This window comes from Brachyhypopomus gauderio, chromosome 12 (assembly GCF_052324685.1).
Source record: "Brachyhypopomus gauderio isolate BG-103 chromosome 12, BGAUD_0.2, whole genome shotgun sequence".
In the NCBI taxonomy this organism is placed as follows: Eukaryota; Metazoa; Chordata; class Actinopteri; order Gymnotiformes; family Hypopomidae; genus Brachyhypopomus; species Brachyhypopomus gauderio.
The window spans coordinates 15,603,589-15,675,677 of NC_135222.1; the positions used below are offsets into that span (position 1 = coordinate 15,603,589).

A 72,089-nucleotide genomic window follows, 5' to 3' on the forward strand; every position below is an offset into this window, starting at 1 on the left:
TGTAATGACAGACAGCTGGTGCACACTAAAACTCCGGGGAGTCAGACCTCTGGTGGCGAGATCGGGGAGTGCAGGACCTGACAGATACAAGGGATTAGGAAAATCCAAGACCAGATTTGGATTTCACATTGAGTTTTTAATACCACTTCAAAGCAAAATTAATCTGAAGCTATTTCATTTACGCACGCACTCTACTGCCAAACAGTGTAGAGAACTGGAACTGCTGTTTAATTATGTTAAAGACATAATGTAAATGACATGTAAATGTTGAGAAATCTTTGCTTACAAAAAATGCCTTGTTGAAAAACAAAAACTAAACATATGAATGGATGAAAAATATCACAATAAACCAATTGTCTTCATACCTTTTATTAGATTATTGAATAGCAAGAAATCTGAAGGTTTATTTATGATGATTTCATTGAGTCTTACAACTAGTGTTCCATTTCGTTTGTAATAAGTTACAACAAAGAAATAAAATGGCTCAGCTAAATAAACACTGTATAAACCTTAAAGCTAATCTATTTTAAGCAAAAATAACCTTAAACTAAAGGAGATCACTGCTGTGCCTTGTGTTACAACAAAATCGACACCAATTTGAAATATGCAGAACCAAACTATACAAAAATAACAGCGTGCACTTAGTGAGGAAATATGCCTTATAATGCTCTTAGTTAAAGAGGTTAAACAGTAAAGCAACCAAGTCAGTGCAAGATGTTTCCTGCTAGAACAGAGAGCGTTAGCCAGGTGCTCCATTAATGCCGACGACACTGGGACAGACCGGAAGCATGCACTCACACTTTAGAGCGGTCAGAGCAGTGCTGCAGGTGACCCAGCCCCGCCCCGGCCTCGGGGACACGGGCAGCTATGGGGCATCTCATGCCTTCTGCTGAGACCTGCCGTTCGAATACTGGATGGTGAGCTTGTGCTCTGGAACAGTGCAGAACGGCACCTGTGACGCAGCAGACAGGCGAGTTGAGCGTATGAAGAGAGCAGCACACTTAGCATGGTTCGTTGGGAGGGGATATGAACGCATCTGCAGGAGGGAGTTTGTCTTTGGGTGCAGCTTTACCTTTACACCTCGAATGCTGGAAACTTGGCTGCCATAGGCTGCAACAGGTCAGCAAGGAAGTAAATGGTCCCGGCCATTCCTGTGAAGGTGAAAGAAGAGAAAAATAATGAGATACTACAATAGTGAGATCACTATTATTACTACTCCTGCTATTAATTACTATTATTACTACTCCTACTATTACTATTCATTCTATTTCTACTCCCACTATTACTATTCCTACTATTAGTACTGATACTATTACTACTCCTACTATTCCTATGATTACTATTACTAATTCCACTATTACCACTATTGCTACTACTACTGTTACTTGTCCTAATGCTACTACTTCTGCTGCGGTTAATAGCAACAAAAAAAAACAAAAAAAGTTGTTTATTTGATATTTGAATGCTGAATTACTCCATATACTTTATATAAATTACTTTATATAGTACATTCATGCAAGTCAACCAGTATCACATTTTCCATGTCCTCTCCTAGACAATATTAATGCAATTTCTAATTTCCTCCTTTAATTTCACATCACATCACATTTACATTAAGCAATAGCATTCCATGGAATCCATGGAAATGTGGCATAATCTCCAGACAAAACAGATGGTCTAACGCATAATAAATCTCACATTGTAATTCATGCTGAACAGTGTAACAGTGTAATGTCAGTGTAATGTCAGAATACCTTCAAAAAGGGAAAAGGGCGTGTCTGGAGTCCGGCAGCCATGTTTCCCATAGTTCATGCACCAATCTGCAAACTACAGGAAACCACTCTTAAAAGCACTGCTACTGAGCCAATGCCAAGGAGAGTCCATACAGAAGTGCATACTGTAACCTGTAAGTCGGGCTCAAAGGAGACTCTCGATATGGAAAGGGAGGAAAGTGACACCATGCTAATAAAAGTAACAGCAGGGCATAATGAGGCAGAGCCAAACATGCTCCCATCGAAGCAGAGCTGTCACCCAATGATCCGCCGTTCACTCTTTCCGTCTGATCTGGCCTGCACCCTGACTAGCCTGGATACACAAGAGGTTTCTGGTCCTGATGGCATCCCAGACTGGGTGTTTAGGGTCTGCGTTGAACAGCTGGCTGGGGTTTCCATGGACATTTTCAACCTGTCCCTCACAGTTCCCTCATGGTCAAACGGTTCTGGAACATTCTTCTGCCACTAGCCTTAATGACGCATTTGCTGTTGCCATCAAACTCATCATTGCCATGTGGTTTGAGTGCCATGTGGTCCTCTCATCTAAAATCCTGCCTGCCCCCATTGCCCCAAAAGATCTTCAGAGGACACACTCAAGACGATAATCCATCTAGACCCACCTGAACAATACCAGAGACGATCAGCAATGCTGAGGAGCTGCCCTACAAGGAAGAGGTCCAGCAATCGACACCCAGAAGTCAAGACTTTTCCAAGGAACCCCCGTCCACTCACCATGCAGGCCCGGTAAAGGTGCCTGGGGTCACGGGTGGCCTTGTGGAGGGCCAGGAAGGCGTAGGCGTTGCCCGCCGCACCGTGACACAGGCCATAGCCCTTTTTCAGCAAGCCCCGCTGCCAGATCACCTCTCCACAGCGCACAGCGTCCTCCAGGTACTGCTGTATGCCGAATACCTGTGGCACAGGGGGAGGACATGTGAGGCACTTGTGGCCTTTATCCAGAAAATAAACAAAAACAACAAAATATACACATCTCATTTTAATGTAGTGTTATAAACCAGCTGAGAATGTAAACAGAACAAAAACCTGATCCATCTAGGTGTCCAGAGCATTAGATTGAAAACCTCTGAGAGAGAGAACCCGGGTGCACTTCCAAGTACCAGACGCTATATGAGTTGCAGTAGCATTTCCTCACCATAAGATGGCTCTATAATACCTTTAGAAGAACACATTTACTTCTGAACTAAAACAAGGAAGCTATACAGTATATAAGGGGATATGGCCAGCTGGTCGTAAATGTAAAATTAACTATAAAAGGGTCATGATGACTCTCAAAGCATCCAGGGGGCTTTGCGCTGGAGTAATTTGTTTTGTGATAATTACTGACGATAATGTACATCATCCCTTTTATGACATGGATAATTAGAAATCATTTATTTAATTAAGAATATTAAAACAATCTTTTTTTTCTGATTACATAGTTCTACTAGAAACAATAATGTATCACAACATCTTACCAATGAAGAAACTGCATAGGGCAACAAAAATACTAATATACTTTTAGACTCCATTTACTGTTAAATTGTATTTACTGTGTTAAATTGTATTTTTCTGTTAGCTAGCAGTCTGAAGAAGTAGCAGGCAGCTAAGCAATATTAAGCTAAACATTTTCACTTATGCTAAAATAAGCCAAGGTGAATGGAATTCCTTTAGAAATGTTACTGATCAATTCGTGCTTGCATCAACAGTAATGGCAGCAGATTTATCTTCATATTTTAGCAAATGTGCCTAAATGGGCAGGTTTCCACCCAAGATCAGCTGTCAGGAGATCTTTCCACATTTTACCCTGTAGGCCTGCAGCAGCATGTAGATGACACCAGGGGAGCCGTGGCACCAGTGGACCAGCAGGTCGCGGGCGTCGCCCACGCACGGAGGGTAGTTACCCGATGGGAATTTCAGATGACACACGTAGTCAACGCTGGGCTTCACCAGGGACAACACCCAGCCCTCGTCCGAGACAAAGCCAGGCTGCGGAGACACAACAGGACGCCAACATCACATTAGCATCTGACGTGTTAGCATGTTGGAAATTAAAATCAGCACTATTCATTTTAAGAGCACTGACATGGCAGTATAAGAATCATGGGCAGCACTTAAAAGTCCCAGTGTTTTTTGACGTATAGAATTATGAATACATTGTACATAATGAGAGGTTTAATTAGATCTTTCCATTAATATAGCCATCAGGACTGTGCACGATTGTGGTTTAGAAAACAACAAGGACCTTCCACTGCACATTTCCCCACTGTGGGACTAATAAAGGACTGACTACCTTATATTATCTTATCTGACAAGTATTGCACAATTTTACCATCTCCTACACGTGACTCAGCTCATGAAGGGTTTTATGCTAGTTCTGGAAACAGAGAAAGGCAAAAACAGCAAACAATGGGCATATATAGGATCAACCCTATTCCGACAGAAAACTCCTCGGTCACATGACTGGCTGAACTCCCCCAATGTCTTTAGGATGAGGGATTAAGTCAAACTCCTTGAAGGCTCTTCATCAGCTGCAGTTTTACCTGCATAAGGAAATAGTAGATGCCCGACAGTCCATGAGCGGCGCCCACGTACTGCTCCTGGTACCACTCATACATGAGTGGAGTCTGATCCTCCATCCTCATCCTCTGAGCCAGAGTCTGCCCCGACACCAACACTGCATCGCAGATCTGAAACAAGCATGCGAGTGAATACATATGTACTTATAAGCACACACACACATGTGTACACATACACGCAGACAGGTGCACACACATTATTTATTCATCAGGGGACCCAGTAGGTGTATACTGGCATTCATTAGTAAATGTATAATTTTTTTTATCCAAAAAGACATTTGTAGGTCAATCTAAATTGCATCATTAATTTAGTAAAGTGTTATAAAAACACTGGCATGCAGACTACAATGTGTAGCATTTCTTTATGCACCAACACTGATGTTGCCTACAACATAAAGAAACATCTAAATACACACTCAGGTATAACAGAGGAAGGTTTCATAGACATCTCTATTGCTTTTAGTCACAGATCCTCCAGTAAGACAGAATGCAGGATGGCCAAACAAAGATAAAGTGGCTAACAATGAATTCACAGTGGACATAAAGGACTAATGACTCTTGATCACATCATGGTAACTGCCTCCAGTACCACTCAGTGTTAGTGGCATTAGCCGGTCAGGTCCCGTCCCCATCTGCCCAGGAGCAGACAGACCTGCTGAATGTACTGCATGGGGATCTTCTCCTGCTCAAACTGCTGGTTGACAAAGACGAGGGCAGAGAGGTAGCCCACGCGTCCGTACAGCAGTTCGTCAGGCAGGCTTCCCGAGCCCTTCACCACAGACTTGTGAAGCTGCAGCAACCTGCGGGTGTGTGACCCAAACCCGCCACATACACACATTCATTACCATGTCACTGCCACATAATGGACTCTAATTACGTTTTATTTCTATATAAGACCTTAAGAGCAGGCTCGGCAGTATTAGGAAAGTGTTACTTTTGGAACGATTCCAGTTCCATGGAGTTATCTAGTCCAGCAACACTGCTAAATCAGTAGAAGTAGACAGAAGGGAAGGTTGTGAAAGTGGTTTTTTGTCAGGGCCGACGGACCTGCTGATGCACTCCTCTGCCTCCTGGGTTCTCTGCAGGCGGTGGTACACCACGGCTGCCACTGCCAGCGGTCCAGCGTCCCCACACAGGAAGGTGACCCAGCGCCGGGTCAGGCAATTCAGGCTGCGGCCGACGTGCTCCAGCGCCCTCTGCAGGTATGACGGCTCACCGTAGACCGAATGTAGGTGCAGGTACAGCGCTGCGATGCCTGGAGAGGCAGTAATAACAAGGCATCGAGTTTACATTGGCATATGCCATTGACAGCGGCATTTTACGTATACAGTCAATTACATTAGTTCTGTCGCTTATCCATGTTGTGGAAACAAAAGCTTATAACCTGACTTTAAATTCATTGATCTGGTTTTAGAAATGACTCATATGAAAGCTGAAACCCTCCCAAATGAGATTTAATTCACGAAAATAAATTTGCTTTATTGCAGAAATATTGATCATTTAATTTGTGCAGTAAAGCAAATTTATTTTCATAAATTAAATCTCATTTGGGAGGGTTTCAGCTTTCATATGAGTAATTTCTAAAACCAATCGATGAATTTAAAGTCAGGTTATAAGCTTTTGTTTCAACAACATGGATAAGCGACAGAACTTACGTCAGGGACTGTAGGTGACAGTGGCATATGGCACTGACATCGACATCTTACGTTTAGGTGACAGTGTGACAGACATATTACGTATGGGTGAAAAACTGAGGTAAAGTTGGTTTCACGTTTGCACATTTGCAATTCTTTCTTCAATAAGTTTAAGACAGTGTTAGCAAAAGTGCCAAAATATGCAAATTCTTATTTCTGGCAACCAAAACAAACACCCACAAACTTTGTTTACATCAGGAATAGACATATTTTAAATTGTCTAAGGCACCGTCAAATTACCTTAACACGGACGCAAGTGGCGGTCGTAAAGGTTCCAGAGCACTGCGCATTTGTTTTTTTGCAATAATTTCAATAGCTTTTAAACGGTCCTTCATAAGTGTTGTATTACATAAAGTGCATGATGTACAACAACCTATAACTCTTAGGGTATTTGTACCTTGCACCTATTTGTGGTGGTCAGTTATGTCTATGAATTTCAATAGCAAAGTCCACAAACAAGTTCCATTAGACTACATAAAGTGCATCTTAAAGAACAACCTATGGTGTGCATTTATACCTTAGAATAAAGGGGATTACTTTTTCAAAGGCAAGAATCTGTGTTCGGTAATTGAATCAATGGCAATGGAACATTTTAAACAAAAACTGTCTGAGTCATTAAGTAAATGACAATAGCAAAGGTTAACAGTGACCGAAAAACCTGTGACAGCTGTTAAAGCACCAGTCTTCGACTGACCAGTTCTTCGTGGTTAAATTCAAGGACGGATTAAGGATAGTCTGGGCCCCTGGGCAAAGGGTTGCACACACGCAACCCTTTTTTTTTCCACACGCGCCCTTTTTTTTTCCACACGCGCACTTTTTTCCACACGCGCATTTTATAATTTTTTTTTGTTTCACACGCGCATGCTCACACACGCGCAATTTTATTATTTTTATACGCGCACTTTTTTTTCATACATTTTTTTTTTTATTTTTCACATGCGCACGCTCACGCGCAATTTTATTTATTTTTTTTCACACGTGCACTTTTTTTTCACACGCACACTTTTTTCACAGCCATTTTTTATATTTTTTTTTCACGCGTGCACTTTTTTATATAATTTTTTCACACGCACACTTTTTTTCACACATGCACACACTCACACGCGCATTTTTTTGTTTCACACACGCACGCTCACACACGCGCAATTTTATTTATTTTTTTATACGCGCACTTTTTTTCACACGCGCATTTTATTTTTATTTTTTGTTTCACACGCGCACGCTCACACGCGCAATTTTATTTTATTTTTTACACACGCACTTTTTTTTTCACACATTTTTTATTATATACTTTTTTCACGCGCATTTTTTATTCCCCCCCGCGCACCGCCCCTCCCCAAAAACATAAATAAATTAATACATTAAACAACCTGTCACTAACTAAACCTAACTCAAGAGTCTATTTTATACTAAATTTACTCAACTAAATTTGTCCGCGGGCCAATTTTGGCAGATACCTGTGACTTGAGGTCCGGTGCGGCGGGGGGTGGCGAACGTAAGTTGTTGAGCGGGGGGGGGGGGGGGGTTTGAAAAGTGCTGGAATTTAGGTTAAAGTACTTTAAAATGCTTGAAATTGTAACTACTTGGTTTCACAACAAATATCTGTCTGACTGAATAGTTCGCGCGCGAAGTTACAAAATTCGAGAGGTGCACGACCTGGCGAACCGACAGCGCGCGAGGCACTCGCGCACACGCGGAGCCACAGCGATTACGTCATTTTCGTAACACTCGTGACAGTGTTTTTTCAATAGCCCTGAAATAAATGCTCCGGTTTTGTTTTGGTCCGTATCCGGTTAATCAGGAATGAGATTGGGTCCGGACAGGACTGCGTTCGGGTCCGGATCCGGACCGCGGTCCGCCAGTTGAGTACCCCTGTTATATATGTTTCTTTCTACTCTTCTTTCTTGCAAAGTCATCCACTAATTCATCAAAATTAAGCTGTCTGACCAAATCTGATTCAATGGCCAGAAGTGACAGTGAGTTCAGGCGGTTTTGGCGCATCCTAATCCTGAGTTCATTCTTAATACGAGCCAGTTTGGAGAATGAACGCTCCCCTTCACAATTTGTGATAGGCACAGTCAAAAAAAGTCTAAGTGCTATGTAGACATTTGGAAAGGTTGACTGTAAATTCAAATTTATCATGGTTTTGAGCATTTTACTAGGATGTTTTTCTTTTTCTGTTATGAATGATTTGTATTGTATCAATTCATCAGCCAAGCTCATGTTCAGATCTGACGGATATGCTGCAGCGAGTGAGTTAGCCTTTAAAGTGAGCTCACTGTTGGACATATTGTCAGGCATGAAAAGAACATCAAATAGCTTAGTTAAGTGTGTATATGCATTCAAACGGTGGTTGAGACAGGAAACAAGTTTGTCAATGACAACATTGAAAGTTTCGATCCGAAACTTGTCCTTTCCGTTAAATGCTACACCTGGCTCTGCACTATCATCAGACATAATTTTGCGCTTCTTTGTACGCTGGAGGTCATGCTTGTACTCTTGGGAGACAGCAGTGGTGACATTTAAAGCTGCCCCTTCAAACACCTCAAAGTTATCTCTCTGTGCTGCCACAAAATCTCGTAAAGACAAGAGAAGTTGTGTAGCTGTACATATGTCAATATCATGCTTCTGCAGCTGCAGGCTTATGGCTTGGAACCTCTGTAGTATTGTGTCCCAGAAGTATGCCATGAAGGCCATCTCCAATGTGTCCAATTTGTCACAGAGTGCAGAGGCATCACTTCGAGTTACACATTTCTCCTCCATATCTTTAGACATATCATTCAATGCCTCTCTCAGTTGTGCATAATATTTCCAAAGAGCCTTAGTTGACTCAGCTCGTGCGCCCCATCGACTACCTGACAGTGATTTCAGTGTGAGTTTGATATCAATATCACGGAAAACCTTTCCCCACCTGTGTGTAGATGATGCACAAAATGTGTACATTGCCTGTACAAAGTCAAAAAAATGTCCAGCTTCTGGGCTACTGTCAACAGCATTGACACCAACTAAATTCAGTGAATGTGCTGCACAGGGGACATAACAAATCAAAGGGTTTCTTTGTTTAAGATGAGCTTGGACTCCATTGTACTTTCCCGACATGTTACTTGCATTATCATATGACTGGCCCCTACAGTTGGATAAGTCTAGGCCCAGATTCTCCACCATAGCAACGACACACTCTGCCAAACTGTCCCCACTATGGTTTTCAATAGGCTCAAAAGCTAGAAAACGCTCAACTACATGTCCGTCATTATTAACAAACCTGAAAATAAAAGTAAGTTGGTCCACATGAGCAAGGTCTGGAGTGGAGTCAACTATAACAGAGAAATATTTTGATTCTTTGATCTCATTAACAATTGCTTGCTTTGTTCTCTGTCCCATCAAATGGATAAATTCTTCACACACTGTTGATGATAAGTAGGACACAGAACCTTTTCCCTTACCTCCAAACCTTTGGAGGTGCTCAGCTAGGAATGGGTCAAATTTGGCTAAGAGTTCTATGATGCCCAAAAAATTACCATTGTGGGCTGATCCTAATAGCTCATCATCTCCCCTGAAAGCAAGTCCCCTCTCCCCCAAAAACTGGATGACTGCAACAACTCTTTTCAAAACTTCCCGCCAGTATTGTCTTTCTGCATCAATTTGTTTGACAATATCAGAATCAATTGTTGCTGTGCCTCTGGAGCGATTATATAATGCTAGCATGCAAGCCCTATGCTCCACACTCCCCTCATGCTCACCAATCCGCTCTGAATGTTTCCAGTCAGAAAATCCATGAACAAAAGTATTGTGCTTACTGGAAAACAGTTTGCAAGCAAAACAATACACACAACCAGTTGAAGGAGAGTAAAGTAGCCACTGCCTAGTCACAGTTTGCCCGTTGGGTAGAGAGCAACTGAGTAGAGCATTTGTAAAGCTCCTACGGGTACCCCCAATGCCTCGATCCCTGACTGAGGCTGGGTACTTAGCACTTCTGTTTTGAAATGCAGTTTCTCCTCTACTAACAAGAATCGACTTGGCTTGGTCGGTAATGGTGCAGGGCCATAAAGCAGGGTCGTTGACCATTTCACACCAGGAGTTGGGGTCCTTGCCCTCCTCATTTGAAAAACGACACTCACACGATGCAGCTGGCTGGTCTGATTGTGGGTCTGACACATCTGCAACTTTCCTTTCATGGTCTTTCTGCATGGTCTGTGGTAGCCTGGCAGGGCTGGCATTCCTGCTCTGCACCTGACTGGGTCTGCAAAGGTACATAGTCACTGACAGGTGACACTAAGCCAGTGGTGATCACATCTTCATTGCTAGAACTCTGATCACTGCTAACATTAGCAATACTTGTCTCACTCATATCCAGCGGTTTCTCAAAGAAGTTTGAGATCAAAGGTACGCTTTTCAGGAAACCTGCCTGATTTGCTTCCTTAATCTTTTTTGCTTTTCTTCTTTTTTGGGATCCATATTATTAATGGCAAGTGTCTCTTAAGATGCAAATATAGAAGCTTGTCTTGCAAATTCCTATTCCTATCCAATACTTACTATGTTGTTTCTATGTTGTATGTTCAGGAAAAAAATACAATCACAAAATTGTAGAACCAGATACAATATGTAATAAAAAAAAGGCTGACCTATAACTATTTAGCTATAAATTGTTGTTATTGTTAATGTATTGTATGTATGTACTATTATAAAGCTTACACTTCTACTATTATCAATAATGTAATATGCAAATAACAATAAACTTTTTAAAAAGCTGTGAGTTGCTAGTTAGCAACGTTACACTAGCCTTGAAAAAGGCTGTGAACCTTTCAAAATTTAATATAGTAAATATAGTAATGTAATATTATATCATGTAATGTAATATAATATATAAACCTTTGAAAAGACTATAAAAAGAATGTAACAGAATATATGCAATATAGTATAGTATAATATAATATAAAAATATTTATATATATTATAAAATAATATAATGCAGTATAAAGGTCAATGAGCCTTTAAAAAGGCTGTTGGTTGCTGATCTGGTAATAGCAAGGTAAAAGTTGTAGTAAAAGCACAGAGCAAGTTCACAAGCTGAACTGTCTGAATGTGAGGAGTTTTGATACTGGCAGGGGGTTTTATATAGATCTTGCATATTCACTTGGAAGTTCTCGCAACACCTGATTGGCTCAGCCCCCGAGGGAATTTATGGCAATGTAACAATTTTTCACCACTGAGTGAGAGGGTGGGGGAGGGGCAGCGTGTGTGTGTGCGTGTGTGTGTGTGAGAGAGAGAGAGAGAGAGAGAGAGAGAGAGAGAGAGAGAGAGAGGGAGACAGGGGAAAGGTTTTGAGTATATTAAAAATGCTGTGTTAATGATATTAAATCAAGTTTCATTATTGTCAAGACCTTCACACTGCCTTAAAGCATGTCAAGTCATGTCAAACTGTCATTGAATAAGAAGCTGAATAAAATATATTTTCCAATAAATAATCCTCAAACTAAATATCAGGGTTACACGCATACGCAGCCACAGCAACTACAACAAAACCCACTTGCTGTTTCATCATCTGTCACCAAACCAAAATTGTGCTACTCAGTAAAATTAGCTTGCAGTTCTGTTGTATGAAAAGGCACTTTTCCTTTCATGCATTCCTTCAGAACTAGAGTGACCACTGGTCTCTTTACTGTTGTTTATTAAAGGGGAAACATGAAACTAGTCAAATGGCTTGTTTTCACATAAGTGAAATCACACCCTTGGCCAAATTCACTCAATTTAATCAGTGTCAAAGATAGCATTCATCAGACAAATTGCTTGTCTTAAATTTAAATAATTGCAAAATTGCTAAATTAATTTGTGTCTCTGCGCTTAAGAGAAATTGAACATAATTTTGAAACAATACAAATTCAGAAGCATTAAGTAAGGGCCTGAATTTGTAGGTCCCTAGAAAGTCAAGGAGCCATGGTAAACGACTTCTATGGAAGTCAAGGGCCCCGTAGCAGGGGCTCTCGTGATCAAGGGCCCTCTAATGGAATGCCCTGCTCTTCTCTAGGGCCCCCTGGTAGGGGCTCTCAACCAGGGCCCTCTAAAAATATGCCCCCCTCTTTCCTAGGACCCCTAATAGCCATAAGTCGAAGTCAGAGCAGTGCCACAACGCCTCATCCATTTTCCTAAGGGGCCCAAAAGCATGGCTAGGGGCCCCAAAAGCATGGCTAGGGCCCCCCAAAGCATGGCTAGGGCCCCCAAGAGGCCCTGGGGTCAAAGTCCCTAATAGTCAGAGGATCCTTAAAATGGAGGGCCCTCGGAAATAAAAATATATTGTACCATAAATGTTGATAGGCATCGCAAAAAGTTTTTGGCCAGGGCCCCCCTGACCTCAAGGGCCCCTGGGCGCTGGCCCCACTGGCCCGGTCAGTAATCCAGCCATGGTTAAATTGCTCGGTTCGGTTTCTACATTCGCCTAACCTGCCCAGCCTGTGTAGCCGGTGCAGTCTCTCGAGTCAGCCTTCTTCAGCCCGTGTTCCATCATCGCCAGTAGTTCGTTGATCTTATGGCTTATGCGGCTTGCAAAAGCACCCGTTAACTGCGGAGAGATTTATGACAAAATGAAATAAAATACACTGCGGTAAAGTTGGTTTCGCATATTCAGAATTTTTTCTTCAATCATTTTAAGACAGATTCAGCAAAAGTGCCAAAATGTACAAATTCTCATTTCTGGCAAATAGAACAAATACAACTTTGTTTACGCCAGGAATAGAAATATTTTAAGTGGTAGACAACATGTTATTAAAAAAAAAAAACTATTTTGACAATGTCTAAGGCACTGTCTACAAATTACCTTAACACTGATGCAAGTGGTGGTAGTAAAGGCCCCAGAGCACTGTGCAGTTTTGCAACAATTTCAATAGCTTTTCAACGGTCCATCATAAGACCACCAAACAAATTGTATTACACAAAGTGCATCCTAAATAACAATCTACACATCAGAGATGGGTATTCATAGCTGTTATCTATTTGTTGTAGCCCACTGTTGTCTTATTATTTCAATAGATTTTAAATAGTCCATCATAAGACCACCAAACAAGTTGTTTTACACAAAGTGCGTCCTAAAGAACAACCTACAACTCTAACGTGGGTATTTCCTCCTCTTACCTATTTGTGGTGGTGAGTTTTAATCTTATAATTTCAATAGGGTTTAAACAGTCCATCAGAAGAGCACCAAACAAGTTATACTACATAAAGTGCATGCTAAACAACAGCCTACAACTCAGATATGCATATTTCAACCTCTTACCTATATGTGGTGGTGAGTTTTTATCTAATTATTTCAATAGTGTTTAAACGGTCCATCATAAGACTATTAAACAAGTTGTTATCCTCAACAACAACCTACAACTCATACATGGGTATTTATAGGTGCTGTTCATAAAATTAGCATATCATGAAAAAGGTTATTAATTGCAGTAATTCCATTCAAAAGGTGAAACTTGTATATTAAACTCATTCATTACACACAAACTGATATATTTAAAGTGCATATTTATTTAAACTTGATTATTCTAACTGACAACTAATGAAAAACCCAAATTCCGGATCTCAGAAAATAAGAATACTCAAGACCAATACAAAAAAAGGATTTTTATAAATGCTGGCCAACTGAAAAGTATGAGCATGTACAGCACTCAATACTTAGTTGGGGTTCTTTTGCCTGAATTACTGCAGCAATTCGGCATGGCATAGAGTCCATCGGTCTGTGGTACTTCTCAGGTGTTATGAGAGCCCAAGTTGCTCCGATAGTGTCCTTTAGCTCTTCTGTATTGTTGGGTTTGGTGTATTGCATCTTCCTCTTCACAATACCCCATAGATTTTATTTGGGGGTAAGGTTAGGTGAGTGCTGGCTGATTAAGAACAGGAATACCATGGTCCTTGTCACGCCTGGCCCTGACCCCACACACTTCTCAGACCTACGTTTCAGTTATTTCCTTGTTTCTTTTTGCCACACCCCTAGGTGTGGCCTACCCAGCTGTTTTAGGTCAGTCCCTAATTCAATGTGCTTATATAGCAGGAGTCGTTGGGGTTCATTGTCTCAGTAGTTTGATTAGAATATCATTCTAAAAGTATCTGGTCTATGATTTTGAGTAGTACTTCTTTGTAAAGAGCTTTGTGTTTAGTGTTTCTGGTTTGTGCTTTTACATTAGCTGGTTGTAAATCCTTTGGTATATGTTTCATGGTCCTTCCTAGTTTGAATGTTGCATGTATTATGCTTGAGAGTTTGTATACTTGGATGTTAATGTGTAGTCTTGAGTGTTTGGTTAGGTCTTTGTTAAAACTCCTTGTTTCTGTTCCCTGGTTAGTTTACAGAACTCGTTCACATTCTGTCCATTTGTCCTCCGTTATGTTGAATAGGCTAATGTTAAATGTGAAAACCCCAATAAGAATGTCAATGGCTCTCCTCAGCATGTGTGTCCACCTCATGATTAAACTACACCCGCAGCGTTAGTCCTTAAAGCAGATACTAGTGGCTTTGGCACTGTGTGCAGGTGCCAAGTCCTGATGGAAAATTAAATCTGCATCTCCATAATGTTGGTCAGCAGTAGGAAGCATGAAGTGCTCTAAAACTTTCGGCTAGATAGCTGCATTGACCTTGGACCTCAAACACAGTGGACCAACACCAGCAGATGACATGGCACCGCAAACCATCACTGACTATGGAAACTTTATGCTGGACCTCAAGCAATGTGGATTCTGTGCCTCTCTTCCTCCAAACTCTGGGACCATTATTTCCAAAGGAAATGCAAAACTGACTTTCATCAGAGAGCATAACTTTGAACCACTCAGCAGTCCAGTCCTTTTTGTCTTTAGCTCAGGTGAGACGCTTCTGACGTTGTCTCTTGTTCAAGAGTGGCTTGACTCAAGGAATGTGACAACTGAAACCTGTCTTGCATATATGTGTAAATGTGCCGTATTTTGTCAATTGTGATTTTTAATCAATCAATTTTTATAGCGCTTTTCACAACGCATGTTGTCACAAAGCAGCTTTACAGGATTTACAAGGTTAACACTATGGGTCCAAATCCCTAATGAGCAAGCCAAAGGCGACAGTGGCAATTTTTACACCGCAATCGAAATTTGTCCTCCGACTTAAACCCATCTGTACAGTTAGAACACACACACACACACACTAGTGATTACTATGGGGCTGTGGATCACATGTGCCCAGAGCGGTGGGCAGCCCTAGTCCGGTGCCCAGGGAGCAGTTGGGGTGAGGTGCCTTGCTCAAGGGCACCTCAGTCATGGCCTCAGGTCTGGGAATCGAACTCACAACCCTCCGGTCACAAGACCAGTTCCCTACCACCAGGTCATGACTGCCCCAGTGTGTATATGTGTGTGTGGTTCTTGAAGCACTGACTCCGATGCAGTCCAGTTTTTGTGAATCTCCCCCACATTTTTGAATGTGTTATGTTTCACAGTCCTCTCCAGGGTGTGGTTATGGTATACCTTTTTCTACCACATATTTTCCTTCCCTTCACCTCTCTATTTATGTGCTTGGACACATAGCCCTGTGAACAGCCAACCTCTCTAGCAATGACCTTTTGTGTCTTGCCCGTTTTGTGTAAGGTGTCAATGGTTGTCTTTTGTACAACTGTCAATTCAGCAGTCTTCCCCATGATTGTGTAGCCTACAGAACTAAATTGAGAGACCATTTAAAGCCTTCACAGGTTTTTTTTTTTGTTAAAAAGCTATTTAATATTGTCTTCAATATTTAACCTTTTCACATTATTATAATTTTCACAATAATAATTTTTGTGTAATACAACTTCCGATCTTATGATGGACCGATTAAAAGCTATTATTTATAGGCTATGCAATTCTTAGATTAAAGCTCACCACCACAAATAGGTAAGAGGTAGAAATACCCATATAAGCGTTGTAGGTTGTTTAGGATGCACTTTATGTAATACAACTTGTTTGGTGACCATTGAAAAGCTATTGAAATTATTGAAGAAAAAAACAGTGTGCGCAGTGCTCTGGAAGACTGCCACTTGCGCCCGTGTTAAGGTAATTTGTAGATGGTGCCTTAGATGTTGCAGCGATGATAGCAGTACGTTTAAAATAATGTTATCTACAATTTAATATACGTGTATTCCTGACGTAAACAGAGTTGTAGGTGGTTGTTTATGTCAGAAATTTGAATTTGCATATTTTGGCATTTGCTATTTAAGCTATTGAAGAACGAATTCTGAATATGCGAACGTAAACCGCAGTAAAAAACACCAACTTCCGAAGAACGAAATGAAAGGTATTCGTGAATGGTTTAACACATTCTAATTATTTAACACATCTGAAGTATTCACATGTGTAGCTTAACTTACTTTGCCTTGCGAGTCAAACATGCTTTGCGCACTCTCGGGCCCATTATAGTCCGGATAGGGGTTCTTCAGAGCTCGCTGGTCCGACATTGTGTCTGTGTAACATTTAACGACGTAGCTAGTTAGGTAGCTAACGTTGGTGACTTACATGCACGAACATGGGTAAAGTAGTCGAGAGAATTAACCACTGTTGTGCTTCTAAAAATAGCTAACTACCTAGGCTATTTGGCAAAAAGACATCAGATCATACATATGATCATGTATATCAATTAGTATTGCGTAGGAGTTTAGCAACAATTGTAGCTTATGATCAAAATGCTTAGCGAGCTAGGTTAGCGCAGTTAATATTTCGAACGTCGTCATAATAATAATGCCACGCCCACCGTTAGAATTACGAGTTCAGGGCAACTGGTCGGATAATTACGAACCATTAATGGTCATGCAAACTCTTAAACAATTAATTATTACTATGATAACTTGGGCATTCAGAAATGAATTAAATTCTAAACTGCTAAACTTGCAAGACATACCATGCAACCGTATGCCACACTGTTGCCGAATCTTCCTTGTTACCACAAAATGAAAGTCCTGGAGTCGCGTTTTAGTGCCTGCTGCCACCTATTGCGGAGGGGTGGATATAAACCTTCATCTGATACCGTTCTTGCGGTAACTGTTGAATGACCTTATTTTAGTGAAACATTACGATATTAAAAACTTTTATTAGCTTTTATTTCATAATGAGCCAATAATAAATTAACGTTTAGTGTTATTCGTCATGAATTAATATATTAGCAATAATTTCTAAGGCATATCTAAATTCATACTTCATAATTAACTGATCGCGAAGAAGTCACGCACTATGCACTACGGACACTCCGGTCTCTCTTTCTATAGGCCTACGTTCCTTCCTGTGCTTCCACTCATTATTGAAACACACCCACCACTTGCAAAATATCTGTAAAAATCACGATTGATCACCTGTGCTTATGTTATTGATTTTTAAGAAGCTTATTAAAAATATTGTAAATTGTTTCAAATTTTTTGTTATAAAGGTTCTGTACTATTTTATACTATAATATATAAAATATTAATAAACCATTATAAAATATATTTTTTACATGATTATGGTCCTTTTCATATCCTTACACCATTTAACATACATACAACAGCAACTGACACATATAAATATACAGTATAACTATGCAAGAGTGCTTATAATATGAACTACTATTTATTTCAAAGAGACAGCAGGGCAGCCAGCCAGTAATACAATGCAGTTTTCTAATCTGAAAGAATATGATACTTTCTTGGCAACTTGTAAGGTTAGCATACTATACAGATTTACCTTATGTTGGTGATAGAAACCACAATTCCATTTAGCATGATATAGTAAACCATCAGTAATAAATGTAGAAAGAAATGTACATGAAGAAATGTAGAAAGCTGAGAAAAACTGAAATAAAACCAAAAAACATTGCTCAGGAAATTTCCTTGAGAACATCCCAAACAGCATTATCATGGCAAAGACTGATTGTCAAAAATATCAAGAGTGATTGCTAAATTCTGCTTGTCTGTAACCCTCTCTGAAGGTGGAGGTTGCTGATGCAATGACAGAAGAACTCAGAGCGCAAGAGTACTGTCAGTTGGAAGACATACTTCACAGTGCACATAAAATCTCCTCCCAAGATTTCAGAACAGCCCCGGTTCTGGACTGCTTTGCTTGGGGGGGCAGTAAAACATAATGAGGGGGCATGTTGATAGTCATGTTTATGAAGCCAGAAATATATTCAAGGCTTGATTTGTGCATGAATGATGACTATTGATACTGGCTTAAAGTGATGTATTAGGTAAAGAAATAAAAATGCACATTTTCAAACTTAAAACACAATGATTAAAAAATACATGTTGATTATGTAAATGCAGAACAAAGATTATCTAATTGTATTTCATTTCAATACTGCCATTACTAATAGAACAACTCTATTTCTTGAAAGGCTGACAAATGTACCTATACACAGACTGAGAATATTCAAACATGGAAATAGGAATGAGTGAGAATATTTATATTACTGGGAAATTAAAATATAAAGAAAACAAAAGAATACAAATTCTGTTATAAAAGGGAGTATTCGTCACATTTCTATTTTGAAAAAGAAAAAAATATGAAAGTACATAAAATAAGAAATCTATCTACTGCACTTTAATGGTAAAAAATCTGGTAAAGTATTGAAGTTTTTATTGATGTTATGAAACGTACTGGTACAATGCGGTATTTATGCACAGTATAACAATACTGGCTGTGATGGCGAGGAATCGTTTAAACCAGGGATGTCAAAGTCAAAAACACAGAGGGCCAAAAAAACAAATTTGCTACAAGCCGAGGGCCGGACTGGTTCAATGTTTATTAAAACATATTGAAATGATTGCACATAGCCTATTGAACCAAGACCTAACACAGTGTATATTATTTAATGTTTAAATGAATAAAGCACTATTTTCTTATGGATCTGTCAGTAATTTCAAGTGAAAACATTTTTCAACAGGCAAACAGATAAAAGCAAACTTCCTTCAAAGAAAAATCACATGAAGACACACAGGTTTACCTTTTACCTCCGTGAACATGTACTCTGCCTCCCACCTGGCTTGAAACTCGTTCTCAGTGTCCACCTTACGTTTAGTCATTTTTGAGAAGGGGGATAGCTGAACGTTGATGTCTGCTCTGACTGCTGATTTAGGTTTATACTTTCGCGAGTGATCATAGTGCGCGACTCCGAATTTTAATGTTGCTTTGTGTTGCAGGTTTGAAAAGTGCTGCAATTTAGGCTAAAGTACTTGAAAATGTTTTAAACTGCAACTACTTCGTTTCACAACAAATATCTGTCTGACTGAACAGTTCTCTTGTATTACGTTGTAATTCCAGGACGAAACATGAGAGAACGTGAAGACGTTAAGATTGGGGGAAAATAAACAACCATTAAATAATGTGAATAAAAAGCGAATTATTTCGAATCATTTCGAGTATATGTATAAATATTTAACATATTTAAGTTTAACGTGCTGGAAAATATTGAAATGGACCTTTAAAGTGACGTACAAGTGCTTGAATTCCACCTTATAAAGGTGTATGAACCCTGCAAACATGACATTGTTCATTGCGCTGGCGGAGCCACTGCGATTACGTCATTTTCGCCGCGCGGACCCTCGCGACGCTTCGCGCTGCAGTGACTTTGCGGGCTACCGTTGCATTGTGGGGAATGTAGTGTTTGTGCGTACAAAACACCATTGGGCGGCTGTGGCCTGCGGGCCAGTTCTAATAGTAATTCAATATCATCCAGGGGGCCATAGATAATCAATTCGCGGGTCGGATCTGGCTCGCGGGCCTTGACTTTGACATATGTGGTTTAAACCATGAGCCGCGACGGCTTGCACGGGGGAAAGAGCAGCCTCGCGCGGTGTCGTGCACCTCTCGAATTTTGTAACTTCGCGCGCGCCGCGCCTCAGCGCAATGAACAATGTCATGTTTGCCGGGTTCATACACCTATACAAGGTGGAATTAAAGCACTTGTACCTCACTTTAAAGGTCCAGTTCAATATTTCTCAGCACGTTAAACTTAATTAAGTTAAATATTTATACATATACTCAAAATAATTCGCTTTTTTAATCACACTTTCAAAACGCCCAATCTTAACGTCTTCACGTTCTCTCATGTTTCGTCCTGGAATTACAAGAGGCTCGTATTTGTTAACCTAAGACAAGAGAACTGTTCAGTCAGACAGATATTTGTTGTGAAACGAAGTAGTTACAATTTCAACATTTTCAAGTACTTTAGCCTAAATTCCAGCACTTTTCAAATCTGAAAAAGCAACATTAAAATTCGTCAGGTAAATGTTCATTCCCCTGTTTTTTATTACCACATATCGTTTCAGACAACACTGCGCGGCAAGTATTTAAACGCTTCCGCCGTTCGCGCAGGTTTAGGAGAACCAAATTAGCCTAACCGCTAACGGCTAATAAAATAATTTAAGCAACACCTATGTAAGAGGTGAGTAACATTAAAGCAACGAAAAACCACAGTTAAGCAAATATTACCATGTGGAAGTCAGTTTAAACTCAGAAGAGTGTTTACCAGTATACCTGTCTTTCACTCACACTAACAGAACATATACTGCCGAACTGAACCGTTTGGGGCGGTCTGCCGATTTTTATATGACTCAAAGAGCCAATCAGGAATAAGCAAGGAAATATCTTCACGCTGTAAAGCAAAATGCATTTTTGTGATTGGTTCAGAGATAATAAAAAAGCCGTTGCTTGCATTGTGCTTGGGGGGGCAAAGACACAATTTGGGGGGGCAATGCCCCCCTCTGCCCCCCCCTAGCGCCGGCCCTGTTTCAGAAGTATTATTCACCAAAAATATTTTCCTCTTTCTCATTATTGTAGAAATGTAATTAAATATGAAGATTTGCTTCAGGCTCGTGCATTGTGCTTACAGAACTTCTAAAGTATGAAAAAAGGAATGTATTGTGAAAAGGCTCTGAGGTTATATTCTGTTGTTTTGCTGGCCAGAGACAGCTATGAACTAGAAACATTAACACCAGTGACAGCTATAAACCAGTGACATTAACTGTAATTTGTTTCCTTCTGTTTGCTTTACATACACTTTCTTCATTATTTAGTAAACCAAATGAGAAATTGCTCTCACAGTCTGCAAAAAATGCCCACTGTTTCTTGAATGTTTTACACACACACACACACACACACACACACACACACACACACACACACACACACATATATATATATATATATATATATATATATATATATATATATATATATATATATATATATATATATATATATATATATATATATACAGTGGCGTGCACAGACATTTTGGGGGGCAAGTGCTCGGGGGGGGGGGGGGGGGTGAAGGGCACTTTTTAGCGCACATGGAACACTTCATTATAAAAAAATTACAAGCACATGTTGAATGAAATTTGACATTTTATTTGTAACATTCTTTAAACGTGAGTTTTCAATGGAGAAAAGTCACGCAGCAAACTGATAAAATTAAAAATTCATATCCAATATTAACTATAGGCCTACACCGTCATGTCATTCAGTTAACTTCTGTTTACCCTCCACTGACTGCAGGCATTGTTGCATATATTTTGCAATTAGTACATCAATATAGGCCTACAATTAAGACAGTAAAAAGACCAAAAAGTAAGAAGTTATAGGCTACTGAATGCAGATGGGCATTTTTCACTGGTAGGCCTAATGGGGAACTTCCCGTTTCTTCTTTCACAAATGAATGTGTTATTTTATGTTGCCTAACAAAAACCTATACAACAGAAGACGTTCAGCTTAACACATAGATTTGCAAACTCTACCTTAATTATTTGTATGTGGTCGTCCTCACGTTATCTTTCATTGATTTGGGCTGGAGCGACTAGTTTATCAGGTGACCAGTCGGCTAAAAATGCTTAGTAGTTTGGTGCTGTATGAGACATTTTACAGCACAAAAAAATGATTTCACGTTGGGCTTAGAGGGCAAATGGTACGATTTGACTTGATGTGTATGTGACCTGGCTGGTGGGGCACGGGAGAAGAAGTCTATCTGTGACCGTGTGTGCTGTGCTGAAGACGCTTCCTTCACCTCGCTGAACTGAACTGCTGCTGCAGCGCATCTGATGTTAAAGGAAGAGAGACTGCTGTTTGTCCATCACTACTATAACCCACTTTGACCTTGGGACTTACTGTCTGTTCTCAGCACAGATGATTCTGCACATTATGACAGCCACTTGGTTATAGCATTACATGTACACTATGCCTGAATGCATCTTGCATTCCTCTGTTGTGTGCTGGATTGTATCATGGGTATCTTTGCACAGCCATGGATCCTGCTTAGTATGGTAGATCCCAAGCTCTAATGATCTTGTATTTAGAGCTTGTGCCTGCCATGGTTACTGTCTCCGTGCTGTCTTTCAATCCAGACTTTTCTAGATGTTGATAGAATTTCTCCATATCAGCCACTGCCACTACTTACCATGTAGGAGTTTATCCTTCCATTTTGGTTCTTCTTTCTCCTCATTCCCAGCCTCCTCTGGTTTCTGCTATCTGAGGTACTCACTAAGGGTAAGTCCTGGAGTTTTCTTGTCTTGATATCAGTGGTATCTCCTCATTTGGTCATCTGATTATGCCAGTGGGCTATTTAATGACTGGCAGAGTTTAGGTGTTGATAGCCTGGATCTTGTTCTTCTCATTCAGCTGACTTCTCAGGACTTGCCTTACTATTTGTAGGTATTTGGCTGTAGCTGCATTGCTTGTGGACTCTTCATGATTCCTGTTTGCCTGTGGGATTCCAAGTTACAATACCAGTCAAAGGTTTGGACACAAGCTGATGTATGAAGGCATTTTTATTTTATTTATTTTATTTGCTTCTAAGACAAATAAAATTGGTTAATGTTGATAACCTGTACATAATTTATTCCCCTAAAACAATTTATACTTTTTATAATTAATAATAATGAAATTTTAAATGAATTCTAATTGTCTCATCAAAAAATTAATACATTTTGTCCCTCATCCAACTGTAGTATTAGGTAACTGCATAGGCAGTAACCATTGTTCAGTAACCCCTTGACCTGGGAGACAGGCAGAATAAAGGGAGAACACAGTTCCAGAGTGAAGACCCTGTGTTGAGTCGTCTGTGTGGTCTCTCGCTGTTATTCAGGTTATATACTGTACCTTAAACACCAACAACAAACATGAGAATGTCTTCAGGGCATCATAGGTTGCTGCTTCATGAAGCTGGTAAAGAACATCAAGAGCATTCAGAGCATAATCCCAAACTGTGACCATCCAACCACATATATCCAGTTCAAATGACATTCCAAATATCATTGCTGTATACCCTGGTGAGATGGATTAGTGAGTTGATGCCTTCTTGACTTCTGGTATACAGCTGAGATGTCATCCATGTAGAGGAGGTGGCTGATGGCTGCTCCATTCCATAGTTGGTATCTGTACATACAATGCTAATAAGGCCTTATCATCAAAAGGGCTATTAAGCATCACCACATATATGCTATTATACCTCCAAACAGCTCTTATAACAGCCAATATGCACATGTTTAGCATAACATATTCACCCTCATAGTTGAGTTTGTCTTTCATTCACATTGCTCCCAATTAATCTAATTTCAGACAGAGCAACTTCATCAGCTATACAAGCCACAAATTTATTTACATAGCAAAAGTAAGTGAACATAAATCAGTTATGAATTTCTGTTACTGAAAACCAAACTGAACTTGATCTAAAGTTGATTAAAATGGGGCTGATGGATGCATCCATCATGTCAACAGCAAGATTCACCCATCCTACCAAACACAAGGTGTTCCAAAGAATCTGGAAAAAGGTGCAGATTGAATGGAATTCAGTCTGGCCAAATTGTAAGTTGCTTGGAGAGTATGTTCATAGGCACATCAAGGTGTACAGTATTGGTACATATAACTAACAAACAATAATTTAATTACGTTTTATCTCTAGATTAACTTGATTAGCCAAAATGCATTTTGTTGTTAATGCAATGCAAATGAAAAAAACTAGTTATGTGTAAGTGAAAAATGTCTATGTGACTACAAAACCAAAGTGAACAGGAAGCAAACACTGTGTACTTTCAGAAGTTAAATGATGCTTTATTATTGATGTGATGCAATTTGGCCCTCAATGCCAAAACTACAAGAAATATTATACTGTTCTTGACATATGTACTCTCCCCTGTAATAGGGTGTTCCACAGAACCAGGATTTTCTTTCTGATGACCTTCTGATAATCTTCAAATATAAAAGCTTAAAATTTTCAGTTGAAGCTTTGTCCTATACTACTTTCATAATGAGGGTTTTCTGTGAAACAAAAATCCCTGCAAGTTGAACAAAACCAGTTTTTTTGTTGTTGTTATTCTGGACAGCCAAACTGAACTGGAGCCAAAGAAAGTGTACCCTAAGGTGCGAATTTGAACTGGAAAATTATAAGGAATGAGGACCTACCTGTAAACCAGAAAAAACTCCACACCTGTCATTCTGCCACATTATCCGTCTACTTGAAAAGTGTCTTTTGTTGAAACTGGAGTACTTTTTGGTTTTTTCATGAAATGTAGATGAATATATGATTATGAAATGTATTTTTGATGCTGCAGTCAGAAACTGTATTATAAACTTGGTCATTACTAATTCAGTTTTTTTTTATTAAGGTTTTGCAGGAGGAGACTTTGGAGGACAGTTTCCTCTGCCCATTTACTCTTGCCATTTGCTCTACAGGCTTTGGCTTACTCTGGACCTTGCAGATGATGGGCTCTCATGGTTTTCCCACAGGGTCTTCAGGCTGAACCTGAATGATAGGCTGCCCAGCACCAATTTCAGGCCTATCTTCAAGGGTAGGTCCCAGTAACTCTCTTCCAGGTAGACTAATAATGTGTATAATCTGGCATTTGTTGTCTGATGTGTATCTATGGATCAACTGTGACATAATTGTCACCCCAGACCTGTTCATCATGGAAAAAACATCCAGTCCTAGTGACACCGCCCTGGAGATAATTTGATCACCTAAGCCATTCCACAATCTTAATGCTCTGTCATGAACATGAACATGCAGAAAAAACAAGGAAGCAAAAGTCTCCAACTGAAGAGTTCAATGAAACGAAACCAAACAAATGTACAAAAAACAGAACTAACCAAAAAAAGCACAATGACATAAAAGGCTTATAAATGGATAACATAAAGATCACAGCATATAGGTACTGCAGAGAATGAGTCAAAGTCAAAGTCACAAAGCATCTTTACAAACACATAGGTCAAAATCCCTATTGAGCCAGTCAGTGGTGACAGTGGCAAGGAAAAACTCCCTAGCAGGATTAGGAAGAAACCTAATAAAGCTAACACACCACCTGATTGGGGTGTTGCACACAACCAAAACACAAGACACTTAACAGAAAACAAAATAAGCAAAGAGCCACATGCAGCTGTGGATAACATATGTAGATAGACATATGGCTCTATGTCTTGCAGTTGTAGTGTTTCAGATTTATTTTTTCCATTTATTTATTTTTTGTATTTTGGTTTTGTTGCTGCATTTTTGTTTGTTTATTAAAGGGAATCACGTTATCAAATCACCATATCTTATGGTGATTTATGACAAATAAATCAATAAACAAGTAAATAAAAAGAAAGCAAGCAAACAGGGAATGAAGCAATGACAAAACAAACACTAGAAATATGATAATTCAGTGAGGGAAAAAAACCATAACAAATGTAACCAATAGCAATGACCAACAAACATGAGGAAACCAGAAATGTAAATAAAATAAATTAACCAGAACCACATGAGAAAAATTTAAGTACCTGAGAACAACCTTGATGGAGAACCAAGGTCAGGAGAACCTTTGGCTTTCACTTTAACCGTTAAAGGCACGCTCTAGGTCATATGCTGCAAAATTGATCATCATGGCTAGGCTGATGATGCTCAGATTTACATCGCCCTCATGCATATAGTACAGTACACTGTTTCTAAAATTCACTAACTGGAGGCATCTTAATTTCTTTAATTTGGTCAAACGATAAGTAAGATTAATGCTTATCTCAGTTCTAGGACTTTAAATGCTAAAGGACAAGACTTTATTAAGCCCTCAGCTTTAACAGCTATAACAACTTTTTATCACTTGAAAACAAATTTTAAAATTCAGAAACTTCATAAGTGGAGATTTACAAAGCACAATTCATGTTAATCACAAGCAGACTAGATTATTGCAAGGACTATTGTATTAGCACTAAAATATCCTACTAGCGCATGATGATGTGACCCAAACAATGCGATGCAAAGCTGTTCACTCATTGACCCGAGGCATGTACATGTGAGATGTGCTCATTGCTGTTGTGTTCAGTTAGTCATTAAGCATTAGATGACGCCTAACAAGGATCTGTGTTCAGCTAGTAAGACTGTCATTGTCATTGGCGGGTGTTCGAGTGTGAATCAAAAGTGAACTAATGCTACTGGTCACATTGTTTCAGTCTGTACTTATTCCAAACACCACACACTTTCATGTTTAGTGTGACTCATCTGTTGTCAGGTGACTCAGTCAGCACATGCCTATAAGGGATGCACAGAGCCCTCCTGACCCCTTAGAATGGAGACTGGACACCAATGCAACATTTAAACACCGAAGTCAGTGCGCTCGTCCACCCTTACCCTGGATCTTCCCACCACGGTTGTCCTTTTCGTCTGCTGTGCATGAAAAGGCCTGAGGAATCATAACTGATGAATATGGGAACAAATGGAGAACTTATGCTTATTACAGCTTCAAGGTGACATTGTGGCCAAGGCCAGCCTGCCTGTGGAGACATGCTGCTGCTACCCTGATGGCACAAGCTACACCTCTTTATGATCTGAATGTCCTACTGCCTTTCATACTCCTCACATGTCCCTCACTACTCAAGCAAATCAGTGTCTTACTACAGAACAACAGGTGTAAAGTACCTCAATGCGATTGAATAGCCAGCATTATTCCTCCCTAGTGATGATGATGGAGAGGTTGATGTTCTGTCTGTAGAGGCTCAGAAGACTGCCAGCGTTACTACAAAGAAATGACAGGAACAAACACACAAGCTGACGAAATCCTTCTTTTGGGGACTACATTTTTGCTGGAGGTGTCACTTTTCCAGGCTATTGTATTTTTGTTTTTGCAGTTAGAGAGAGCCAGCGTCCTGCTGTCTAGGCCAAGAATTGTGGGAAATCTGTTTCCTTGTTCAAAGGAGAGAGTCTGGAGGCCAGTCTCTTGAAAGATACTTTATTGTAGAGCCTGCATACTAATGTCTTTTCCAAGCCTAAATTGATGGTTTTTACAACCACATTTTATACTATGCAGTTGTTAATGATACATCCCTGTTAGGACACTGAATAGTCAAGAGAGTTATATACTCCAGTCAATAACTAATTTAATTTAATTACAGAGAATACAGACTCAGCATTTGCACTGATGATGAGTGGACAATAAACATTTGGAGACTTGAACTAAATGTCTTTCTAACATCACAAATTGAAGCCTGAGGAGTTGATCCACAAAGGCAAAAGGGAACACACTATGGTGCTCACCCATCCTGTATGCTGGAACTACCTGTGAGTTTTGTATCTGAGAATTAACCTTGGCTTCTATGTGTTGCTAGAGAAAGCTGTCCACATGTATGGATGAACATAAAACTGCCAGGACTATACTGGACTATAATCCTCTTGCACTAATGGCCTTATGCAGATGAAACAAATTGGATGTACTGAATTGATACCACTTCTCAAGAGAGTCCAGATCTTAGGTAGGTTGGAAAGTGTCTTTCACTACAACACTAAGTCTATCAGAGTAAGGAGTGATTGTAAGAGAGTTGGAACAATGCGTGTATTGTGAGATACAGAGATATATGAGATACGTGCTGCACAAGGTAGTTTCTGTTACACTATGAGACAACAGTGATAAAAGATCTGCTCACGTACTAAATTACTTGTTCTGCTTTCATTGTCTCTCCATCCTCCACTGTCATTAGAAGAAGGACTACACACAGTTTGAATCTGATACAGACTCAGTTAATATCAACTCAGATTCTCTTCATGCTTGTGCAATTAGGTGACAGCAGGCAAAGGTGGTTAGTGGTGCAGTGGTTTTTGAAGAGCCAGGCTTCGTTTTCATAAATATTTCATTATTAAGACTGCCATCTAGTGGTGGATAAACCATTGATCACTGTTTGTTTTATTTATTTAGATGTTTATGTATTTTTTCAACCCAATGGACATTCATTGATGGCTGTTTTGTCTGTATCCTTTTCTATTTATTTGTTTTTCACAAAATTGTCTAAGTAATATGGTAAAATGAAGAAAATTTGGTACATAAATGAATTGAAACATGGTGTATGTTGGATGTCTCTTTCAGCTAATAAATGTGAATTTGCTATGTGTTTTTCTAAATGATATCCACAAATGGAACAATTATGTTGATTTTGTGCTAAAGGTGTAGTGGTTAATGTTCTATGTATTAATTCCAATACTGTATTTTACAGTTTGCATGTGTGGATTATGTGCATTTTAACACAAGGTGCATAAGGTCAAAGTTTATTATTTATTTATTCCTTATTAGTGTCATGCAGAACATGTTTGTGTTAGACCATGACATTGACAGACAAGGCAGTCAAGAACAGTGCCCCAGGCACCAAAGGGACACACACACACACACACACACACACACACACACACACACACAAAAGCATACACACGCACCCATACACACTGACTATATAAACCTGGGCCTTGATTGCTCCTGTCGTTTTCCATATTTAAGCCCACAGATGTTTTCCTACAGTTCTACACCTGGCTGGCATGCACCATGGCCAGGGTGACCCTGGCTGTGCCCACCGTGCCCAGGACGACCCTGGCTGTTCCCATCTTGCCCAGGATGACCCTCTGAATGTTTCAGAGCCCTGTCAGTACATTGTTCCCCCCTGTTGACATCAGAAGAAGTATATATAGTACATGCTAAATATGAATGAGTATATATGCTATTCAGCTCACTGTACACATAGTGCACACAGTGCAAGCTAATACAGATATGGTACATGTGGACTTCTGATGAGTCCAGGTTGAGCCCCTGATCTGAGCCAGTATTCACCTGTATAAAAATGCAAAGTGCAAATCACTGGGTAGCAGGCTACATAGATGGTTAATGAAGCCTGACACAGTGGCCTGTCCACGTTTTTCCAGGCCCATCCATCATTCTGTGTGACTATGTCATTGTCAGCATACATTTGTTCAAAAAATACTGTACTATTCAGCAAAAAAAGTAAAAAGTAGATCACAGAAGCAATGCTCTGCCTTGTTCTGCTTAGATCGAAAACCGCAATCAACATTCTTGAAGTGTCAGTGCATTTTCATTTTCTCATACTTTGACATGTTGGGCCAATTTCCACCTCTGTGGAATTTTACAAGGAAACAAACTGAATTAATGATGGCATATAAACTGAGGTGACGCTTGGGTTAGTCCACACAACCTTCATGCAAGCATAATAAAACATTTCAGCAGACCAGGAACGACCAGAGGATCCAAAGTGGGTTTAATCTGTAGTTTATTCTTGATAGTGAGGACATCATTAAAACTTGACCTTAATGATGAATAATGCACTAAACGAACAATATGAAGAGAAGATACGTCCACTTATTGATCTGATCGACTCCCTGCGGTTTCTCGGAGTGGAGAAGGACTTATCCCTGCCAGCCATCGTGGTTATCGGGGACCAGAGCTCCGGGAAAAGCTCCGTCTTGGAGGCGCTTTCTGGAGTTGCATTGCCAAGGGGCGGTGGTAAGAGCAAAACACCCGCTCTGTAATGGCTATGGCAATTTGCTAAGCATTCTGGCTACAAACATTGTTTACAATTTTACTGCACACAAACATTGCAGACAATTTAATCTAATACCAAGGCTCTGATGCACATGCCGAATTAGTTAAGGCACTTTGCTGAAGACTTCTTTGTAAAGCATAGACCTGCACATTGAACCTTACAGTCCAATGATATCTAGAAATCTCATTTTTCCTGCACCTGCATTGCATGTTTGCAGTAAATACTCCATCTCCATAAGTATTTGTCCAGAGGTGTCAGAAAGGGGTAACAGACCAGTGAATGTGATTACACAGAAACAGATCAACTGTCCTGCTCATCCTGTTATAGTGCATTTGCTCTGATCTCTCTGATCATGTCCTCAATTCCTAACACATTCTTCTGGTGGAAAACTAGCAGCTCATCAGTTGCTCTTAAGGGTCTTACACATTGGCAAATAATTTTATGCATTTGAAAGAATAATTGTTGTAATTGTCTGGTTACGTAGAAAGGTTAATTTACTTGTTAATATTCATTCTGAGAAAGAGAAATATATGCATTTCCAATACTTCAGTTGCTGTTTATTGGATTTTAGATGATCAAAATAAAGGAGATATTGCTAGGGGCCAAATGCATGTCTGCCATGTCTGCCATGACCCGAGGTGCAAATCCAAACAGACCTTTTTCATATAGAAAATTTCAAATGGTTCAAAAAGTTCTAAGTAGCTACAATCATCATTCAACACTCTAATCCTTTGCAAATAAAACTAAAATAAAGTCGAGAATCTTCTAATGATTTTCCTTGTATGAACTGCAGTTGATTCTTGCATTTAGAATTTTAGGAGCACCCATGTCTTCATGGGTCCCACATGGGACCCCCACATTTTATAGGAGTAAAACCAGAAGCACAGAAGACATCTCTTTATTTCCTTAAACACATGTAGGTATCACAACACGATGTCCACTCGAGTTAAAGATGAAGAAGAGCACTGGTGAGTGGCATGGGATGATCAGATACCAGAACCACACCGAAAACATTGAGGACCCAATGGATGTGGAGAAGAAGATTAGAGAAGGTAGCACCCCATCTGATAGTTAAGCACCTAACCTAAAATTAACGTAGTTAGCATTATCTCCTTAACAATGCTAAGAAATCCTCATCTCAAGGTTTGACTTTATATGTAAGATTATGGGTGAGGTATTGTAACAGTGAGGTCAAGATTGATGTCAGGATTATGGAAATGAGATCAAACCAATGGTGTCAGCATCTCTAACTTCTCTCCAGCTCAAAACAAGGTCGCCGGGGTGGGCGTTGGAATCAGCGAAGACCTCATCAGCCTAGAAATCATGTCAAATGACGTGCCCGACCTGACGCTCATTGACTTGCCTGGCATCACCCGCGTGGCTGTCAAGGACCAGCCAGAGAACATCGGAGATCAGGTAAGCAAACTGGAACTATTCCAGGTTATTGAAACATTTATGAAGGTGCTAAATGAAACTGTTCATTACAACGGCAGTAATATTAAATAAATGTTTATGATAAATAAATAAATATTAAAACAAATAGTAGATATGATCAAAAAGAAAAAAAAGAAAAAAAAAAAAAAACAAGAAAACTTTCGACCACTTCTTGGAGGGGTCAGAGGCCGTACCATAACAAATCGAAGCTTCCCTGCACTTGGACAGACATTAGTATTTGATCAATATGTTTTCTCTTTAGATCCTATAAAATAACCTAATATTGTGTTTACCTTGAAAAGAGTTTAGAATGTTTTCAATAGTCAATCTAGGTTTTTTTTTTATATTATATATTTTTCATTTATTTTACATTATGTTGATGTTGCACATTGATTGTGAATATGTGAATTTCTTTCAGATTAAGAGGCTAATCAAAAAGTTCATTACATCACAACAGACAATCAACTTAGTGGTGGTCCCATGTAATGTTGATATAGCAACCACAGAGGCCTTAATGATGGCCCATGAAGTGGATCCAACTTGGGAGAGAACCATAGGTGTGCACTGCCTTGTCAGAATTTGTCTTTATGCCACTGAAATTTCACAGACGTTTTGTTATTGAAACTGTTTTATAGAATATATAAATGCTTTACTTAATTAAATCTGGACATACAGACAGGAAATAGTACTCCTTTGTATGCGTGTTCTTGTATTAAATAAAGCATTCATTGTTTCACAGGCATCTTAACAAAGCCAGACCTGGTGGACAAAGGCATGGAAGAAACTGTGGTGTCCATTGTTTCTAATGAAGTCATTAAACTTGCTAAAGGCTACATGCTAGTCATGTGTCGTAGGCAGAAGGAGATAAAACATCGCCTCTCCCTGAAAGAGGCCACCGAGACTGAGACAGCCTTCTTCAAAGACCACGCCTACTTCAGGTGGGACAGGTGTACTATACCCAGGTGTTGTCCTTCAATCAGGCATTATTGTTACAGTCCATGGAGAGATGGTGTAAGACATCTAAGACTCCTTGTGTATTTCTAAACATCTAAACATCTAAACAAAAGGCATAATTGGGGTATGTTAGTGGGAACCAATATTCCCTTAAAGTCAAATACTGCATTGTGTACAGGCAGATTATATCATGTAATTGTAATAATATTAGCATAATAGCTAATATTTGGTACAGTGATAATACACACAGAGTCATTAAATTGCACAAGTCAATGTTTTCCTAAAGTTTTTGGATAGTTATTAGGATCACTCTCTCTGTTCCCAAAGTGATGTAAAAACAGAATCACTTGTATATTTAATTTCTGAACAGATAATATAACAGTAAAACTTCAAAATGTCATTTTTTGACAGTACACTGTATCAGGAGGGGAAAGCCACCATTTCAAATCTGGCAAAGAAGCTCACACATGAACTTGTTCACCACATTGAGGTAACAAAAAAACTTTGTTCTTTTATTCAAATCCACATAGCCAAAAAAAAAAAACCTTTATCTTGAATTAACCTTTTAATTTTAGTTAACCTGTGGATTTTCAAAAATCATAAGGTCCCCACACAATCAAAATCAAAGTCAAATTTATTTATATAGCGCTTTTTACAACACGTTTTATCACAAAGCAGCTTTACAATCATATAGGTCCAGATCCCTAATGAGCAAGCCAGAAGCAACAGTGGCAAGGAAAAACTCCCTATGATGGCAGGGATTAGGAATAAACCTTGGGAGGACCAAGACCCAAAAGGGAACCTATCATCCATTGGGCAGCCTGCTAGCAGAAGTCTGTATTTATAGTACAAATACACTCACTGGCCACTTTATTAGGTACATCTTGCTAGTACCAAGTTAGATTCCAACCGCTCTGGGCACGTGTGATCCACAGCCCCCTAGTAATCACTAGTGTGTGTGTGTGTGTGTTCTGACTGCACAGATGGGTTAAAAGCGGAGGACAAATTTCGATTGGGGTGTAAAAATCACAATTGACAAAATATGGCACATTTCATTTCATTTCATTTTGCCTTCAGAACTGCCCTAATACTTTGTGGCATAGATTCAACAAGGTACTGGAAACATTCCTCATAGAGTTAGATCCATATTGACATGATAGCATCACGCAGTTGCTGCAGATTTTTTGGCTGCAATCAATGATGCGAATGTCCCATTCCACCACATCCCAAAGGTGCTCTATTAGATTGAGATCTGGTGACTGTGGAGGTAATTCGAATCATTGTTGTGTTCAAGAAACCAGTCTGACATGATTCACACTTCATGACATGTTATCCTGCTAGAAGTAGCCATCAGAAGATGGGTACACTGTGGTCATAAAGGGATGGACATGGTCAGCAACAACACTCAGGTAGGCTGTGGTGTTGACACAATGTTCAGTTGGTACTAATGGGCTCAAAGTGTGCCAGGAAAATATACACCATTATACCACCACCACCAGCCTGAACAGTTGATGCAAGGCAGGATGGATCCATGCTTTCATGTTGTTGATGCCAAATTCTGATCCTACCATCCAAATGTCACAGCAGAAATCTAGACTCATCAGATCAGGCAATGTTTTTCCAATCTTCTATTGTCCATTTTTGGTGAGCCTCAGTTTCCTGTTCTTAGCTGACTGGTGTGGTCTTCTGCTGCTGTAGCCCATTCGCCTCAAGATTCGACGTATTGAGAGATGTGCATTGTGAGATGCTCTTCTGCCTCGGTTGTAACAACTGGTTATTTGAGTTACTGTTGCCGTTCTATCAGCTCGTACCAGTCTGGCCATTCTCCTCTGACCTCTGGCATCAACTAGGTATTTGTGCCCACAGAACTGTGCTCACTGGATATTTTCTCTTTTTCAAACCATTTTTTTCAAACCTCTGTAAACCTCTTGAGATGGTTATATATATATATATATATATATATAGTGTGTGTGTGTGTGTGTGTGTGTGTGTGTGTGTGTGTGTATTTATTTATTTTGGTGCCTGGTGTAGCGTCAGGTAAAAATGTTCTTTCACCGGTTTTGCAGGGGTTTTTTATTCTCCACTGCCACCTATCGTTTTGGAGAACACTGCAGTGAAGCTCGTGCAAGTATAAACGCCTCCACCGTTCGTGCAGGGTTGCGCGAGGTGGGCGTACTCACGCACTACGGTCACTCGCAAAAGTATAAACCAGGCTTTACTTCCAAGCTCCGCGCCCCCCCTGCAATAGCTCCGCGCCCCACCTAGGGGGCGCGCCCCCCACTTTGGGAACCACTGTTGTAAGGAATTGTCTTTGGAAAAAGAATGCAACCAAGATATAAAATACAGGTTGAGTATGTGAACATCAGTTTAAACAACCATCATTTTAAACATAGCTCTCGTGCCAGTGATTAGTATGTGGCTACGGAAGGCTTATCTATAGTAGCTGAGGTGCTTTAAAGGAGAAAGCTCTGCCTCTGGCTATAGTCTTGATAATTTTTGCAACTAAGAGAAATCCTGCATTTAGGGAGTGCAGAAGGCGAGATGGGTTATGGTATGCAATGAGTACACTCAGATATTGCGGAGGAAGATCATTTAATGCTTTATAGGTCAACAGAAGAATTTTAAAATCTATTCGATACTTAACAAGAAGCCAGTGTACCGCCGAGAGAGTAGGAATAATAAGTTTGAATTTTCTAGGCCTAGTTAGAACTCTAGCTGCAGCATGCTGTACAATTTGGAGTTTCTTGAGGGACTGTTTAGAGCATCCAATTAGAAGACCATAATAGTAGTCCAATCTTGATGAGGCCAGCTTCTTCGCATCAGCTAACAAAAGTAAATGTCTCAGCTTGACAATATTACACAGTACATGTATGGGACGAAGAACACTGCAACAAAAATCGACCCAGATATTGTAAACAGGATACTGATGCAAAGCTACTTACAAAATTAAAATCTAATCTCACTACAAATATCAATTCCAAATGTCTGTATTACCAGTGAGATTTCTATGCATTGCAAAATTATACAGTGTGATCACTAGTCATCGGTATCATTGCCAATTTAGCTATACAGTGTTAAACTGAACATTTCTTGTACGTTCACTACCTTGTTTGATATTTAATTCCTTCTTGTATGATGTCATATGATTTCAATGTGTATGGTCCCTATGCCTTCCTGCCTGATGTGTTAGTGTTTTCTGTCAGCTGCATTTAGCATGATGTAGTGTCTCTCCTACAAGAAGTCCTTAAGAGAATGATATTTTTGTTCTTTAGACCTACAGTCAAACCTCCATGTTTCTATTGTGGGTGCCATATATTCAGACTACATCCCAAACCATACCAAAATAATATTGCCTCAACCCAGCACTGTCCATGATAATGTTCATTTATGTGTGTGTCTCCTAGAAATTAGTTCACAATGCCGCTGTGTATATACGTATAAAGATTTGTAGTGACACAAAGGGATGTGGGTTGCTGTGTATAAATCCCTATCTGCAATAACACACAGGTGTACATGTTGTTTCTTTAGAATATGCTTCCGAAACTGCAGTATGAGGTAGCAATGGCAATCGCTAAGACTCAGTCGGACCTGGAACGTTATGGCAAAGGACCACCCGATGACCCAATAGAGCAGAGCCACTTCCTGCGTGATGTAAGCCTAGGTCTATTAACAGCATTATTCCTGAAATGCAGTTCATATGTGTTTTATAGTTGTGAATGGATAGTCCTGTGAGTAACTGCATGATTGGTATATTTGACTGGGTGTTGTAGACCTGTTAATGCGCGTAAAGAGAAATGTAAAGTAAATGTAAAGTAAATTTGCTGCTCCCAAAACCCTCACTCTCTCTTTATTTAGTCCGACTGGTAAGTGATTAGCTCAGGACTATACAACAGTGCGAATTTACGAAGAGCATTAATAAGGATTTTCTATATGGTTCTGACATGCTCGGTACTTAACTCATGTTGTGCATACCCTGAAATGACCTCCATTAAATATTATTCTGTTCTTATATGGATAATCCTGTGACAGTTTTATAAACAATCAGACATGTGTCTGCCTCGGTTATCTGAGTTATCTATTATTAAAGCCTACTGGTGTATTTTTGAAATGTTTAATAAAATGTTCTTTTCGTTTGTGCTGTTCTTCAGAAAGTGATGGCATTCACCCAGGACGCAATCAACCTCACAACTGGGGAGAAGCCCAAGAGTACCGCAGAAACCAATGTGTTTTCTGTTCTGAGGGAACATTTCAAGCACTGGAGGGACTACCTGGAAGATTCTGGAAATACATGTAAGTGTGTCAAATTTATGTCTAGTGAAACTTTGAGGGATTGGGCAGCTAGGGACAGTTTAGATCAAGCGAGCTTTCTACCCTATTTCTGCAAAACAACACCTAATACACATGCTAATCTAATAAGGGATCTGTTGTATACTGTTTCATTCTAATTTGCCTAAGGGACAGTAGCCTACAACCAAAGGTCTTGTAATTACAACTTAAAAGTACAATCATATTGGAATGTTAATCTATTCCTTGGTGTAACTTCTCATTCCTGAAAATACAATGGTGGACACCAAGGTTTGTCTGCAGTTAGAATTAGATAACCTCAACATATACTGACTTCTTCTCCACTCAGCACAGTTTCTTTTTACAGAATGCCTATAGCTGCACATTTGCTTTGGTAAAAAGTAATACTTATGTACTCTTCATTAATTATTGGGTATATTGTATACTCAATGATGTGTGCATATAGGGCGCTCAGTGATATGTGTGTATGTTTTCTCGTAGGGTTAGAAATTACTAGAAACTTCTCCCTTCCAAAAAATAAAGTTGTCAGTAAAGTTCAGATCATTTTGACCTACAGCTTTTGAAGTGGTTAATCCAAGTAGCTTTGAGAATTTATTTGTCACTCCTGGTTTAATACATGTGAAACTTGTACATTTATCTGACTGCAAATGGCAATAAACAAATTTTAAGGGGGTGCCTGTGATGTGGGCCTCCAACCACTAGAGGGAAATCACATACTTCTCAAATGGAGAAATCACCCCTTACTGATTCTCTCTCTGTCTCCTTATATTGCTGCCCAATGGCATGGTGGTTAGAGTACAGATCCTCAGTTCAGTGGATCCCCATCTCCCACATCTGCAGAGCTGAGGGAATCCATTTCCTGTTTCATGTTTGAGCAAGTGCCTCCAGTCCTGGAAACCCACTTGTCTGGTTGGGCGTTGAGCTCTCTGTGTCTCCCCAGCTGCTCCTGCACTTCTCGTGTGCCCCTGACACCCCTGAAAACCTGCACCACGCTGTTCTTTCTCTCCCTCTCTCTGCTCCTGTAAACCTCCTGCTCCCTCCATATGTATCTCATCTGATCTCATTCCCAAGGACTCCCACACCTCTTTAAGTTTATAAAGGCACAAATACTTCACAGTCCATGGTAGTGTAGTGCGGTGTGCTATAGATCCCAACTGCGCTGGTTCCGTGTGTTCCTTTTCCCCTTCCACTTTTTGGTTTCTCATTCACCCCTTGTAGTCCTCTATCTGTCATTGGGTCTACCCTTAGGGGCTTTTAACAATCAGAAATTTTACCAAAGCAGTAACTAACCCACAGGAGCCTTTGTGATCCCTTCCTAGGGTTGCTGTCCTGTTACATAAATATGTTGGAAAAAGCAAGTTCTATTTCATTAATCATGGCAATATTAGCCAACTTGATAAAATTGTAAATCTAAAATAGCCTGATTTATTAAATTTATTGGTTATTGTTTTAGCAATATTAGTATATAATTGTCACGGTGAGGTGGCCCCCTACCGGCCGCCTCCGTCCACAGCGGCTGTTGTTGTTGTTTTGTGACGTCATGTGCGCGGAGCCCGTGATCCATCTCACCTGAGGGTCGTTTGTTTGCCTATATATGTCTTGTCTTTGTACCAGTTGACCGCTGGTCATTATATCCTTAATTTGGATCTTTTGCACGAGTTTTGGTTTGCACACTTTCTATTAAACCATCCTATTACCCTGAGACTTTGCGTGATCGCTTCCTTTTAGTTGCTCACCCCTGCCCGTCACAATAATAGTATATAGCAGGTATCACCAAATGGCGGACCGCGGTCCGGATCCGGACCCGAACGCCGTCCTGTCCGGACCCAATCACATTCCTGATTAACTGGATACGGACCAGTATGATATGGATTTTCAGACGAGTGTTACGTTCACCACCCATTTGAGTGTTACGTCCCCCCCCCCGCTCAACAACTTTCGTTCTCCAACCCCCCTCCCCCCCGCTAAACAACTTTCGTTCGCCACTGCGGACCCGGACCTAAGGTCTGAGCTATCTGGACCGCGGAAAGATTTAATTGATTACCCCTGGTATATAGTATATTAGTATAGATGGTTCTAGTAGGTATGTACAGCAGAGTTTTGACACTATACAGAGAATTGGCACTACATAAAATTGTCTGATTCTTCACTCTAGTACTAAAGCATTTCCATTATGTAATGCTATTTGAAGATCTGAGCTTCATGTCGGTTCAAGATAAAGTCATATGTTTTACTTTAGCCTTTCTTCCTTACAAATGTACCAGTTAACCGCAGGATTGAGCAGGAAATCCAGGAGGACGAGATTCAGTTCCGGGGCAGGGAGCTCCCAGGGTTCATCAACTACAAGACCTTTGAGGGGCTGGTGAGGGAACAGATCAAGGAGCTGGAGGAGCCTGCCGTGAAGAGCCTGAAGGAGATCTCAGGTATACGGTCCATACAAAAGCCATAATGCAGTCAACTCTGCACATCCACCCTCAACATGTTTGTACAGTATGTGTCTATGTTTTCTTTCCCTTAACTCTGGTTTCTGTGTCTGTCTTTAGAGGTTGTTAGAAAGTGCTTCATCCAGCTGGCCCAACACAGCTTTGTGGGTTTACCCGCACTCTTCAAAACAGCGAAAGTAGGTTTTCCTATTTATGCCAACCCTTCCAGCCTGACCCTAACATAAACAAAACATATCTGAATCTGCTGAGTGATTCTTACATTACAAGTACAATATGCTTAATAAGCTTGTATTTGCCTCAGTATATTTCTGGACATTTTTGTGGACAATTGCTTAATGCTTTCACATGGACACTTGTATTTTGTAAAGTGCAGCAGTGGATTTAAGTTATTAATTATTAATTGTGAGGCTCCATCCAAAACATAGAGAAATTGAGGTTTAACGGGTACAGGTGAAAATATGTTACAACAGGGAAGATAATGGAAAGCCCTGCATCTATGCTAAAAGGGGTCAAATCTAGGTCTAAAGTGCAAGCAAAAGTAGGACTGGCTAAATTTTATGTAGCACTCTAATCTGGTCAGAATGGCTAATTCAATGTTGAGGATTATTATAAGAGCAATGAACATCAAGGTTCGCATCAATGCGGCATTATGAATGACGACGGCCTTACTCAGGTCGAGGGTCTTCCAGGCTCTTATGGCTCTTGAGGTCCAAAATAAAGCCATACATAATTTCCAGTGGCACAGTCGTACTGGAAGGTTTGTTGAAGTTTAGTGATGATGTGTGAGCAGGTCCATTCCGTCCCCTTGGTTGAGTAAGTAAGGCCTTTGGGGTGTTGAGCATGTGTGTCCGCTAGCCAGTATTTTATGTGCTATGGTAGAATTGATATTAATTACTGCTGAAGAATAGAACTAACCATAACTCTACAAAAAAAAATGGGAGTCAAAATAACGACAAAAAAATAATCCATTGTAGCAAATTAAACACGTTTAAACAAACTCACAGACTAAATAGATGGCAGGCTTATAAAAGCGCAAATACTTAATTCTTGAATTTCCATTACTGTTGACGCCCCCAAGGAAGTCCAGGCACATTTTTTAGGGTTGGAACTGCTCGTTCTCTGCTGAGTTTCGATATTTAAGTATTGATCTGAGGGTGTTGTGAGAATTGAGGGACATATGAAACATAGACGTATACCAAAGACAGAAAAAACCAGATTACATATCAACAGATACTGAAAAGTATATTACTTTCCTGTGGGCATCTCATTTAGGAATAAATAATTCTTGGTTCATTAGGATTCATTAGTTAAAACATTTCAGTGGCATTTACTCTATTAAAGCAATCTGTGACTTAACAGGCTTCCTCAACTCACTATACCAGAGCTGAGGAGGTAATCAACTTAGTAGTAACAGTTACCAGATTAATACACATACATTACACTAATAGGAGAAAATAATATGTGACATAAATATGAAACACATGGGTTACATAGCAATTCAATAATGATGATACAGGTTTTAATCTTCATGTTGAAACACCAGTCCTGATAGCTGAATGTATGATTAGATGGCACTGAATATCACTTGGCTCCATGACCTGATGATGCTGTACTCTTTATCTATAAGTTATCCTTTTCTTTATTAGAAAAATTCCAATTTGGTGTCTTTTGATTGGTCTTGAAGAGTTATTTCCTTTGAGTGTCAGGGCTGGCTCCAGAGTGGTTCCTCCTGCCGCCTCAGGGGGGACTCACAAGCCAGTTCCAAGTAGAACTCCCGTAATCAGCGGTGATGAGCCACAGCTGTCTCCCTTCCTACTTTAGGGAGAGAGCTGTGGCATCACACTGGATGCATCTCAATTCAGGGGCTGCAGCCCACGAAGTGCGCATTTGTAGGCCGGTTAAGTCACTGCGCCGCGCCGAAGGCTGTCCCAATTCGTGGACTCCTTCTTATGCGGCCGACGAATGTAGCCTTCAAAACCCTGAAAACGAAGGATGCATCTGAGTATCCTTCGCATCCCACCATATCCCAGGATTCATTGCTCTATGAACAATAAACAGGCGACATGGCCGAGTCTAGTGTATGGGCCGAAAAATAAATTTTTAAATGTAGGTATTTTTTAAATATGGAAATTTATACTGCAATGAGATGCTAAATAACATGCCAATTATTAATGATATTGCAGGTAAACCTGTGCTTTGAATATTTACTAAAGTGTAATGTTTTTAAAAATACAACGGATAATTCCTAGATCTTCAATAAAAATAAACAATAAAAACAGAAAAAATGCGGTTTCTGGCTCCATTTTGTCAGACAGCACACTAACACGAATGTAACGTATGTAACGGGGCAGAGCGTGGTCACACAAACATACGTCTTGCGAAGACTAGACTGTCTCATTTAACAGCCGTGAGATTCAGCCTACCCGGCCTTCGAAGTGTGTGGCCTCCGTGGGCTGCGGTCTACGCGGTCTACGTAGGCTGCAACCCCTGAATTGAGATGCACCCACTGCTGAATCGTTTGGTCTCCATGTTGTACATTTTGTCAGCCAGTTCTTCTCGAGTTTCGTCCCTGGTGTGTGTCACCGCTCTCCCTCTCTTTGACCATTTGCTCAATCGAGTATTTTACTCCTATGCAGCTTCCTGGCCTCAAGTTTTCTTTGGTTGTTATTTCTTTCTCCAGTTTGGTTTTGGTTTGGGAAGGTTTTTTGTTCCTTGCAGCGTTTGCCGGCTTGCCAGTTACTTCCCCTGCCATATTTTATTTGTTATTGGCTTTATGTTCTCAATTAACACATTGCGATTTCCACATTCTTTGAGTTCACGTTTAGTATTTTATCCTGTGTGCTTTACGGTCGAGCTTTGGTATCACACGTTGATTTATTCCATGTATTTTTGATGGCTCACTGCTGAATCATTTTGGTTATGCCCTTGCGCTTTCGGCCCTTCTCTGCTTTCCCTGTTGATACATTGTGTTATAAGGTGTCTCGCCACCTTCCCCTCTCTCTATCTCTCTCTTGCTATTCTGCTACTTATTCGAGTCTCTATCTCCTGCGCCATTCCCTGGCCTATCTCAAATTTTCCTCCACCTGTTATTTTCCTATCCATTATACTTTTACTTTGGGAAGGATTTTTTGTTTGTTGTGGCATTTACCTGCTAGCCAGTTACTTCCCCTGGCGTCCTTAGTTTTTTTTTTATGCATTGAGTTTTCCGTGTCTTGAGTTGCCTTTATTATTTTCTCCCATCTCTCTGTTTGTTAGTTACGCATTGAGTATTCCGTGTTTTGTGTTCGGTGTTCTTACCGATGGTGTCTGCTTGCCTCTCTCTCTCGCTGGCTAGTATATCCTGTCATAGGTTTCTTAAGCTCGAGCCGGCACTTGGGTCCACCTCTCTCTGTTTTCACGCGGTGTGTACATTCTCGTACTCTCCATGTTACAGATTAGTATCCAGTATCTCAAAATATAGAATCATGGTCAGTTTGGGCATTCTTGGTTAAAGGTCTATTTGTGAATTCCAAAGGTGATTCATTATAGTTAGGAATGCACCAAGCTAAACAATAAAGACCATAAACAGAAGCCATAATTACTTATACCAAAGCCCTGGTAAATCTGATAAGAAGGGGTTCATCAGTTCTATGGGCCCTGTATATGGGATTTTGGAAGGGATAACATGTCATCTGAATACGGTGTTAGGGTCAAAACATAGGGTTAGGGTCACAACATCATAAAGAATTCAAAGAAATGTGCACATTTTCTGTAACCGGCCAAGAAATGTCCAACCACAATTCTACAATGGTTCCATTGGAAATATTTATCTTAAATATTACATCTGTTTTGTGTGACTCTCCTACAATCCCTCAAAATAGTACAAAAATATATCAAAACAGCAAGTCCACTGAGTAAGTCCTCAGCAGAAACCTTTGATTCGTTGTTTAGTTGTATATATATAGAGTAGTGAATTGGGTCACCAGGATTGTCTGAAGATCCATTCTATACTGGGCATAATTCATATTTTCCCTGTAGAACATTCCTTAAGGCAGGGGTAATCAATTAAATCTTTCCGCGGTCCATTTTTGGCAGATAGCTCAGACCTTAGGTCCGGGTCCGCGGTGGCGAATGAAAGTTGTTGAGTGGGGGGGGGGGGGGTGGCGAACGAAAGTTGTTGAGCGGGGGGGGGGTTGAACGTAACACTCAAATGGGTGGTGAACGTAACACTCGTCTGAAAATAAATTCTCCGTTTTAAAATATAGTCTCCCGTTAAAATTTTTTTGGCATTTGGGTCCGTATCCAGTTAATCAGGAATGTGATTGGGTCCGGACAGGACGGCGTTCGGGTCCGGATCCGGACCGCGGTCCGCCATTTGGTGATACCTGCCTTAAGGCATTCAGAACCAAAACCAGTAGGCAAATAGAAATATAATTTGCTTGTATTTGAACTTAATGCCACTTGTGTATATGATGATTTGTGATGACGTATTCTCTCCCTGTGCTCTGGCAGCTGAATCTGATGTTGAACACAATGCTTTGTTTGTATGTCTTCAGGAGAACATTGAGAACATAAAGCAGGAGAAAGAGAATGAGGCGGAGTCCATACTGAGGATCCAGTTTAAGATGGAGAACATTGTGTACACCCAGGACAGAACGTACAACCAGCGACTGACCACAAAGAAGAATGAAGAGCACAAGGAAGAAGAGAACTCTGAGGAACCAGAGTACCGAGTGTCTGACTCCAGGTCTTCAGGCTGCAGCACAAACAACAATGCCACCCTGCAGGAACTGAACCAGCACTTCAATGCCTACTACAGTGTAAGGTGTTTAATGGTTTGATATATAGGTAAAGTGCTTGAAGAACTTTGCTTGCACAGCTGATGAAGGTAATCTGTAGGAGATGTCCTGATCCCTCTGGAAAATTTGTGTACTTCACTACAGTTATTAATATCTCTATGTATATTGTGCAGTTAACTACTCTCAGTGGCAGACTTAGCAATTTGGGGGTTCAAGGTGAATTTAGCTACATTAATATGCGAGAAATAAGTTAGCTAGTCAGGGAGCCCCTACAGTGGGCTGCAGTGGGAGGGGCCCAAGGCAATTGCCTAGCAACGCCTCTATGCAAAGACTGCCTCTGCTTACTTTGAATCTTCAGATTTGAATATATAGTTATATTAGGGTTATATATGGTTTTGTGTGTGGGTGTGTTTAAATATATGTCAAACATTTCTTCTTACAATGATTAATTATATATAATATCCAAGAAGAACTATTTGAAAACAAGAATCAAACAAGTTAGCTGAATAAAAAGTATACATTTTAATAACCCTGAATGAATGAAAAAAAAAAACTAAAGTATGAAATTTGTTTGCAAACATTATGCTTTAGCAATATGCTTTTAATATATTTGGTGTTCTATTGTATTTGTTTATGTAACAATTATATTTTAATTTATTTAAATTCTAGTGAATAGCTTTGCTAACAGGACAAATGATAAAAGCTAGTATTATCAGATTCACCTGAAATGCTTCGATGACCCATGTTCAGATTGCGAGCCAGAGGCTGGCGGACCACATCCCCATGGTGATGCTTTACCTGCTTCAGGAGTTCGCCATCCAACTGCAAAAAGACATGCTGCAGATGTTGCAGGACAAGGCCTCCACCAAAGATCTACTCAAGGAAGACTCGGTTATTAGCACCATGCGTGCTGCTCTACAGAACCGCAAGATTCGCCTGACAAAGGCCCATGACAGCCTGCTCAAGTGTTAATGTCCCACTGTGCACTTTCTAGTGGAATTTGTTTCACATTTATTGTAATGGTGTAGTCTTCATGAATCTGTTTAATCAGTTAGCACTGTTTATCTTTTTGAAGTTAAACAGTAATCAGTGGGTATATCTCTTGTCTTTTGTTATTTTCTTAGATAACCATGGTAACACATTAATGTAATTTCTTAGAAAGGCATATATTTTGACAGGGATACGGGGATTGTGGATTAAGGATTGAGTTACATTTATTAAAATGAATGTGACCTGTGTTGAGATGTGTATTTGCATTCTACTTTCTATTCCATAGTTGTCATTTGTTACTCATTTGTTAGTTAATTGATATTTTGCTCTTTGTTGGGATTACCATTACCTACAGTAGATGCTGTTTAAGTGATATCTTGAGATATTTTCTTTGCTTTTGTTCTTCTCTTAGCAAGTAAGTATTAGTTCAGCTTCCCCTGGATTCATCTTTGAGAATAAATCTTCATACAATTTGCTTCACACATTCTTTCATTTGTACTTTGAATCCTTGTAAAGTATTGTAACAAAATAAAGTTGTTACTGTGCTGTAAAAAGCCAAACTGCAGGTTTGCTGGTCCCAATATATGACATAGTGAGAGGCCAGCAACCCCAGCGAGATTCTTCATTTGAACCATTCAATAACCAGCCTTTAACAAGACAAAGAACAGGGTTTCCTAACAAGGGAAATAACTACAAACAAGTGGGAATGATAACCATGGGGTGGGGTAAAAAATGGCATTGGATTGGCAGGAGAAACACATGGGGAACCAAAACAGACACATGGCTAGAAAAACAAAAGGTACACTTGACATGTGGGGGCAGGGCTAGCCGTGACAAACTAGAGCAAAAGAATGCCAACGTAACGACAATGAACATGGAAACAAAAAGGTCTTATTTAAAGGTCAGACAATGTTAATCTTTCTCCCAAAATTGAGAAATGCATCCAGGACATTTTCTTCTTTTAAATTCCAACAAGACAGAGGTGTAATCTCTTGAACCCAAAGCTGCAAGAAGCAATTGGTATAATATTCCTTTTTCCCTAAATGGGTTTCCAGTAACACCTAAATCTATCATAAAAAGCTTAGGTGTCACTATCGATTTTGATCTTTCAATTCACACACACACACACACACACACACACACACACACACACACACACACACACACACACACACACACACACACACACATATATGCAATGTCATTAAAGCTGCCTTTTTCCATCTATGTAAAATGGCTAAGCTCAGATATTTACTTTCCTTCTGAGGTGCACAGAAACTGGTCCACACTTTTGTCTCACCAAGATTGGACTACTGTTATGGTCTTTAAATTGGATGCTCTAAAAAATCCCTAAAGAAACTCTAACTCATACAGAATGCAGCAGAGTCTTAACTTGGGCTAGAAATTTTGATTACATTAGAACATTGCACTGACTCCTGGTTAAATATCAAATTGATTTTAAAATTATTCTGCTGACTTATAAATTGCTAAATGGTCTTGCCCCACAATATCTGAGTAAACTCATTGCATACCATAACCCATCTAAATATAGGATTTCTCTTAGTTCTAAAAATTTCTGATCCCTACAAGTCTCAGGGAAATGGAGGATTTAATGTTTATGATTGGACATTGGTTGACAAATACAATATACCCCTTCTAATTAGATCTGGCCATGTAACTAATAGTATAGGGGTAAGAATGTGCTTTGACATTCCTTTTGTGCTGTCAGTTTGAATGACTTTCTGCAGCTGCTAAAGATGGTGGCTGGGTGGATGCAATCGTTGGACATTTGGGCTGGGTTCCTGGCTAATGATGTGTTACATCTTTAGGTGTGTATGTGTATGTCTGTGTATGTGTGTGTTTTTTGTTTCAGTATCTGTGTCTCTCGTGCCTCCGGTATTCCTATGTACCCAGGCAGGCCTGTTGACAGTCTTGCTAGGGCCCGGGACAAGAACGTTTAATGTTTGCAGGGTTCATATACCTTTATAATGTGGAATTAAAGCACTTGTACTTCACTTTAAAGGTCCATTTCAATATTTTCCAGCACGTTAAACTTAATTAAGTTAAATATTTATACTTATATTCGAAATAATTCGCTTTTTATCACATTATTTAATGGTTGTTTATTTTCAAAACGCCCAATCTTAACGTCTTCATGAGAACTGTTCAGTCAGACAGCTATTTGTTGTGAAACGTAGTAGTTACAATTTCAAGCATTTTCAAGTACTTTAGCCTAAATTCCAGCACTTTTCAAACCTGGAACACAATGCAACATTAAAATTCGTCAGGTAAATGTTTTCCTTTCTTTTCTGAGCTCCAGATTTCTGTATTTACTTTAACTATCTACCACTGTATTTCCCGCTGTTGTGCGGGTACCAGCCGGTTACGGTCGGTGCTGGATCAAACCATTTTCCAGTGGGATGCGGGGGTGTATGCACTTAATGGAAAATATGCAGATAGGTAAAAAAAAACATATATTTTAGCCATTGAGTTTATTTTGAGTACAGAATTTTATATTAATGAAAGATTTCAAGATTATTTAAAAATTATAGATTTAAATAAAAAATAAATTGCTGGGCTCTTTGATGGGCCCCCCTGGCCCTGGACAACAGACCCGGTTGTCCCACCCTGTCGACGGGGCTGTACCCAGGTGATATCATTCACTTTTCTCATGACTTGCAGAAGACTGCCGGGGACACTGTTCAGGAGTCCTCACCTCACTTTGTGTGTGTTTTCAGTTGCTTTTGTTGTGAGTTACCTTGATACCTGCTGTTTTGTGTTTGACCTAATTTCCAAACGTTATATTCGGATAATGACATTGGATTGCTCTTTGCGTGCTGTAGACATTCTTGTATATAACTGTATATTTTCACTGTTCTTACATAATACCAGGTGTTGTGACGCTGAGTGCGTGTCAATGAAATGAGGCGGTACAGAACATAGACACAAAACTTGTCCTTTATTTTCAATGATGCGCAGACAGCACACATAGAACATTTAACACCCAAACGTGCATGACTCTTACAAAGACGAGCACGGGACATTGCGCAAACGCACATTAAATAGATGCACTACACAATCCCCCAGTGATGAGCCACAGGTGAGACCAATGAACACGGACACCGACAACCCACACCCACGGAAATACATATACGGACATAAGAAGACGCAGACAACATAAACACGCCCAAAAGGAGGGGTCCGGAGCTGTTCTGTGACAGAGGCCCCTACCAGGGGCCCGCTACTCCCAGAGCGTCCAGCCTAGCTGGAAGGCCCAGAACCTACACCTACAGGCAGAACCGGAGCCGCCGGAACCGCGAGCCTCCGGGAGTCGTCCTCCCCCAATGGCGGGGCCTGCCACAAACTCCTCTAGAACACCCTCCCTGGGAAGACAGGGGAAAATACATTACCCCACACAGGCACATTTACGACTACACACACAGGAACCTGAAATACGAGAGGCACAAGAGGGAAAAGGGGATTAGGAAGAAACACTGGGACACACAAACACTGGCACAGGGATACACGAAAACTTGCAGCCCTCTCAGTGGGCACGCGACCAGTCTCTTTGGAAGCCCTTGGGGGGCGCGCCGCAGGGTACGCCTGCCGACACTCGTTCTCCTCCCTCCGAGAACCCCACAGGGGAATTTCACCTCCTCTTGGTGGTCGCTCCATGGGTCTGGCTGTGTGTGCAGGTTTCTCCGTCTCCATATCCTCCTCCGAGCCACCCGAGCTCCATGTCATTGGCTCCCCTGGGGTGTAGAACTGGGAGCAGTCCATTTCGCTCCCCTCGGAGTGGGGGAAATGAACTCTCTCCGTCGAACCTCTTCTCCCTCACGGTCCCCCCGGAGTATTCCGATGGAGGTGGGCTCACCCCCTCCCCTTCAGTGTAGGATTCGCCCTCTGAGTACTCAGACGGAGGCAGACTGCCCTCCTCTCCTTCACATTCTGTGAGGTCTGAGCACTCGGACGGAGGTCTCACATCCTCCCCATAGCACTTCGAGGGGTTGGAACACTTAGATGGAGGAGGGCTTACTTCATCCCCATAATACTCCGAAGGGTTGGCGCACTCGGACGGAGGGGGCTCGTATCCTCACCGTAGCATTCGGTAGAGACTGAGTACAGGGATGGAGGAGGGCTCACCTCTTCCTCACCCTTTCCATAATACTGGGTGGGGGCCGAGTACACGGACGGAGGGGAGCTTTCCGACTCCTCCCCTTCAAACTCACTCTCGGGGGGGGGGGGGGGGGGGTGTTTGGAATAATCTCCATTGGAGTCTCTGATTGAATAGCAATGTCTCTCTCTCCACACCCTCAGTGTGGCTTGGTGGAAATACTCCACCATCGACTCCTCCTTGGCTACCTGAGCTTGACGCAGCAGGTTGGCACAAATGGGATCCTGCTGCATCTCTGCAACGGTCACGGGGGGCATCGCGGCGACGTACAGGGGAAGAGGCATGATGGTGCCTACTGGTCCTCTTCCCCTTCTTTGTGCGGGATGCATAGCCTGGCATATTTCGGTCAGCTCGTCTACCTGTGACGCTGAGTGAGCGTCAATCAAACGGGGCGGCACAGAACGTAGACACAAAACGTCCTTTATTTTCAGTGATGCACAGACAGCACACGTAGAACATTTAACACACAAACATGTATGACTGACAAAGACGAGCACGGGACATTGCGCGAACGCACATTAAATAGCGTGATCACGAGACGAGCCACAGGTGAGACCGATGAACATGCACACCGACAACTCACACCAGTGGAAATACATATACGTACATAACCAGACGCAGATGACAAACACACGCCCAAAAGGAGGGGTCCCTTTCAAAATAAAATTGTTACTGTGCTGTAAAAAGCAAAACTGCAGGTTTGCTGGTCCCAATATATGACATAGTGAGAGGCCAGCAACCCCAGCGAGATTCTTCATTTGAACCATTCAATAACCAGCCTTTAACAAGACAAAGAACAGGGTTTCTTTGTCGCCTTTGGCTTGCTCACTGGGGGCTAGGACTCGGCACTTGTAAAGCTGCTTTGTGACAACAACTGTTGTAAAAAGCGCTATATAAATAAAATTTGATTGATTGATTGATTGATGGTTTCCTAACAAGGGAAACAACTACAAACAAGTGGGAATGATAACCATGGGGTGGGGTTAAAAATGACATTGGAGTGGCAGGAGAAACACATGGGGAACCAAAACAGACACATGGCTAGAAAAACAAAAGGTACACTTGACATGTGGGGGCAGGGCTAGCCGTGACAAACTGGAGCAAAAGAAAGCCAACGCAACGACAATAGCGGACAATGAACACGGAAACAAAAAGGTCTGTTCCGTGACAGGTGTAGGGTTCGCTGCTGTTTTTCTTTGGTGTAAGGAAGTTAGACACTACTTGGGCAGTCAGCGTAGGGGTTGTATTTTATTTTGTTTTATTTTTTTGTTTGTTTTTCCTGGGTCCATTCTAGAGTCTGTCTGGCATATTAATTTCTTTGTATATACCATATTCAAATAATATGTCTGTTCACTAATCAGACTTTGTACAGATAGGGTTGTGTATGTAAAAATAGGAGGGAAGAGATTTAAGACTTTAATAGACTAGCTAGTCTATGATCCTAGCAGAGTGTTTATCTGAGCTTAGACTTGATTATTCTGGTTCAATAAGAGTAAAATGTATATACGGAGATGAACAGGTTTACCCCACAGCAGATGTCAGCATAATTGAAATTAAGGGACAAGCATTCTAAAGGTTGGAATTGTACAGAGTGCCCCATATTAGGCAGAGATTTACCAATTGTAGTAGACCTCTTAACTGAGCAGCAGAGGTGATGATAGCAACCAGGCTGCAAACCAAAAGGGAAACGGCTCAAGAAAATAGTTTTGCTGAAGGAAATGCCATTTAATATGGAGTTAAGAAATAGGAAATCCAAAAGAGAAAAAAGACAGGACAAGGCGAAGGGTACAGTCTTGGTTGAATAATTAGAAAATTCTAATAGACAGAGATTCTACCTAGTAACATAGCACAATTACAGAGCCAGGATGAGTCACTCAAATCATTATTTTTAAAATATGCCAAGGACAATGCAGCAAATAAAAGTGACAATTGTTTAGTTTTAAAATATTCTCTACAGAGTTAAAGGTAACCAAGAACAGTTAGTGATACAAAAATGTTTAAGGCAAGAGGTCATTAGACTAGCACATTCTGAACCATGGGCAGGCCACTTAAGACACGCTAAAACATTTGACAGGTTTTACTGGCCTAGTCAACATGTAGATGTTGCAGAGTTCTGTAAGATCTGCCCAGAGTGCCAACACATGGCACCAGCAAAAAAATCTGGCAGAGTGCCACTAATAAACCTTCCCATAGTAGAGACCCCCTTCACATGGATTCCTATGGACATTGTCGGTCCCTTACAAAAAAGTCAGGCAGGAAACCAATACATACTTGTTATCTGCAATTATGCAACTCGCTATACAGAGGCATTTCCACTTAGGAAAGTCAAAACACGCCAGTTGGTCAATGCTTTGATGCAGTTAATTTCGGGAGTAGGCATACCTAGGGAAATACTCACTGACTGTAGCCACCCAGCCAGAAAAGACGGTAAAGCCAACTGATGGTTTATGAAGATTTTAATGCCGTGTGGTTTCACAAAAACACCGTAAGAGCTATAAAAAATGAAATGAATATTATTCATGTAAGACAAACAAACAAAAACCAGTTTCTGTAGGTTATTAATTAAAGGCACAGAATTAGAAAATGTTAGGTTGACTGACACTACTGCCGAGAGAGAAAACCCAGTTTCAACATACGATAGCCTCATTAGCATCGCTGTTAACGAGCATTACAACTGGTACACATGAGTTAAAGGATACATATAAAACAATACACACTTTATAAAGGTAGACACGAACTTCAAACACAAATTCAATGAAACAAATTCCTTGTTCCCGCTCCAGCTAGGGGCTAAATTTTAATACCATGCGTCCATTTCACCACTCAAAGATTCCCATTTTCTTTTGTGTTCGCATTAGCGCAGATGAACTGAAAGTGATTCACGCGCTTCCTTTAAGCGGTGACAAAATAAAAGTACCGGAAACCATCAACAAAGAAAAACACTGCATGAATTAACTAGTGAACTTGAGGTACTATAACATTGAATAACAGTTATTTAAACGACCGTTACACTCCCACCAATCATTAATGATTCCTAACAGAGCTTGAAGATTATGGAAAGCATGAATGATTCCAGTGTGATCATAACCTATGTATGTGTGACAATGTAACAAAGCAGAAGGAAGGTAAATCACTAGATAACAAATGGGTTTGCAGAATAAGAGCTTGAGGAGCGCAGGGTCAGAGTTCAACCTGCTTCTTGCAACAGGACTAGCTTCTGAACTGGGCGCTCCAAGACTGACAACTTGCTTAGGCGTTCACCCTTCTTACCAAGCTGCTTGTCACCCAAGTGCACTTTGACTCTTCTAACGAACCCGTCCTTATCACGAGTGGTCTTGGAAACTCTGCCTAGTCACCACTCACACCTGGGTAGATCATCATCCTTTATCAGTATGATGTCACCAGTTTGCATGTTTCTTTTTGGTGAATGCCAGCGCTGCCTTGTTGCAATGGTAGTAAGGTACTCTTTGCGCCATCGGCTCCAAAATTGCTCAGCTAAATACTGAACATGCCGCCATCTCTTCTTTCCATATATATGTCCTCTCTGACAAATTCACCAGGTGGAGGTAAAGCTCTGTCAGATTTCTGGGTAAGGAGATGGTTGGGGGTTAAGGGTTCAAGGCTGTTCGGATCTGAGAGATTGTCCACTGTAAGTGGACGACTGTTCACAATAGCCATTGCTTCATACAAAAAGGCCCGTAAAGATGCATCATTCAATCTGTCAGAAGACAGCGCCATTGTAGACCGAAGGATACTTCTCACTGTCCTAATCTGCCTCTCCCAGACACCACCAGCATGGCTGGCACAGGGTGCGTTCATGATAAAGTCACATTGCTTCTCTGCAAGGAATGTAGCTATGCGTTCGGAGTCCACCTCTTTGAGAGCTTCAGTGAACTCCCGCTTTGCTCCCACAAAGTTACTCCCTTGATCCGACTTTATTTGTCGCACCGCACCGCGGATGCCAATGAAGCATCGAAGACTATTGATGAACGCGTCTGTTGACATATCGTCGAGCATCTCGATGTGTATTGCCCTCGAGTAAAAACAGGTGAAGAGCAGACCATATCGCTTGTGCACCTTTCGTCCTTGTTTTGTAGCAAATGGGCCGAAACAATCCATCCCACTGTAAGTAAATGGAGGGGAGCGTTCTATGCGTTCTGAAGGCAAGTCAGCCATCTTTTGCCCTTCTGCAGGTTTTCTTAGTTTTTTGCAGGTTATGCAGTGATGAATATAAGCTGCTACTGCACAACTAATTCCTGGAATCCAGTAGCCGTTTGCTCTTATTTGGTTAAGGGTGAAACCTTTACCTTGATGCTCAACCTTCTCGTGATTATGAGCAATGATCAATCTTGTAATATGATGGTCTTTGGGGAGAATTGTGGGATGTTTAAAGGAGTTGGCAAGAGATGAATTGCCCAATCTTCCTCCCACCTTAACACTAGAGCTCCTAGAGAAGCGAAAAATTTCACAGGGCTTGGTAGGGTCCATGTAGCCCACTCCCCTGCTGTGAAGGGATTAACGCCCATTGTCTTGGTAATGCGGTGGAAGCGGCTCACCCCCAGTTCATACGCCTGCCAAAGCACAAGCTGGCTAACCCCAAGCTCATATGCCTGCTAAAGCACAAGCTGGCTCACCCCTAGCTCATATGACCAAAACACCAAACGTGATACTTCACGAAAAAGTTGAGCAGACTGTATGTTACCAATACTACAACAAACGGCAGAAAATTTGTAGACTCGTGTTTCAAAAGTTACAATTCAATCGCACATAGAGACGACAGTTTCTCTAATGAGTCCCGTCAAACAATAAAAATAAATAAAATTGTTTGAATCTTGCTCTTTTTATATTTCATATACTATACTATATAATATTTGTTGTAATCAAACACTTTCTGTTTCCGCGTTTGAATTCGCGTTTGAAAAGCTAAGAAATTATATGGCGCAATTAGCTTGATGCTAATGTTATATAGGAAATCCCATATCATTGCTAGCGAAAATTAGCATGGTCGCGTTGCATCACTGCATCACTGATAAATGTTGTGATCTAAACAGCAGGCTGGAAAAGGAGAGGAAAAGACAGGAAAACAAATTCATGTGCTCTCTATCTATCTATCTATCTATCTATCTATCTATCTATCTATCTATCTATCTATATTTGTGTTAGAAGCATTTGATAGAAGCATTTGTGTTTCTGCTTGTTTGTGATCTAAACAGCAGGCTTGAATCTTGCTCTTTGTACATTTCTTATACTATCTATCTATCTATCTATCTATATTTGTGTTAGAAGCATTTGATAGAAGCATTTGTGTTTCTGCTTGTTTGTGATCTAAACAGCGGGCTTGAATCTTGCTCTTTGTACATTTCTTATACTATCAGGTGTACACAGGTGATGTCCTGAGAATCCTGAATTCTCAGGAGCTCTAGTGTTAAGAATCCCATCCTTGTCAATGAATGCATTTAAACGGAGCAACCTGTTGTGGGATGGTAGGGGATTACCTCTGCTCAGGGTGCTCAGCTCCTCTTGAAATATTTCCCCCTGTAGATTCCTGATTATCAGGTTTTCCGCGTTATTTCTTTCCTCCATTGTAGTAGAGGTCTGCACTCCCGCGGTAATCCCACGGGTCCCGCGGGACCCGACAGAATATCTTGCGGCGCGGGACAGAATTTAATTGTTATTGGCGGGAGCGGGAGTTGAATTAGTCCAGGCGATGCGGGAGCGGGACCACATATACATGTAGAAAAATCTCGCAAATTAATAGTCTAGAAAATTATAATAATAACAACGCAATGATTTCCATGCAAAAGGAACAGGACGAAAACAACTAATCATTCAGTAAGTAAGCAATAAACCAATTCAAAATATTGGCTAAGCAACTGATCATGTGAACATGAAGTGTATCATTTTGTCATTTTGATACAGAAATGGCAGAGACTGTAGACCAGGGGTCGGCAACCTTTGAGACATGGAGTGCCAACTTAAACATGTCCAGTCAATGAGTGTGCCACTATGGCCGCGAGTTTAAATTGTTGACCGAGGAGGGGGGGAGGTGTAAATGGACACAAATTAAGTATTATATCGCGATCGATCGCCAAGTATAAATGCCTCCGCCGTTCGCGCGAGGTGTGCGTGCGGAGTCACGCGCTACGGTCACTCGCGAAAGTATAATCCATTAATATAATAATTTAGATTAAATTATATATATTTTTGCTGATGCTGGTCCAGCGTGTCGCGTGCCAGTGACTATGCCTCGGCGTGCCAATGGTGGCACACGTGCCATAGGTTGCCGACCCCTGCTGTAGACGGTCAACCGTCTATTTAAAATTCTATTAAAACAGGCGAATACACCACAATTAAGCAAACTACAGGAAAGTCTGATGTATGGAAGTCATATTCCATTGTAATTAATGGAGATGGAAATCGGCTTGTTGTGATAGATGTCAGAAAGTGTTGGTGTACGTCACCTGACGGCACGTGTTTGGACTGTGCTAAGAAATGGGACAGCGCGATCCATCGCTATATTGCTGTTTTAATTAATACATAAGAAAATTTCAAGTACTAAATCTAATTAATTCAATTCATATTAGGATTGTGGGCGGGGGCGACAGAAATATATATGTGGCGGGCGGGTGCGGGATTAAAACAAGCGCTTTTTTGGCCGGTGCGGGCGGGAGCGGGATTAAAACAAGCAGGTGCGGGTGAGAGCGGGATGAAAACAAGCGATTTTTTGGCGGGAGCCGGCGAGAGCGGGTCTAAAACAAGCGGGAGCGGGCGGGAGCGGGATTAAAAAAGCAGTCCCGCGCAGACCTCTACATTGTAGTAAGGCTATTTGATTTGTTCCTGTTGATGTATCTGAGAATCCGTGCTACAGCTCTAACGGCCCGGGACCAAGAAGAAAACTTGGAAAGACGACTAACTATGTTTTCTTGCTCTAATGTTTGGGTTCTCAGAGATTGAGCTCTTCTCACCTCAGGATCTCCTAACTCCAGCTCTGGAGTCACATCTGCTGGCAGCTGAAATTCCTCTTTCCACAAGAACTTTGGACCCGTGAACCAAGTAGATGTCATAAGTTCCTTGGGGGTAAGGCCCCTGGAGGCATGGTCGGCAGTGTTCTCATTAGAGGCGACATATCTCCACTGTCGAGGATTTGAGCCCAGATGTATACTTTGGACTCTGTTTGCAACAAATGTGTGAAAACGCCTTGTCTCATTTTTAATATACCCCAAAACCACCTTGGAGTCAGTCCAGAAGAACTCCTCTGCCTCAAGGGCTGCCAATTCCTCCTTGAGCATGTTGCTCATTTTCACAGAAACAATTGCAGCAGTTAATTCCAGCCTTGGGATAGTTGTGACTTTCGTAGGAGCTACTCTGGATTTCCTAATAACAAGAGCACAATGCACATCCCCCCTTTCATTGCAAAACCTCAAATAGGAACACTGCCCATAACCCTTTGTGCTTGCATCAGAGAAGTGATGCAGTTCGGTCTTAGAGACCTTACCAAACCCGTGTGGTGCACAACTACGAGATATGGTGACCTGGTCCAGATTGGCTAAATCATTTCTCCAGCCCTCCCATCTAGATTGAAGCTCATCCCCCAATGCATCATCCCAGCCAGTGCCACGCTTGCATGCCTCCTGAAGTATTCTTTTCCCATTAAGGACAAATGGGGCTACTAATCCCAAGGGATCATACAGCGAAGCAACCGTGGATAAAACTCCACGGCGAGTTGCAGGCTGTCCTTTAAGACTGATGCTGAATTTGAAACAGTCAGATTGTGGGTCCCACTGGATCCCCAATGTTCTCTCTAATGGCAAGTCATCAAAGGCTAGATCAAGGTTCCCAACATCCGCTGACCGCTCTGATGGTGGTATGCTATCTAAGACAGCTCTATTATTAGACACAAACTTGTGCAGTCGAAGACCACCACTGGCACAAAGCTTTCGAGCTTCTCTAGCGAGTTGAATGGCATCATCAATGCTACCTACACTTGCGACCCCATCATCTACATAAAAGTCCCTTGTGACAAACTGAGCACCAAGAGGATAAAGGTCCTTGTTCTCTTTAGCCAGATATTTAAACCCATAGTTGGCACAGCCCGGGGAAGACGCTGCACCAAACAGATGTACCCTCATACGGAATTCCTTGGGCACTGTGTTGAAATCGCCATTGCTCCACCAAAGAAAGCGCAGAAAGTTTCTGTCAGTTTCATGTACGTGGAACTGGTGAAACATCCTTTCCACATTGCACATTAATGCGATAGGGTGTTGACGAAACCTAATGAGAACACCAATTAAATTGTTCATCAAATCAGGTCCAGAGAGAAGGTGATCGTTCAAGCTAGTTCCTTTGTAATTTGCTGAACAGTCAAACACTACTCGAAGTTTGTCAGGTTTTTTCGTGTGGTAGATGCCATGGTGTGGGATGTACCATTTTTCACCTTCAACACCAGTGTCTTGGACTTCCTCTGCATCTCCCTTACTAATGACCTCCTCCATAAACTTGACATAGTGTTCCTTATACTTCTTGTCCTTTGCCAGTTTCCTCCTTAGATGGTTAAGTCGCAGTACTGCCAGATTCTTATTGTCTGGTAGACTGGGTCTCCTTTTAAAGGGAAGAGGCATTTCATAGTGACCCTCACTATTTTTTCGTATACTCTCCCCTAACTGGCTCAGGAACCTGACATCATCTTGAGACACTGTCTTACTGTCTTTCGTTCCATTCTGGAAGTCAGATTCTAAAGCACGGATGACCTCTGTAGGAGTTACAAGAGGTAGCTCTTTGACAGAGGTGCGATGACACAAGCTGGTGAGAGGAAGAGAGTTAAGCGTGGGTGAAGAACGCCCTACAACACTCCAACCCAAGTCTGTTCGAATGGCAAATGGTTCATCATCCCCTCCCAAAATAACCTGTTTTGGTGCCAATGCTCTAGGGCAGTTGTAGCCTATCAGCAACCCTACTTCACAGTCCTTGAGTGGTTGGATTTCATCAGCTATTTCTGAAAGATGGGCCCATTTACTGACTGTCTCACAGGTAGGAATATGCATATAATTCAAGGGTATGCAATCCTTTGTATAGGTAGGTGGAAGTTCAATGTATTCGGGAGAGCTATAGCCTCTTACACGAAGTCCCAATACCCTTTCACTTGGAAGAATCATGCCCTTTCCACTCATGGTAGTCAACTTAAGTTTCACTGGGTATTTCTCAGCTTGCAGTATGTCACTTACACCATGATCAACAAAGGTGGTGTCACTTTGAGTATCTAAAAGTGCATACACTAGCCTTTCCTTACATGGCTTACTCTTTGCTGACACCCATACTGGTACAACCATGGATGTGTTCGGAGTGCTCTCTCCTGCTATGCTGAGTGACATTGAAGTTGCAGTTTCTGTTGCCTTGACCCGAGATGAGTCAGGAGAAGGCGCAGAAGTTTCCTTCTTTAGATAACTGTCGTCATGGAGGCATGTGGGATGCTTCTTTTTACAGGTGTCGCAGGTGTGACGACGACGACACTCCTTTGCATTATGACCAGACTTCAAACAACCATAACACAGCCTTCCCTTCACATAGTTCCGCCGTTCCTCCAATGACATGGCTGTGAACTTAGGACAACCATGAAGCCTGTGTCTATGATCTTGACATAGTTCGCGGCTGGCGAACGCGCCTGGTGGGCCGCATGGAAGTTCCCCGTTGACTGACACTACTGCCGAGACAGAAAACCCAGTTTCAACATACGATAGCCTCATTAGCATCGCTGTTAACGAGCATTACAACTGGTACACATGAGTTAAAGGATACATATAAAACAATACACACTTTATAAAGGTAGACACGAACTTCAAACACAAATTCAATCAAACAAATACCTTGTTCCCGCTCCAGCTAGGGGCTAAATTTTAATACCATGCGTCCATTTCACCACTCAAAGATTCCCGTTTTCTTTCGTGTTCGCATTAGCGCAGATGAACTGAAAGTGATTCACGAGCTTCCTTTAAGCGGTGACAAAATAAAAGTACCAGAAACCATCAACAAAGAAAAACACTGCATGAATTAACTAGTGAACTTGAGGTACTATAACATTGAATAACAGTTATTTAAACGACCGTTACACTGACCAAGGCAATAATTTGACATTCAAGCAGTTCAGCGAAGTGTTCAAGCTTCTAGGGATTAAGGGGATAAGAACCACACCTTACCACCCTCAGACAGATGGCTTAGTGGAAAGATTCTACAAGACATTAATGAGCATGCTGAAGAAGTTTGTTGCAGATTCATGCACGGTCTGGGACACATGGCTCCTATACTTACTCTTTGCTTACAAATAAGTGCCACAAGCATCTACTGGATTCTTTTCATTTCGATTTATGGTAGAGAGGTCAGAGGTACTCTTGAAGTATTGAAGGAGGCGTGAGAAGATCACAACACTGACCAAAAGCTCAACAGCCTATCCTATGTCCTGAAGATGAGGGAGAAGATGGCAACACTAACTGAGATAGTCCACAAAAACATGGAGAAAGCAAAGAAGCATGAAAAAGTGGGGTATGACAGAATGGCGAAGAAGAGAGGACTCATTTCAGGAGAAAAAGCCCTTATCCTTCTGCCAACATCAGATACTAGCCTCTTAGCAAAGTGGCAAGGGCCACATCATATGAGCTACTTCTCCCTGATAAGAAAAAGAAGAAGCAGATATTCCACATCAACATGCTTAGATCATGGAGAGAGCCCAAAATGGACATTTCAGAGCAGATGTGGATTAGAGCGATTGAGGAAGAGGAGGAGACAATAGAACAATACTTCCCAAAAAAAAGGGAGGATGCCACTCAACCTATGCCACCCGACCTATCACATCTAGAAACAGAACAGCACAGACAACTAGAAAGAATCATCCCAACAGACCTCTTCAAAGAAGAGCCAGGCAAGACAAACATCATGCACCACAACATACGTCTGCTGAAAGATGATTCCATCAGACAGACAAATTGCAGTGTGCCAGTACGCCTGGTGCCAGATCTGAAGAGATCCAATGCAAAGAGCTGATGAGCTGATAGAGAGACTGGGCAGAGCAAAGTATGTGACAACACAGGACCTGAGTAAAGGATATTGACAAGTCCCATTGGCACCAGCCGCAAGAGAACTGATGGCATTCCACACACCTAGTGGCCTGTACCACTTCCAGTGTTGGGAGCGTTACTTTAAAAAAGTAATTTGTTATAGTTACTCACTACTTGTTCAAAAAAGTAACTGAGTTAGTAACTGAATTAGTCTATAATAAAAGTAACTCATTACCAGAGAAAGTAACTATTTGCGTTACAGTTAAAAAAAGTTATATGCCAATGAATAAGGATTTTTTTTGAAAAAGCAGTTTTTACAGTCAGTTGAAATGAGTAGATCAGAAAGGTGTTTAACTTTTGATATTTATTGCACATCCACAGACCAGTGCAGGATAAAATCCTTTAATATCCCAAATCTTTGTAAAAAAAAAAAAAAGTAAACAGTTACACTATATAAAGTGCATTTACATCTATCAAATAAAATTAAATTCTCTCAATCTGAGACAACTGTTTGTTCACAACAGAAGTAAACTTAACAATACAACCTCTATTCTTAATTAAATAATTCAAATACCCAGTCTGGTAGACATTCAGGAACTTCAAGTATTTTCTTAAACAATGTTTATATCGCCACCTTGAAAATGCAAATTTTTCTTCAGCTTGCTCCTGACTCGCCATTTCTGTCTCTTCTCTGTTTGTGTCGTGTGCTTCGGCGCACGTGTAAAAACACTGGCTCTGATTGGCTACCATAACTCTGCCTTAGCCAATCGCTTATTGACTTGTTAAGTTAAGCAGGTGTTACACCGAGAACTGTGACCTATCGGGATCTGTTACTCCTCACTAGTCTGGGCAGCGGTCCGCTCAGATTACTGTTAGTATATCAATATACAGTAACGCACCGCTTTTAATGACCAGTAACGTCAACGGTGTTGTAACGACAGGAAAAGTAATTAATTATATTATCCCGTTACTAACAAAATGATGCCGTTACCTAACGCCGTTAAAAATAACGGAACATAAAAATATTCGCAACACTGACCACTTCACAGTTATGCCTTACGGTCTCCATGGAGCGGCGGTGACATTTCAACGGTTAATGAATGAGGTGCTTAAAGGCACAGAGGAGTTTGCAGCTGCATATATAGATGACATTGTCATTTACAGCACAACCTGGGCTGAGCATGTGCAACAGGTGGAAGCAGTGCTGCAACAGATTGCAGATGCTGGGTTGACAGTTAACCCAAGTAAGTGTTACCGTGCAAGAGGTGAAGTCTCCTATCTGGGATATGTCCTAGGGGGTGGAGTCAATCGCCCACAAATTTGTAAAATTGAGGCGGTGAAGGAGTGCCCTGTTCCGACGACTAAGATGAGAGTACGTTCATTCCTGAGACTGGTCGGGGGGCACCGCAGGTTAATTCCAATCTTTTCCAGTAGAGCAGCTGTATGAACAGACCTGGTATGCAAAGATAGGCCCCAAAGAGTGAGGTGGATGGAGGAATGCAAGGCAGCATTTCAAGATCTGAAGGCATGCTTGTGTTCTGAACGCATTCTGTGCAGCCCAGACTTCAGTAAAGCCTTACTTGCCTAGATGGACGCATCAAGAAATAGATTGGGTGCAGTCTTGCTCCAAGGAGAAGAAGAGAACATGCAGCCTATCCTCTATATCAGTCGGAAATTGATCCCAAGAGAGACAAACTATTCCACTGTAGAAAAGCAGGCACTAGCAGTGAAGTGGGCATTGGACTCATTAAAGTACTACTTAATGGGGGCTGAGTTCAATGATAACAATGTCCATTGGAATAAGCTACTTTTAAGGCCAAGACACTGCAGTGTATAATGTACAAATAATTAATGTTACTACTCCTCTGTAGGATACGCCTACCCAATATGCCCAATATATGGGCGGGGCTCAGGGTATTTTAAGGGTGGTGTAGGCCAGAAGGAGGGAAGCCTGTGTAAGAGATTAGATTGAAGTGACCTGCTGAATGAAGTTTATTCTAGTGGGGTTATGAGCTAAAGAACTGCTGATATTTGCCTAGTAGACATTAGTTTTGCCCAATTGTTTTATGTCTGGACTCTTTTCTTTTTACTTTCACTTTGTTTATTAATAAATTGAACACTAATTACCTTAGAAGGAGTTATTCAGTACTCTTGGTCTGTTGAACCCCGTACTCTGTGCCTGACATTCGACACGCATAAATCCTGGAATTCCCACAGAGTACATTGTCCTTCGACGGGGATTGCTACAGTGTGTGTAAGTATATGCATTTAAACTTGCATTTAAAATGCAGTTAGACAGAAAAATTACTTTTTACTGTCATTTACTATTATTTACCACGTATTGTGACAAGTAATACCTTATGTACATTCTAAGAACAAACAAGAACAAATTAAAGATGGGTAATTAAATAAAATAACACCAGAAATTAAGAAAGGCAAAGAAGATTATTGCATCAATGACAAGCACAGTATGACCCTTCCTCATTCTAATTTTCCATTAAAACACCACTAGCTGGCCTTCTTTTCCTTGGGGCACTTTAAGCTTCTTTAGCCGAGCTAAGAAGCCACATGAGGATTGAGCAGGCTGGGCCTTTTAGAGCGCTTAAGGACCAGGGCGTGATGCTGTCATGGAGACGCAACTCTCTCCAGCAGGATAGCCAGCAGACTGGAGTGTAGCATCTGGTCACTGATGAGGATGAGCGGTGAAGGGCCAAAGAACGTGTTTTCCAGGCAGACATGTCTACCTTCTCTACTGCTTCATGTTTCATCTGACCTTTTCTTGCATAGGTAATAATTACTGCCAGGTCTACTAATAATCGGTTCTCCTTACATTACATACGTTTTTTCTCTGTCCAGTGGCCACACACCTAGTCACTGTTTTCAGAAAATGTAACTGTAACGGCAAGGTACTGACATGTCATATCTCATGTATGCCAGGTCACTGACTTAAGTATGTAGATACCATGTCAGTATTGTGGATAAGAATGTGTACCAAGTGCTTTAAATGTTAAGTCTCCTAATATGCAAGTGTTCACAAACGTGTGGCTCTGGCATTCATAGGGAATCCGTACCTTTGGTCTAACCATACTATATTAGTTTAGATGCAGCTAGACCTGGCTGTGATTTGAAATGCACTCCTTCTTTACAAGCCGCAGCTATGAAGCTGACCTGCCACACACACTCGTGAAAGCCTACTGACATGAATCACACACCACAAATTAGTGAGACTAAAACATCTCATTTTAATGACAGCAGTATTTCAGTCAGCTCCTCAAAGTGCAGGACCATGTTTCAGCAAGCATCAAATAGACGTGCTCTTAAATGTGCACTCAGTGCCAATATATTAATGTCAAGTCTTGATGTCTACTGGATGGAGGAGTCTTGCATTGGGAGTAATGTGTTGCACTGTGTTTTTATAACACTGACTGTTATGCCATCTAATTAAAATCTGATGATCATTTGAATGGAGCATCAGATTTGCTTCCAAAAGATTTATTTTCCCAACAGTGTTTTTAAATAAACTTTTATTTACCCGATTTCAGCAAACCCTGCATATTAGCTGCTTTAAGATTAGATACAATAACACTTTATTGATCCCAGTTGGGAGAAATTTAAGACATTTGTTTTATTTATTCTCTCCACGCAGTCTCAGAAAGCAGAAACAGCCATTTGCAAGGTCAGGACTTCCTTCCTTTTCCATGAGCACGTTATCTCCCCCATGGAAATTGGCGAGGGACTCCGCTAGGCTGCCACATTGGTGGATTTGACCTGTACAGCAACATGTTCAGCAATTTTAGGGATAATTAGGGCCTGTAACTGATTTCAGCATATTGCTGATGTCTATCGGCACCAACAACGAACACCTAATTCAGGAAAAAAGGGCAAACTCCAGGTTTTTTTTTTATATAAACGCCACCATTTTTTTTTTGGTTTCTTTCATCTCCTGTTAGGGTTGTCAACATTAACTGCCCCAGTAGGCTCCCAAATATCATTATATACATCATACCATCATGACTAAATCTATTGGCTTTTACACATCTAATTCAACCTATTAAGTCCTTAATGATTTGATGCAGGTGTGTTGGAAAGCATTACAATGGGTATGAAAATGCAGTCCTCTGGGCTTGGATTGGAAGCGCATAAGTATGTGCATTGCTTCAAAGGCCTGAGAAATTGCACATTTGCCAACTCAGTGTGCAAATTTACCGTAGTACCTCGAAATTTTTCTACATGGCCTTGCTGCAGGGAATGAGTAACTATTATCGATCGGGAGAAACAAATAAACTTGGGCAGCTAGGAAGGGATTCCATGGGGTGCCTCGTTCCAGATCTAAAATATCTACCGCCTGTAGAAGTTATTTCCAACCCTACTCTAACACAACATCACCTGGTTAATCAAGGCCCTCAGGAGCATCTGAATATTAGAACCAGGTGTGTTGGAAGTGCGTCCTGCAGCTCTGTGGATTGCCAGGGTTACCCACCAGTAAAACTCAAAGATGATCATGAGTTTCTGCATACAAGTCATCATTATCCATTATGAACGCATAATTACAATTCAAATATAGAAACATTTTTCATATTATTTACTGTCTTTCAGGCACTTGTAACTTTATAATTGACACAAGCAGATTTTACACTATATAAATGTCATTTTATATGAAATGCATTGTATGATAAGAAATAATACTACAATGACATTTATTTATGCCACATTTCTAATTTTTTTATATTTTGACATGGCATCTGTGATTCTCTTTACAGATGTTTTTCATATGGGTTGGCACCCCACACATAGGAAATTCACATGTAATTTACTGATTGTACACATTTTTTCCCTATCCACCCTTTCCCTATTGGTCCTTTGCCTATCCGTCCTTTCTCTATTGGTCTTTCTCTAACTGTCTAATACTGCATTGTGAGTCATGCAGAACTTAGTTATGTTTCGATGGATCTTCAGAGGTTGACAGACTCTGTGAACATGATGACAATGATTTACACCTTGTTTGTATTTTCTACTTCAGGCTCGTCAGCTCCGCTTCACGCACGCAGGACATATCTTCCATAAATGGTCACCTCCCCCATAACCACTTGTGCACCTTACCGTGGAAATCCATGTGGTTTCAGAGTGCTCCCCCATGGCTCCTGGCAGAGAACTGACACTCCGGGCTCTGGCATAATCCCTGTGGCATGCGCGGCACGTCTATAAACAGGCACATGGTTGTTGGGGCAGTGCAGCTGGATCTGTCAAGCAGTCGAGGGAGGTGGAAACCCCGCACTGACCACTACAAGGACCTAGCCCATTAGATTTTGCATTCATATACATGCATTAACACTGTGGTGTAGTGTTTATGGGTGTCAGGGAAAAGTCACTACTGTTGCCATTATAGTACAGACAAAGAGATTCAAGCTAGCTCAAACACTGACCGGATTAATACAGTCTGCATTGAATGTTGAAGAACCAGGCTGATAATTGAAACCTCATAGAGGACATAGTAGCTCCAACGGATCCCAGTAATGACATCATCAATCTCAGTCCAGAAGAGTGCAATTGTAGGAGCAGCAACAATACTCCAACACACCACATGCGACAGGCCTCTGGTAGTGTCACGTGTCAGTCTCACTATCACAGACCCCAATCCCCACACTGTTTCCTTCTCTTTGTTGTGCAATGACCTATCTACAGACTATTTTTGTGTTAAGAATCAGAGCAGTGTCAGGTGTACATATATAGGAATATGGATCATTCGGATGGCCCTCTACAGTTGTTGGAATACACCATATCTCGCATCAGCCACTTTGATCCATTAACCCTTAACACCTTATTTTGCTTCAAAGTCTTCAGTGATGTTCCATAAAAATGAAGGTCATTGTGTTAACATTCCTATTCTGGAATTCAATAGGACTTCGGACGTAATTTGGGGGGGGGGGGGGGGGGGGGTGTTGGTCCACCCCAGTTTTTACGGTTAAAACCAAATATTTAAAAAGCGACGAATCCATGTCCCCCCCACTTTTTATTACAAAATTACGTCCATGAATAGGACAAACATGATTTTTCCCCATTATTTCGTAGATCTCATGCATTTTGCCCCACTTGCTTTATACTGGTTTTCTGTCATCACAATGCACACATTAGCCAGTGATATAACTGACGTATTCTCCAGACTGGCCTACAGCCATTGCCGTTAACGCTAATCAACCTTCGAATGTATTTATGTCTTATCATCATGATCTGACACTCTGTATGCTAGCCAAAAAATGCATGACTTTCTCAAGCACGTTATTGAATATAAAAAAACCTGCTATCTCATTTTCAAGATAGACTGTAAAAAATGAAAAAAAAAAACCAACAAAAATGTATGCATAGCATGTACAGGATTACACCTTCCAGTACCATCCAAATGGATCAAGTGTTCAGATCTGCCCTGTGTTTTGCCACCCATGCCCACTTCTGAAGAATATTGTGAATCTGCTCATGTTTTTCAGTGCTCTACATCCATCTCGAATGTTCATTTATCTTCAAAATGAGGAATTCATACACTGCAACACTATAGTATCGTATGATATTACATATCATTATGAAGTCTTGTTGGCAGACTCGTGTTCCGCCCTGACATTCTTAGTGACATGAAGAACAGCATGATGGTGTTCTCTTCAAATTCCTCCTGACTTACTGCACTAAAGTGCACCATAAAGGCAGTTGTCATTGTAGTCTGTCTCCCTACGAAATCACTATCCAGTTGAGTGATCTTTGAGACACCTGGTGGTGTGGGGACTTGAATGCATAACTCAAAGCCAAAGTTCTAACCTACTGAGCAATCACCCCAAACACACACACACACATGCAGAAACATACATGTGCTCTGGCGTTTCTACCAGAGAAAATTTGAGAGTTTGCTGCTGTGTCGTGCTACAGCATAAATAAGTTTAAGGCACTTTAGGTAATTACATGAAATGTTTTTATTTATCAATAAACTACCTTGGAAATGCAATTAAATGGCAGAAATCTAAATCAATCCCTTTGATTTTAAAACAGCATCAATTCTCTTGGGTATACTGGCTTGCAGTTCTTCATTATACTCACCTGGTAAGTTCTCAAAAGCCTCCTGGAGAACTTCCCACAGTTCTTATGAAGACTTTGGCTGTCTCACTTGTTACTGACTCAATGATTTGAGATCAGGGGCCATATGATCAACTGTAGGTCTACTTTTTGCTGAGCATAGTTCTTTATGATTCTGCCTTTGAGTTATTGTCTTGTTGTCTTGAAAATATATGGGATCAATGTGACCTCCCTGATAGAGCAGCATAATGGATTTTGAAAAGTCACCAATTTGGTTTGCAAAAATACACCTCCAAACCTGTAGGAAACCTCCACCATGTTTCACTGGTGAAATCAGGAACTCAGTTTAGCATCCTCCAGTTCTTCTGTGAATAAACTGGCTTCTCTTGGATCCTGAATTTGTCAGACTTTTTCAGATTTTGACACAACAGTCCAGAGAATGTGCTGCCATTGTAGTAGACTCCAGTGTTTTGAATGTTGGGGAGTTGCCTGACTTTTTAGCTTCCTCCATAAAGACATCTGCTGAGAAGACTTCTCTCTCAGAAGAGTTCTCATTGTGCCAGGCTTCTGGTGATCTTCGCTAGCTCTGAGCTGACAGTTTATATATATATATATATATATATATATATATATATATATATATATATATATATATATATATATATATATATATATATATAATAGAGAGAGTTTTGAGAATCTTACAGCACTAATTTAAAGTGGTCCCGAAGACCCCGAGCACTCCCTGCTGTGTGCTGTGGACAGTAATCAGGCCGCCACTCCTCCAGCAAATGGAAGCCTCACGGATGCACAGTCTGAATGCTAATCTGCTGCCTATTCTTCCCACTAAGAGGTTGAAGGCTCCCAGTAACCCGCAGAGGACAAAGTTCACGTTCGCGTTTGTCTCGTAGTACGCTGGATTCACAAAGAGACCTGTCCATACGTGGCCCCCATTACAGTGATGCTGAACAGGGAGGAGCACCACTTGTCATTAAACTCCAGTATGTACCAGATGATTATGCCACTGTTAGTTTCTTTGGCTAACTCCATCGATATGAGTAATGGTGCCGTAAGGAGTTTGCGACCTGAACAATAGCTTTTCTCAGCTACCATTCACCTGCATAATTGCTGTGGAAGCGGGGGACAATGGCTCGATCCGTGAAGTAATTGCACGCATATAATCCGCACAATTCCAGAGTTTTTCCTCCTTTTAATATCTTTCTTCGGTGGCTGAAGATGCATATTAAGTATATTGAGCAAAATGTCGGAATTAAGCAGACGTTTAATTCACCGTTAACCTCAAACCAGGACTTTATCTTTTCAATCAACAATACATTTTTCATGAAGTATTCACAAACAATAGTAAATAATTTTAAAACCACCAACTGATGTTTTAAATCCCAACATCTCCTTTTCATCGTTTTCTTAAACGAATTACCTTCATCTCCCTTAAACAAAAAAACAAACAAAAACTACCAAAATAATAATAATAATAATAATAATAATAATAAATATAGCCGCAAGCGGCAATTGGCGGGTTCACACACGAATAGGCCACTTGGCTTCAATAGGCAATAGACCCAATAGGTCCTTTAGACCCAAAAGAAGCTGTTTGAGTGGAAAAAATGCACAAATAAATCAATGTGCAAAAAAATTTTCAATTGGGGCACTAAAGGCCCAAAAGGATCAAAATAATGTGTATTGGCAAAATGATTCAAATCACAGAACTAAATCACATGCTGAGATCAGCTTTGTGTGTGTGTTTGTGTGGTATTTCATGTGAGAAATAGTTTTCAGTCCGTTCCGATGTTTGGCCACTAGATGGAGCCCAAGTACTACCATACTGATATCTCATTAATCTCAGTAATGCAATATGACATTTTGGTGAATTAAAAGGTTCATTTCTGGTCAGGCAGTGCACTTTTTGTTATAAGTTGCAATTGCAATGTTATAGAACTTATTGATCTGGATCATACAAGACCAATTACTTGTCTGTATTCTGCATAACAAGATTGCAGCATGAGTTTTTATGTTTTCTTAGGTTTTTGGGTACTGTAGCGCCCCCGACAGGCCAATTTGAACCAAACTTGGCATACCTCACAAGGACTTCAGGATATAAAAGCCTTTCAAATTGGGAGTTGATTGCATACATGGTTTATGAGTTATAGCAATATAGGTCATATATGGCATGGCCACAATGATATAATGCAAAAATGGACCAATCAGAAAAATAAAAATCCAACATTTTTTTAATTACTCTTTACCTACAGAGTCTACTGATTATGCTCATAGCAATTTTCCCATAATTGGATCAAATTCCTATGACTAGTTTGTAAATAGCTATTTTCAAACAATTGATGAATGTGACAAAAGTATGCATTTTTTAATAGGACTTGTAATTGCAAAGTTGTCAGGTCTACTGCAAGGAATAAAAAGAAACAAGTTGCATGTTCCTAAGTGAAAATTTGGAGGAGTTATGCATGATTTTCACAAATAGCGCCACCTAGTGGCCAAATGTTTCAAAACTGCACAGCATGACACATAGTCCTGAGATAAGCACAGTGGTAAGGTTTCATGTTGTTTGGCCAATGGTAAGTCTGTCAAATGGCCAATTAATTCAAATAAAAATTAATTGGCTCATGGCGGCCATGTTTTTTGAGTGATGATGTCATCATTGTGTGTCTTGATATCACTTGGGCCCCTGATGATGCCTGTAAAGTTTTGGCTTGATGTGACTAATGGTTTCTGAGATACAGTTTTTCCCATGTTATAGCGCCCCCTATTGGACAATCGTGGCCAGCTTTGACCTATGGCCTCGGAGTCATGTGCCCTAACAACGGTTAAAATTTTATGAAGATCCGTCAAAGCGTTGCTGAGATATGGCTGTTTAAGTAAATTTGACCACGCCTTGGAGCTATTGATTGACATGTGACAACCAGACTGTATGCAAATCTCAAAATGTTTTTAAGCAACTTTGATAATGAGATTCTCCTGAATATTTTGACACCAAGGTTGTGGTGATCCGATGAAAAACCAGGGACTAGTATAAAAAAGTAGGTTTTGCATATTATGCAAATTAGCAAAAAATCTAAGTAGGCGGAGCTTAATGGTTCTTGAGGCTTTTTTGTTTGGTTTGAGCCAAGGAATGCACCTGAAGTGGAATTTTGTGTCTAGGCCCTACGGTTTGGGAGATATGGACCAAAACGCAAAATGGTGCGCTATAGCGCCACCATCAGGCCAATGTGGGTCTCTGTGCTTTGGCACGGTCTCGCAAAGAGACTACACCATTCTGCCAAGTTTGGTGTCTCTGGGCCTTACGGTCTAGGCTGCAGTATGCGTTTTATGCGGAGAAAAATAATAATAATAATAATAATAAGAAAGAAAAAACCCGACAATTACAATAGGTTTCCCACACTACGTGTGTGAACCCTAATAATAAACTACTTGACCTTTACATTTCTGTAAACTTTCTTCAAGAGTATTTATGATAGTTTACATAACAAGTGTATAATACACTTAGACGCAGTTCAATTGTTTGCCACTTAATGCATAGTTCACCGCTAGGTGTCAGTGTTACCCTACACATTTCCTACCTTCTGGCTTCGAATGATTCCGCGTCTGGTTTTTGGCCCGAACCCCGTTGCTGTTATACTCATTGTCTCCTTCCCAACAAAGTGATTCATATCGACACCTGCTGTATCATTCCGCCGCATTATTAACGCCAAAGCCGGCGGGTTTATTTCATGACACCTAAGTCCATCTTCCTTTAGAAGTAAACCGTCTTGCTCTCTAGTTAACAAGTGCACGTACTGCTAGAAACATCTTGTGCAGCCCACCTGCTAATAGCACCTATATAACCCCTCCCCCGCCACCCTAAAGAAGGCTCTTCAGTTAGTGAGAACCCTTAGCCTTCCTAATCAGAGAGCAAATGCTAACAGCCTTCGTTGGCAAGTCCCTGAATGGACTTAATAAGCAAGCGCCTCATTAAAAGAGAGTTTGACTTAATTGCGTGGGGGGCCGAACCACTCCGTCTCGGTTCTCTCGCGGGAGGCTTCCTAATCGCGGCAAAGCCACAGTCATTGTTCCACAGCACACGCGTGAATCTGAACCCGCCCAGAGAAAACAGAGAGGGAGAAACAGGTGAGTGGGAGGCTTATTGAAGGAATTGGGGAGAGGGGTGGAGGGGGCGGTAGGGAGAGAGAGAGAGAGAGAGAGAGAGAGAGAGAGAGAGTCTTCCTTACTCTGTTTTTTTCTTTTGGAAAAATGCAGACACAGCCCACTGCCCTCATAAAACGAAATGAAAATTAATCAGGAATTAATTAGAAAACAGATTATGAAATGAAGGGAGGAGGATTGCCTTTTTCTCAGCCTATCCCTCCAAAGAAAAAAAAAAACCCACAGAGACGCTAGCATAAAGCTGCAGACCTTTTCAGAATCTTGAGGCAAATATTAGACCATATTTATAACTCCCATATTTATAACTCCTAGACTCTAAAAATATATGGGCAACGCAAATTAATCAAATTCATGGTCAAGAGACTTTGGTGGTTCCTAGTCCAAATTCTATTAATAGATTCACAAGCAGGCGGTGTTGTCTCGGGTGGTGCGTAATTGATCAAACAATGAATCTGAATTACAAATCGGACCGCACGCCACGCACTCCCTTCCCCACGACTGGAGGAGTCTGCCCGATACCAGAACTGGGGGGCTAAATCTTTTGAAGCGCAGATGGAAGACGACGCCGGTTATTTCTCATCGCGCCGCGGCACTTTCGCGTGTCACAAGCACTCAGCGCAGGTTTGATAGAAGCGCGGAGGGCCATTATGAGTCGTAGCGCCCCGTGAAAGCAGCCGTGCTTCCGAGTCTGGACACCTGCCAATACTGTCGTGTTTTATACTCATCCCCTTCAGCCCTGGAGCAACCAAGGCGGGGAAAAAGCAACCTGCTTGTTGTCATCCCGGCAGTTTTTTAGTTTTAACAGTTATTTATTAGGGGCCTATAAGTCACACACTTTTGACGACTGGGAACACTGGTCTCCGTTGCATATGATGTTAGTAAAAAATTTGTGCCGCTTTTATTACCACGCCTTATAACC

At 40.9% G+C, this 72,089-nt stretch overlaps 2 protein-coding genes and 1 long non-coding RNA gene across 4 annotated transcripts; 2 read left to right on the plus strand and 1 right to left on the minus strand.

Moving 5' to 3' along the window:
- Positions 1 to 353: 353 nt before the first annotated feature.
- Positions 354 to 17,011, minus strand: lancl1 (LanC antibiotic synthetase component C-like 1 (bacterial)). 2 transcript variants are annotated; one of them, XM_077023277.1, is made up of 11 exons: positions 16,913 to 17,011; positions 16,386 to 16,477; positions 12,478 to 12,595; positions 5,393 to 5,600; positions 4,998 to 5,145; positions 4,310 to 4,456; positions 3,573 to 3,755; positions 2,505 to 2,681; positions 1,755 to 1,827; positions 1,073 to 1,151; positions 354 to 952 (listed from the first exon to the last, which is right to left on the minus strand). In XM_077023277.1, exons 2-10 carry the CDS (start codon positions 16,470 to 16,472, stop codon positions 1,075 to 1,077), a joined length of 1,218 nt encoding a protein of 405 aa, XP_076879392.1. In that variant the 5' UTR covers positions 16,473 to 16,477; positions 16,913 to 17,011; the 3' UTR covers positions 354 to 952; positions 1,073 to 1,074. The 2 variants fall into 2 exon arrangements, with proteins under 2 accessions (XP_076879392.1, XP_076879393.1); XM_077023278.1 differs by lacking the exon at positions 16,913 to 17,011 and having other exon boundaries at positions 16,386 to 16,897.
- Positions 16,027 to 28,133, plus strand: LOC143527904 (uncharacterized). Its single transcript, XR_013134304.1, has 3 exons — positions 16,027 to 16,312; positions 24,760 to 24,821; positions 27,604 to 28,133. It is a non-coding gene; the product is annotated as an uncharacterized LOC143527904 (long non-coding RNA).
- A 1,193-nt stretch (positions 28,134 to 29,326) lies between these two features.
- Positions 29,327 to 45,263, plus strand: LOC143527902 (interferon-induced GTP-binding protein Mx3-like). Its single transcript, XM_077023276.1, has 12 exons — positions 29,327 to 29,774; positions 30,735 to 30,866; positions 31,076 to 31,230; positions 31,667 to 31,805; positions 31,988 to 32,186; positions 32,614 to 32,692; positions 35,731 to 35,853; positions 36,351 to 36,492; positions 38,772 to 38,930; positions 39,051 to 39,127; positions 43,487 to 43,750; positions 44,480 to 45,263. Exons 1-12 carry the CDS (start codon positions 29,582 to 29,584, stop codon positions 44,699 to 44,701), a joined length of 1,884 nt encoding a protein of 627 aa, XP_076879391.1. The 5' UTR covers positions 29,327 to 29,581; the 3' UTR covers positions 44,702 to 45,263.
- The last annotated feature ends 26,826 nt before the right edge of the window (positions 45,264 to 72,089 follow it).

Bases quoted from the DNA above. Each gene is read 5' to 3' on its own strand.
- LOC143527902 (XM_077023276.1), top strand. From the start codon at position 29,582: ATGATGAATAATGCACTAAACGAACAATATGAAGAGAAGATACGTCCA. The intron at 29,775-30,734 runs GTAAGAGCAAAA...AAACACATGTAG, and splicing joins TGCATTGCCAAGGGGCGGTG to GTATCACAACACGATGTCCA. The intron at 36,493-38,771 runs GTAAGTGTGTCA...CAAATGTACCAG, and splicing joins GGAAGATTCTGGAAATACAT to TTAACCGCAGGATTGAGCAG.
- lancl1 (XM_077023277.1), bottom strand. From the start codon at position 16,472: ATGTCGGACCAGCGAGCTCTGAAGAACCCCTATCCGGACTATAATGGG. The intron at 5,601-12,477 runs GTTAGGCGAATG...CTGCCTCTCCAG, and splicing joins CGGCTACACAGGCTGGGCAG to GCATCGCAGCGCTGTACCTG. The intron at 3,756-4,309 runs GTAAAACTGCAG...GTGTCTCCGCAG, and splicing joins TCTACTATTTCCTTATGCAG to CCTGGCTTTGTCTCGGACGA.